This window comes from Erinaceus europaeus, chromosome 15 (genome assembly GCF_950295315.1).
Source record: "Erinaceus europaeus chromosome 15, mEriEur2.1, whole genome shotgun sequence".
NCBI lineage: Eukaryota > Metazoa > Chordata > Mammalia > Eulipotyphla > Erinaceidae > Erinaceus > Erinaceus europaeus.
In genome coordinates, this window is record NC_080176.1 from 64,634,680 (window position 1) to 64,706,425 (window position 71,746).

The 71,746-nt window shown below is 42.6% G+C and overlaps 3 protein-coding genes and 1 non-coding gene across 4 annotated transcripts in view; 1 reads left to right on the top strand and 3 right to left on the bottom strand.

Annotated features, from left to right (window-relative positions):
- Positions 1-12,947: 12,947 nt before the first annotated feature.
- On the bottom strand, positions 12,948-34,652 carry ACAA2 (acetyl-CoA acyltransferase 2). Its single transcript, XM_007515958.3, has 10 exons — positions 34,502-34,652; positions 27,083-27,249; positions 24,738-24,866; positions 24,395-24,511; positions 22,781-22,928; positions 21,632-21,807; positions 20,642-20,771; positions 17,506-17,576; positions 13,970-14,124; positions 12,948-13,357 (listed from the first exon to the last, which is right to left on the bottom strand). The coding sequence occupies exons 1-10, from the start codon at positions 34,515-34,517 to the stop codon at positions 13,273-13,275; spliced, it is 1,194 nt and encodes a 397-aa protein (XP_007516020.1). The 5' UTR covers positions 34,518-34,652; the 3' UTR covers positions 12,948-13,272.
- A 1,235-nt stretch (positions 34,653-35,887) lies between these two features.
- LOC132533262 (small Cajal body-specific RNA 18) lies at positions 35,888-35,969 on the top strand. The gene has a single exon (XR_009545157.1). It is a non-coding gene; the product is annotated as a small Cajal body-specific RNA 18 (non-coding RNA).
- Positions 35,970-42,591: 6,622 nt separating this feature from the next.
- On the bottom strand, positions 42,592-43,466 carry LOC103107182 (LLP homolog, long-term synaptic facilitation factor). Its single transcript, XM_007515922.3, has one exon. It carries the CDS (start codon positions 43,392-43,394, stop codon positions 43,011-43,013), a length of 384 nt encoding a protein of 127 aa, XP_007515984.1. The 5' UTR covers positions 43,395-43,466; the 3' UTR covers positions 42,592-43,010.
- A 12,064-nt stretch (positions 43,467-55,530) lies between these two features.
- The window catches only part of MYO5B (myosin VB), a 195,103-nt gene continuing 178,887 nt past the window's right edge, over positions 55,531-71,746 (bottom strand). Inside the window, exons 33-39 of the mRNA XM_060172332.1 lie at positions 69,233-69,384; positions 68,374-68,463; positions 66,933-67,083; positions 65,269-65,554; positions 63,807-63,981; positions 61,388-61,468; positions 55,531-56,623 (exon numbers count right to left, since the gene is read on the bottom strand). Of these exons, the coding sequence (XP_060028315.1) occupies positions 56,471-56,623; positions 61,388-61,468; positions 63,807-63,981; positions 65,269-65,554; positions 66,933-67,083; positions 68,374-68,463; positions 69,233-69,384 (1,088 nt within the window). The 3' untranslated portion in view covers positions 55,531-56,470. The remainder of the gene's footprint in view (positions 56,624-61,387; positions 61,469-63,806; positions 63,982-65,268; positions 65,555-66,932; positions 67,084-68,373; positions 68,464-69,232; positions 69,385-71,746) is intronic.

Sequence of the window (71,746 nt, forward strand, 5' to 3'; positions counted from 1 at the left end):
TTAGAGGAATAATGACTGATAGGACAGTTGTCATAAAAGGAACAACTTTCACTTTTCCCTCTCTTCTCTCCCTCCATCCTTTCTCTCTCTCTCTCCCCCTCTCCCCCCAATCAGAGTTATTGCTGGGGTTCAGTGCCTGCATCACGAATCCATGATCCAAATGGCCTTTTTTACCCCGTTTTTGAAAATATTAGATAGAAGGGCAACAAAAGGGAATAAATAAAAAATATTTTTAAAATATTAGATAGGACAGAGATAAATTGAGAGAGAAGGAATACACACACACAGAGACATAGAGAGAGAGAGAGAGAGAGAGAGAGGAGACACCTGCAGATCTGTTTCACTGATCATGAAGCCTCCTTTCTACAGGTGGGGAGGGGGGCTCGATCCCAAGTCCTTCTGCATGGTAATGTGTGTCCTCAGCCAAGTGCACCACCATCCGACCCCTAGGGTACAATTTCTTGTCTCCCTGTGACAGGTGTCTACTGCCTCCTCTGCCTGTATTCCCTAGTGAGCAAGGAGGGTTAGGTCAGCTCCTTTGGAAAGAGACCAAGACAGTGCGGCCTCTGGTGCCACCTAGGAGCAGAAAGTGTCCAAGGCTGGTGTGTGAAGACAGCTGTTGAGCTCAGTTTGTGAATATGGGAGATTGACATTATCCATTTAAAAAAAGAGATGGAGAAAAAGGGAGAGTTGTTATGTGCTTCATAAAAACAACTTCTCACTTAAAAAGCTGCCCCTCTTAGGGATCCTTTAAAAACAGGTGCTCAAATTATAAAAGATGCTATTGTGTCCTTCAGGCCAAAATGGATAGTGCTGGAGGTGGTTATGATCGGTGAAGTGAGGAGGGTGTGTGTGAAAGACAGCTAACTGCTGGATGGCTTTGATCAGATGTGGAATCTAGAGAATGGAAACACATGAACTTAGGCTAGAATTAAAAATAAAAAAAGCCAACTGGTCACTAGGATTTTGAGAGAACGATGGCAGATATCATGGGGGAGGGGTGAGCCCAGAACTTTGGCAGTGGATGCAGTATAGAATTATGCCCTCTGATGTTATAATATTGTGAACCACTATTAAATTACTAATAAAGTAAATCATAGTAACATAAATGTAAATATCCTCCCATTCTGCATTTTAAGTCACTTTATTTAGTAAGGAATTTATAAACCTTCACAAAGGCAGAAGAGATAATACTTTGTCCCTCAAGGGAAATGAGTGTGGGATCACTCTCCAAAAGCACAATACAGAGCAACTTGTGTATCATTCTTACTTCAGCTACATTTTATATCATAAAAAAAACTGTTGAGTTTTCAACTGTGTTGGTGAAGAGAAACATTATTCTTGTGGTGGTTGATAGATGATCATGTAACACATGAAAAATGTTGGTATGCATGAGACCCCTTCTGTTTCATTTGGTTTAAATCACCCCTGCTTAACACTCTGATTTTCACCAGTCACTTTTCTCTCCACCCTCTCTATGTCACATCCTGTTTCCACCCTACTTGGCAAGTATATATAAAGATAGCATTGTGAGTTTTCGGGTACTTTAGTTTAGCTTAGCTTGGCTTAGATTGTGCTGCATCCTGCATGAATAAAGAGATACTGCCTACAGCTCAGCCATGAATCCCTGGTCGTCCGTTACCCGCCCGTGAAGCCAGCCCGGCGAAAACAACATAACCCGTCAAAAACAACAGAAAAAAAAATTGACAAAGTTGAAATGCAACAAGGCAAAAACTAAGTGGAGCAGCTGGGATTTGCACCTTCGATCTTACACATGTATAGCATACTTCCTACCTGTGAGCCATACCCTACACTATTAAGAAACAGTTCTTGCAACCTGGAAGGTGGCAGAGTGGCTGGAATTGTGGATTTACAATCGTGAGGTTCTGAGTTTGATCTTCAGCATTGCACATGGCGAGAATGGGACTCTGGCTCTCTGTTATTAATAAGGGAAGGGAGAAAGAAAGGAAGAGGAATGAAAAGAAAGAAGAAAAGATTGTTTTTGAGGGTTAAGTACACAGATTACCATGTGCAAGGACCAGGATTTGAGCCCCTGCTCCCCACCGGCATGGAGGTCTCTTTATGAATGGTGAAGAGGCCTTCTTTATTGACCCTCCCCTATCAATTTCTGTCTGTTCTATCAAGTATAATAGAAAGAAAAAAAAAAAAAGGAAAAATTGGCCACCAGCACTAGTGGATTTGTAGTGTTGGCATTGAGCCCCAGTGACAAACCCTGGTGGTAAAAATAAAAATAAAGAAGAACGATGTGGTCTGGGAAGTGGTGCAGTAGATAAGGCATTGGACTCTCAAGCATAAGGTCCTGGGTTCAATCCCTGGCAGCACATGTACCAGAGTGATGTCTGCTTCTTTCTCTTTCTCCCCTCTTATCTTTCTCATGAATAAAAAAATCTTTTTAAAAAATAGAAAAAAAAAAGAAGAAAGGTTGTTCTTTCTTTGTTTGGATCCATCTAGGATGGGAGTCACTATCACTTGATCAAACCCCTGGCCCAGTGGTGTCCTCTGTCACTTCTCAAAAGGCACCTGCTATGGGTAGGAAGTACTTAAGGTCACCTGATAGCTACATTTGGCTTTCTCTCCCAACTTTTCTCCACCACAGGTAAATTGCCGAGTTAGTCAGTTGCTTTCTCCTGGTCCTTAGCAGACACCTTTGAGACCCCCAACACGCCTGTCTTTTTTATTTTATTTATTTTTCCTTTTTGTTGCCCTTGTTGTTTTTCATTGTTGTAGTTGTTGTTGTTGATGTCGTTGTTGTTAGATAGGACACAGAGCAATGGAGAGAAGAGGAGAGGAAGACGGGGAGAGAAAGACAGACACCTGCAGACCTGCTTCACCGCTTGTGAAGCGACTCCCCTGCAGGTGGGGAACCGGGGGCTAGTACCAGGATCCTTATGCCGGTCCTTGCGCTTTGTGCCACGTGCGCTTAACCCCCTGTGCTACCGCCAGTCTTCCTGACTCCCCACGCCTGTCTTTTGACACAAGGGCATGGAAAGGCAGGATCACTGCCCTGCTTGTCTGCAGAAAGACAGACAACATGCAGGTGAAGCCAGCTGCTTGCTTTACTCCTGTGCTGTCAGGAGCCATCTTCCATGCTTCATTTCTTTCAAACATCACCCATGCGTCTGCCTGCCCATCCCCTCTCCCCCCACTCTCCTTCTATCCCCTTCACACTGCTGTGTACCTGCCATGTGCCAGGCATGAAGTCCCTGCCCTCAGGGAAGTTATAGTCTCTGTTAGTGCTGGGCTGCAACCAAACTAACGAGTGAAAACAAGCTTGAGAGTTGTTGAAAGAAATTAGAGCCACGGAGAGAGGAATCTGGGGGAACAGGAAACCAATCCCTGGCTGAGGGAGAGAGCATCAAGACTTGGAAGACAGAGAGGTTCTATCCTGGAAAGGCAGAGAACAGCCTTGTCACAGCCTCAGAGCAGGCAAGAGTTATGCATGTGAGGAGCCCAGAGAAGGACAGTGTATCTGAAGCAGGGGCTGGACCCAGGTCAGAGGATCAGGCTACTGTAGGTGAGCGGATTTGATTCCCAATGCGATGTGAGACTGTTTCAGGGGTTTCAAGAGGAGTGACCGGATATAATGTGCATTTTTATCTTTATGTGTATTTATTTTTAGGTAGAGACAGAGAAGGGAGAGAGAGGGAGAGGAAGAGAGACCGTAACTCTAAAAATCCCTTTAATGTCATTCAAGGGCTAGGCTCGAACTTGGGTCAAGCAAGTTATATGGTAAAGCACTATCCAAGTCAGCTATTTTCCTGGCCCTAATTTGTGCTTTTAAACTACAGCACTAATATGTTCCTGGAGAGTGACCACAGAGGGGCAAGAATCCAGGCAGGTTATTGTGTACTTGGGCTGGAGTGGAGAGGACTGAATGACTTTGAGCCACGTGCTGAAAAACGTGACACTGCTCGCTCATAGAGGGGTCAGGTGGTGGCTCATGGTGGCCATGACCGTGTGTGAGGACCAGAGTACAAACTCCTGGTCCCCAGCTTGCAGGGGAGAAGCTTCATGAGTGGTAAAACAGTGCTGTAGGCATTTCTCCTCTCCCTCTATCCCTCTGTCTCTTACCTTCTAAAAATAATATTGGTGGGAATTGTGTGGAGTTGTACCCCTCATATCCTCTGTTTTTGTCAGTGTTTTATTTTTATAAATAAAATAAAATAAAACAAAAAATTATATATATATATATATATATATATATATATATATATACCTTTTTGATAAACTGGATATTGAGAGGGGGTGGGGATGCAATCAAGGCAGCTCTTAGATTTCTGACTTAAGTTATGGAGTTGAGAAGGGCAGGACTTGGAGGAGGAGTTGTCTTAGTGAAATGAGATGTGCCGATTGCATATATGTATGTATGTATATATATATATATATATATATATATATATATATATATATGAGAAAGGCCTGCGAGAAATGTCTAGGAGGTAGAGAAGTCTGGAGCTGGAAGAGGGGCCAGTGCCAGGTTATCAGTGTGATAAGCCATGAACTAGGGAAGAAATCACATAATGAAGCAGACGCATCCTAAAGGAATTGCGCAAGCAGAGATTAGGTAGAAGAATAGTTTCAAAAGAAATTAAAAAGGCCCCACTCCCCACCTTCTGGGGGTGGGGTGGGGTGGGAGGGACTCTTCACAAGTGGTAAATCAGTGCTATAGATGTCTCTATGTCTCTCTTCCTCTTTTTCTCCTTCTCCCCTCTCAATTTCTCTGTCCTATCAAATTTTTAAAAAAGGAAGGGGGCAGGTGGTGGCACCTGGTTGAGCTCAAGGGCCCTTATCCCCACCTGCAGGGGGAAAGCTTTATGAATGGTGAAGCAGTGTTGCAAGTGTCTCTCTGTCTCTCTTCCCCCCTTGGCTTCTGACTGTCTCTATTCCAATACATACATAAAGTTAATAATAAAAAAGAGGTGAGTCAGGTGGTAGCGCAGCAGGTTAAGTGCAGGTGGTGCTAAGTGCAAGGACTGATGGAAGGATCCTGGTTCAAGCCCCGGTTCCCCACCTGCAGGGGAGTCACTTCACAGGTAGTAAAGCAGGTCTGCAGGTGTCTATCTTTCTCTCTCCCTCTCTGTCTTCCCCTCCTCTCTCCATTTCTCTCTGTCCTATCCAACAACAACAACAACACAACAATAACTACAACAATAAAGCAACAAAAGAGAATGAATGAATAAATAAATATTAAAATAATGATAAAGTAATAAAACGGGTGAGGAGAAAAAAAGAAGAAACTGACCACTGAAAGCAGTGGCTCTGTTGTGTAGGCACGGAGCCCCAGCAGTAACCCTGGTGGGGCAAAAAGCCAAAAGGAGTGTCTGGAGAGCCAGGAAGCAGCTGGCAGACTCAGGAAAGGCCATTTCAAGGAGATGCAGTGGTTGACCGGTGCTGTCGAATTGAGACAATTTAGAATTTAGAATTAAAGACAGAAAAATTTCTGACTTGGTGACATGAAGGTTGCTGGTGACTTTGGCAAGACTAGTGAAATGGGTGGGGGGGCAGTGTTAGGTTGGGTTATTTATTATTTAAAAAAATTTAATTTATTTATTAATGAGAGGATAGGAGAGAGTAAAAGAACCAGACATGACTCTGGTATATGTGCTGCCAGGGATTGAACTCAGGACCTCATGCTTGAGAGACCGACCAACGTTTTATCCACTGTGCCATCTCCTGGACCACTGGTTTATTTTTCCTTTATTGGGGATCGATATTTTACAGTTGACAGTAAATACAATAGTTTGTATATGCATAACATTTTCCAGTTAGGTTGGGTCTTGAAGAATGAGTTAACTATTCACAAATGCCTTGGGGTGGGGTGGGGAGATAGCACAGTGCTTCTGCAGAAGACATTCCTGCCTGAGGCTTTGAGGTCCCGGGTTCAATCTCAGGCTCCAACATAAATCAGAGATGATCAGTGCTTTGGATTTAAAAGGAAGAAAGAAGAAAAAGCAAACAAAAAGGTTTAAGTAACATTAGGAACAGAAGAAAAATTTCTGGGTAGGGGAAGATAGCATAATGGTTCTATAAAAGACTTTCATGCCTGAGGTTCTAAAGTCCCAGGTTCAATTCCCTGTATCACCATAAATCAGAGTTGAGCAGTCCTGTGGTTTTAAAAAAAAAGTGAGAGGGGCCAGGTGGTGGAAGAGCTGGTTGAGCACATATATTACAATATACAAGGACCTGGGTTCAAGCCCCTGTTCCTCCACCTGCAGGGGAAAAGCTTCACAAGTGGTAAAGCAGGGCTGCAGGTGTCTCTCTGTATCTTTCCCTCTCTCTTACACGCTTCCTCTCAATTTCTAGCTGCCTCTCTGCAATAAATAAATAAAGGTGATTAAAAAGAGAGAGAAAAAGACTTTCTTTTTTTTTCTTTTTAAAGATTTTATTTATGAGAAAGATTAGGAGGAGAGAGAAAGAACCAGACATCACTCTGGCACATGTGCTGGCAGGGATTGAACTCAGGACCTCATGCTTGAGAGTCCAAAGCTTTACCACTGCACCACCTCCCGGCCCACAAGAAAGACTTTCTTACATTGATAAAGTGCAGCTATTTGAAGCCCCTTATAAGCCTCACAGTGAATGATGAAGCTGTATAAATGTTAATGTTCAACTTCCTGCTCCCCAAACTCACATTGGAGGTCCTGACTCAGTGCAAAAGAGCAAGTAAAATATGTGAGAAATCAGGGTTCAGTAAGCCGGCTACATGCAGACTATCCAAAATCTACATCCAAAATCTACTCACTAACAAGAACCAAATAGAAAATGAAAAAGATCACATCTGCTACTCCTTTGTTCTGTGTTTCCTTGGGCTTTGTACCTGAGCAATTATATAACTTTCTGTGGACATTCTTTTTTTTTTTTTTTTTTTTTTCCTTTCAGAGAGGGAGAAAGACAGAGTTTATGGCATCACTCTACTGCTTGTGAAGCTTCCTCTGCATATAGTGTCCTTGAGCGGGTGCTTGAACCCAGGTTCCTCGTGCATGATAAAGTGTGTGCTCTACCTAGTGGGCTATCTCCTAATGCCATGCCATGAGACTTCATGATGGGGCAGAGCACTGCACTGTTACTAAGGGGGACAAAGAGAGTCACTGGGAAGGGGCAGTTTTCAGTTTTACTACCTTAGCGCCAATCCCCCGCCGTCATGTGATAAAGGGAATGTTGAAACACTGGCATTCTGGTTACGACACCGAGTTCCTTGACCACTTGGGTACTCAATTTTTCATAAACAAAGTCATGTATTGATTTTTAAAAAAGGTAATGGAAGCAGTGATAATACAGTCACTAGAGGAAAGGACACAAACAGGAAGTAGACAGAAATAAAGATGGTAGTGGAGTGGCATCACTGATCAGCAGGGCCTCGAAATAGCACCACAGTGTGCAAAAGGGAGGGTGCAGCTGGTCTGGAAGCAGCACTGGAGGGCAGTGAGGTCCTTGGAAAAGGGGGAGATGAGGCTCTGAAGAATTAGCATCACTCATGTTCAAGCTACTTACTCCAACTTTCTTCACTCGACCACCTTCTCCTCTAGTCTCAGTATTGGCTGATACATGTTCACAGCAGAATTTGGAAAGCTCAGGTTTAGCAGGTGGGCAAAAGTTTAAATAGAAAACCAAAGAACATTATTCAAATATGTCAGAAGTTACAGGTTTCTTAAAGGTCAGCTTGCCCCCCTATGGTAGGGGGCTGGTATGACAAGAATTGATGCAGATACATAAAGGTCAAGATAATTAGTCTCAGCACAGCTATATACAAGATACTGGGTACTGTACAGCAAACCATAACAAAAGGACTTTTCAAAGTTAACCCAATTACCAAATAATGTGATGATAACATTAACTATCGATTGTCTCTTTGAACCCTAAGACAGCAGGAACCTCATATCTCCACTATAGAGCCCCTACTTCCCCCAGTCCTGGAACCCTTGGATAGGGCTCACTTTCCCGTATGCCTCTCCCAATCCATATCAAATAATATTGTATCTGCCGATCACAACCTAACCAATGCAACGATTGCCACCTCAACATGCTTCACTTCAGACTGTGTCCAGAGACTTCACATGTGGAATGACAACCCTTCAGCTTCATTACTCAGGTGAGACCTTTCCTTTCATAGTATACTCTAATTTCATCTCAGGTGGTTCACTTTCTAACAAAGTCCCAAAACCTAGATACACACCAGTTTCTGTAAGAGAGAGCATATCTTCACAGCTATCTATAAACTACTGCAAAATATATACCTGAAAGCAGAAGTACTCTAGAGCTTGCAGTGAGTACCTCCCTAACACTTCCTCTCCACTATTCCAAGCTTTGGGTCCATGATTGCTCAACAATTTGTTTGGCTTCGTATGTTAACTCTCTTTTCAGTCACCAGGTTCCAGATGCCATCAGGATGCTGGCCAGGCTTCCCTGGATTGAAGACCCCACCAATGTGTCCTGGAGCTCCGCTTCCCCAGAGACACACCCTACTAGGGAAAGAGAGAGGCAGACTGGGAGTATGGACCGACCAGTCAACGCCCATGTTCAGCGGGGAAGCAATTACAGAAGCCAGACCTTCTACCTTTTGCAACCCACAATGATCCTGGGTCCATGCTCCTAGAGGGATGGAGAATGGGAAAGCTACCAGGGGAGGGGGTGGGATATGGAGATTGGGTGGTGGGAATTGTGTGGAGTTGTACCCCTCCTACCCTATGGTTTTGTTAATTAATCCTTTCTTAAATAAAAAAAGATAGTCTCCAGATGCAGTCATTTAATTACCCAAAGGCATTTGAGGGGAGAATAGGGGTTGAACCAGTTAAGGCAAGATAGAGAGAAGAGAAGCAAGGTTTGATGCAAACTGAGGACATCAAAGTGCACTGCTAGGAGTGTGTGATAAGGTTGTTCTCCTCTGTGATCAGAAGGTGAGGTGAACTTTGAGTAAGTGAATCTTAAAGTAGGCGGCCATGTGGCCTGCAGTTAATGGAGAGAAGTATTGAGGTTTCTGTGGGCTTGAGAGTCAAGAAGGGAAGAACTTAGTCTGAGAGACGGTTTCTCCCCTTTGCTCACCTCGATTGAGAGAGACTAACTAGAGGTTATCTTCTCAGACCTCCATCCAAGGATGGGGGGAGTTCTCCCTAAGCTCTATTAAGCTTACACATAGCCAGCCCCACAGGGAAGGAGAGGGAGAGAAAGAGGGACATCTTAAGCCTTGCTTCACTGCTTATGAAGCTTCCTTCATACAGGTGGGGACTAGAGGGCTTGAACCTGGGTGCATGGTGACAGGTGTGCTCAATCAGGTGCGCCACCACAAGGCCAGGCCACTAAAGCAGGATTTATTTATTTATTTTTTTACTTTTTATTTATAAAAATATTGACAAGACCATAGGATAAGAGGGGTACAATTCCACACAGTTCCCAACCCCTCCCGATAGCTTCCCTATTCTTTATCCCTCTGGAATTTATCCCCCAGGATCACTATGGGTCTGGCTTCTGTAATTGCCTCCTCGCTGAACATGGGCGTTGGCAGGTCGATCTATACTCTCAGCCAAGCAGGAGTTTTCTATAGTTGCCCTCTGGATACATTAGGTCAGAGAGCCCTTTGCTGTGGGGCTGCAGTGAGCACTATGGGGTGTCCGGCAACACCACTGGCTATAGTCCATGGCCACTAGATGTCAGTAGCACTCCACCCCCAGTCATGAAGGAGCCTTAGGATCACCCAATAACGCCAGATGTCTCCTGGGGATCCAACTATCCCCAGTTGAGAACCTCTGGGTTAGAGGTGAGCATGGAAAAGGAGTGAAGACAGGATGTAAATTATGTAAATGTGGGGATTTGAAGGAGATAAAATCTGGCAACACTTTGGTCTTGTGTGTGTGGCTCTGATGGCACTGATCTTCCCTACCCTTTTTTATAAACACAGTGATTTGTAACAGCTGCTTTCTGCTGTCTCAGTGTCTGCATTTTAACTGGCTGTGTAGCAGATCTGAACAATAACATTAACAATAACAATAACATTCCTCCTGATGGTTGCTGGGAATGCTGGGAAGTTGGAGAGAAGGGACATCATTCTTGACTTCCTTCCATAGCCCCACATTTTCCACTTGAAAATATAACCATTAAGATAAACTTAAATCTTCCTTAAGGAAGTATGCCCACATTCAAATGTATTCAATGAGCTAAAATATATAAGTAGCACACACTCCTTATTCAAGGGAAAAACAACCTGGTAATGATACTTAATAGTATAGAGACAAAATTCAGTTATTTTGCCTTGAACATTTCTCAGAATGAATTTCCAGCATCCCTCAGAACACAGATTAAACTGGATTTCAGAATATTGGGTTGTTGGAAAAGGCATGACATAACTTTTTTTTTTTTTCTCCAGGGTTATTGCTGGGGCTTGGTGGCTATTTTTTTTCTTTTGTTGCCCTTGTTTATTGTTATCATTATTGTTGTTGTTATTGCTATTTGTTGTTGGATAGGACAGAGAGAAATTGGGAGAGGAGGGGAAGACAAAGAAGGAGGAGAGAAAGACACCTGCAGACCTGCTTTACCACTTGTGAAGTGACCCCCCTGCTGGTGGGGAGCCAGGACCTCAAACCAGGATCCTTATTCTGGTGCTTGCATTTTGCGCCATGTGCGTTTAACCCGCTGCACTAATGCAGGCCCTCACTTAAAAAAAAAAAAATTATTCCCTTTTGTTGTCCTTGTTTTTATTGTGGTAGTTATTGTTGTTATTGATGTCATCATTATTGGATAGGACAGAGAGAAATGGAGAGGAGGGGAAGACAAAGAGGGGGAGAGACAGACACCTGCAGACCTGCTTCACCGCTGGTGAAGTGACTCCCCTGCAGGTGGTGAACTGGAGGCTCTAACCGGCATCCTTAAACCGGTCCTTGAGCTTTGCGCCACGTGTGCTCATTTTTATTTTTATTTAAATATTTATTTTTCCTTTTGTTGTCCTTGTTTTTTAGTGTTGTTACAGTTATTAATGTCATTGTTGTTAGATAGGATAGAGAGAAATGGAGAGAGGAGGGGAAGACAGAGAGGGGGAGAGAAAGACAGACACCTGCAGACCTGCTTCACCGCCTGTGAAGTGACTCCCCTGCAGGTGAGGAGCTGGGGGCTCTCTTAGGCCGGTCCTTGTTGCTTTGCGCCACATGTGCTTAACCCGCTGTGCTACCGCCTGACTCCCCATTTTTAATTTTTTTTAGGCAAACATGCATCATGACTTTTCTGATAACCCAATATTTTAAAAATAATACCACACCACAGAAAAATGATTAATTTAAAAAAGGAGGTAAGTACTTAAAATTGGAAATTTTCTTTCTTTTTTAATCAGAGCACTGTTCAGCTCTGGCTTATGATGGTGCGGGGGATTGAACCTGGGACTTTGGAGGCTCAGGCATGAGAGTCTGTTTGCATAACCATTATACTATCTACCCTCCACCCAAAATTGGATATTTTCCTAAAGAAGCTGTCAAATGGCCAGAGCACAGGGAGATGTTTATTATTATTATCATCACTGTTACGATTTTCTGCCAGTAGGGTTGTCACTGGTTCAGCGCAAGTCCTATGAATCCGCCACTGCTCATGGCCACTTTTCCCTTATTTTTCTTTTTTCTTTCTATTTTTTATTAGGTAGGACAGAGAAATTGAGCAGGGAAGGGGAGATAGTAAGGAAGAGACACCTGCAGACCTGCTTTACTGCTCATGAAGCTTCCCCCCACGCAGGTGGGAGAACCCAGGTCCCAGCTCATGGTAATAAGTGTACTCAAGGTGGTGCGTCACCACCCTGCCTTTCTTTAATATTATTTATTGTTAAGGAAGTGCCAGTCTGGTCACAATGAGAGATCATCTCACATTCAACAGGCTAATAAAAACAGAGAAAGTGGAAAGTGTGTGTAGAAAGTGAATTCCTTGTGCACGGCTGGAGGGCATGTGAAGTGGCTGTGGCCACTAGGACAGTGTGGCGGTTCCTCAGAATACCAACAATAGAAGTTTCCCATGACCCAGTGATTCCACTTCTAAATTTATGCCCACAAGAACAGAGCAGGGAATGAAGATTTAACTCACACTCGTGTGTAGCAGCATTGCAAACAGTAGCCAAGAAGTGAAAGCAACCCGGATGTTGAGACATAAAGAGAAACGGAATGTGATATAGCCACAGAATGGAGCATTACTCAGCCCTAAAAAATGAAAAATGCAAGTACTACAACATGGAAGACCCTTAGGGGGTATTAGATTAAGTGGGATAGGCCCATCATAAGAGGACAAATCCTGTGCGATTCCTTTCAGTGAGGTATGCAGTCAGCTCCATAGAGACAGTGTAGTATGGTAGCTGTCAGGGCTAGAAGGGTGAATAGAGACTTTGGTTGCCAGGAGATAGCATAGTGGCTATGCAAAGACTCTCATGCCTGAGAATTCGGAGTCTCAGGTTCAATCCCTGGAGCCACCATAAGCCAGAGTTGAGCAGTGCTCTGATAAAAATAAGTACCAAAGACAAATAGGACTTTGTTTTATAAGTTGAAAAAGATTCTGGAGATAAATGATGGTGATGGTTGTACAGTGTGAATGAATTTACCTATACACTTAAAATGGCTAATATGATACACTGTATGCTGTATTTTATTGCATAATGAATATATAGAGTGGCTAGGGAAATAGCTCAGCTGGTAGAACACAGACTTTTATGCTTGAGACTCCTGGCTTTGATCCTGGGAGTGGTGCTCTGGATTCTTTCATATGAAATAAGAAAAAAAAAGTATGCATGTATACAGAACAAGGTGGCCGGGGTGGGGGGTGGCATAGTGGATAAAGCATTGACTTCTCAAGCATGAACTTCCTAGTTCAATCCATGGTATCTACCACACATGCCACAGTGATATCTTAGCTTTCTCTCACTAATAAGTAAATCTTGAAAATAAGCAACAAAAAAATAGGACAAGATTAGCTGAGGTTAAGGCAATATTTATTCAGTTTCCTTGTAATCATTAAGGCATATGTGGTAGTTACATGGCAAGGACCCTGTTCCTTTTCAAGGCTTTCTATACTTGGGCTTTAGTTCAGACAAACACCATATTTGGAGCAAATCTGAGAGAATTTCTTCTAGCAGTCACTCCTATTCATGAACTGCCTCTTTGCCCCACCGTCCTTTGACTGAACTCAGTCACCTTCAGTGGCAGGGCTAGGCTGGTTTTGCAGCTGATCCGATGGTCCTGTTGACCATGGATGGGTCAAGCAGTACCGGTGGGTGTCAGCGGCTGCTGTGCTAGCTCCTCAGGCCATGCGCTCAATGACAATGGCGATGCCCTGGCCACCTCCAATGCAAGCCGACCCAACTGCGTATTTCCCACCTCGGCGCCTGAAAGAGAAAGCAGCGTCTGAAGCTGACAGGGAGAACAGTGGACAGAACCAGACAATCACACTCATAGTGATCATACGTTCTCCCTCAGCTCAACTTCTCAGTCTTTCCCCCATAATACTGGCTGAATAGTCACAATAAAAGGGTAGAAGTTAGATTTTTTTTTTTTTTTTTTTACTTTGCCTTGGAGTTCATCACTCTGGGTTGACTATTAGATCAAGAGGAAAGGGGGGGGGTCACATAGCACCACAGTTACCCCCCAGTGTAGTAGTAACCCCATATACCATACTGGGGGATCTAACCAGGGCTTCACACATGGTAAGTGGCTACCTTCCCACATGAGCTAGATCACAGTTCTCTCGGCATTTTGTTTTCTTACATAGTGTAATCTGCCTCCTATGCCACTGAATGCAAGTGCCACAGGAGGCAGGGCATCACTGGTTAGGGATCAACCCAGATGTAGTGAGCAGTAGGTCCACCCAAGTGAACACATGCAGCAGAGGTGTCCTTGAGGTTGGCTACAAAGTGGTGTCCAGGGGGATGGGCGGAGGAATAATGAACATCATTACGCATGTCTACAAAAGGCGGCAAGTCTGATATTCCTGCAGGTACCTTAACTCATGAACCAGGTGTGCAGTGATTCTGGATCCTGATGCTCCCAATGGGTGGCCCATAGCAATGGCTCCTCCATTCACATTGGTTTTACTTGGGTCAAGACCCAAAGTTCTCTCAACTGCCAGGTACTGGGAAGCAAAAGCTTCATTCACCTTAAAAAAAAAAAAAGTTACCAAAAATATTTATTCACAAAATAACTGCTAATTTTGCTGTTGTCCACGCCCTCATTTAAATACCCGTAGCTCAGGCCGGGGTCCACACGCCCGAAGCCCCCTGCTCTGGCCAGGCTCCTCTAGCCTGCAGGACGCCACTTTGCCATGCTCGTGGCCAGTCCTGGGCCTTGTGGGCCAGCGCAGAGCACTGAAACCACAGCAACATCTGGGGGTCTGGGAGGTGGCATGAGGGCCCAGAGCTCAATCCCTGGCCGCAAGTGTACCAGACTGAGGTCATCTTTTCTCTTGAATCTTTCTCAATAAAATTTAAAATAAATAAATACCCATAGCTAACTGGGGAGATGGTGCAAATGGCAGTACACTAGGCTTGCGTGTCTGAGGCCCCAGAGGTCTCCAGATTTAATCCTCTTCACCACTTAAATCAAAGCTGAGCAGTGCTCTGGTCTCACATTAAAATTATATATAAGGGGTAGGCAGCATAATGGTTATGCAAAGAAACCCTCATGCCTGAGACTCCAAAGTCCCAGGTTCAATCACTACCATCACCATAAGTCAGAGCTGAGTAGTGCTCTGGTTAAAAAGAATGTGTGTGTGTGTGTGTGTGTGTGTGTGTGTGTGTGTAAATGTATCACCATCTTGCAAGGTTATTTTAATCTATATTTGGTCATTCTTTCTAAAGATATTAGGTCTGAAAGGTACTTTAGGTCAAATGCAATCCTTGAAGAAAAGAAATCCTGAGTAATAGGAATGGGCCCCTGTAGAGGCAGTGAGTGGGCTACTGCAGAAAGCCCTCCGGTTCTGGAGCTAGATGTATGGTTCACATCCTGGCTGTATGCATGTCCTTTAAACTCTCAACACTCAAGTGACCTCAGTAGTAGAATGTGACTATAGTATCATCCTGAGTTCCTGTCGAGGGTAAATGAAATCAAAGGCACCGTCTATATGTACCTGACAGGCAGCTTGCACTCAGTGAATGGTTGCTGCTATTACTAGTACCCGTTGCCACTTGCCATACTTGTAAGAAGAATCTGGAGGACAACAAAGAATAAGCCTTGACAGCCAGATACCCAAGAGGAGTGTTTACTATGTGGCAGAACTAAAAAGTATGGTGTATTATACTCAGCAAGGCTGGCTAGAATTACCTTCAACTATATGGCACTGTTTCTTTTATCTGAGAGGAGGATAAAAGGAAAGACACTCAGAAGTAGTAATAGGTGTAGGTGTGACTTAGAAAATGAAGTGAAAAGAGAGACAGGCTGGGAGTGTGGATCAACCTGCCAACACCCATGTTCAGCAGGGAAGCAATCACAGAAGCCTGACTTTCCACCATCTGCACCCCATAATGACCCTGGGCCATACTCGCAGAGGGATAAAGAACAGGAGAGCTTTCAAAGGTGGGGTGGGGGATGGTGAGGGGTGTTGGTGGGATAGGGAGTTCTGGTGGAATTATACCCCTCTTATCCTATGGTCTAGTCAATATGTCCACTTTACAAATTAAAAAAAAAAAAAAGGAAGTGAAGGCAGGACCACAGGAAAAAAAATGGGCAAAAAAATATTGTGTTTAGATAGAAATAGATAGTTATAGATCCAAAGTCAATCCATATCTGTGACCTTGAGAGAAACACTGCAGTTTCTAATGGAGGGGACGAAGATACGGAACTCAGATGATGGGAACATTATGGAATTATACCATTATCTTACAATTTTGTAAATCAATACTAAATCAATAATAAAGTATATGGTACTATATTTTCACATGGCCTTCACTAGGGCATTTTTTTTTTTTCTTTTAGGTAAGAAACTGATTTTAGAAAAGTTAATTTTACAGAGTTGGAATTAAAATCCAGTCTTCTGTTCTTTCCTATTATAGTTTGTCCTCCCCAAGACAGTACATGATTTGTTTTTAGAGCCAGCATTATTTTACCATTTTAGAACTATTATTTTTAAACTATTATTTTTATGAGGAAAAAAAAAGAAACATATACTCTGGCACATAACGCTGGGACCCAAACCCTGGCTCTCATGCATGCCAAGTCCAGTGCCCACTCTCCAGCTACCTACCACTTTCCCACTTTCCATAGTTGCATCCAAGGAGGTACTAGGAGACCCCGGACAGATACATCAAAAACTAGATTTTTGAACATAGGGAAAACGATCTCAGGGTCACCAAAAGTGGCAAAGACCATCTTATCAGGGTGTTGAGAGCTATATCCTTGAATATTTGTACATCTATAAGTGATGAATTGCTTTGCTGATCTCAGATATTCCTGTAGTTTTAAGTGTGAAACCTAAAGTCAGGTATTTAGTGGGAGTAGATAGCAGAATGGTTATGCAAAAAGACTCTCATGCCTGAGGCTCCAATGTTCCAGGCTCAATCCCCCACACTTACATGAACCAGAACTGAGCAGTACTCTGGTAAAAATAAATAAAGTCAGATATTTAGTGGCACCTATTTAGTACTATAAATACGGTAACAGAGGCTCCTTTGAGGCTTTGCTCTGTGGTTGTCTGACAGTGGAAGAAGAATGGAAAGAGAGTGGAAGGAGCTTAAGGATAAATGATGTTTCCTGGGCAAGAGAGTCCTACCTAGGAAATCACCTGCCTAGAGTAAAAGGTCCCTTCTCCTCCATCAACTTTGTAAAGATTTCCTTGGTATAGTAGTTACTTGCCAATGCAAGTAGCATGAGCTCAATTACCTAAAATTTTCAAATACTTCAAAACACAGGAGATATACACTACATATTTAAGTGTTTTCTCCTTCACTTCTTTCTAAAAATGTGCTAGACACTTAAGATGACTGTTCTAAACTATCATTTAAAAAGAAAAAAGCCTTACCCTATCCATCAACTGAAGATTCCAATGCCAAAAGTTATGGTGGATTAAATTTGGGAGAGGGAAGTATCTTGGCTTGGGAGAAAGGCAAGGGACTACTTCTAGATTTTGCAGCAGACCCAGATTTTCTATTAAATCAATCATTTTATCTATTTTTTTTTCTTACCCTAGTTTATAAAATAGGGTCATGGTTGTTTCTTAGAAACCTCATATAAAATTCAACTCAACAAGTACATTATCAGTCCAACATATATAATGAGATCTAATTAAGTCTTAGGAAGTTTCTAGGAATTTATGCTTCGGCAAGAGAAATTAGTTGTTTTAATTATTCCAATATAAATCATTTTAATCACGTGAGGCGGAAGCATAAATAGAAAGCATGTAATGAAGACTGTTCTCATGTAGAAGCACAGCATCTGAAAAAGTTAACAGTACTGAAACAACGCAAGCCATACAATAGCAAAGTCAAGTTATTCAGGTCATAGGAGCTGGCAGCTGACTCATGCTGTAAAGAAGCAGAACACTCACCTCCACCAAGTCCATGTCCTTAAGACTCAGCCCTGTTTTCTTCAGTGCCCCAGTGATAGCAGAGACAGGACCTATGTAAGAACAAAAATCAACTCCATCTTTTTTAATGTACAATTTCCTTTTTTTTACTCAACAGGCAGATGAGAAAATGCTGTGACAATGATGAGTAGTCATAATCTTTCTACCTTGAGAGTGCACTATAACATAATGGGCCAGGAAAGAAACAGATGATAGCAAAAATGAGACTTAGATGAAAAGGTTTTATTTTTTTCTTTTTGTTTATTATTGAATAGAGACAGAAATTGAGGGGGAGATAGAGAGGGAGAGAGACAGAGAAACACCTGTAGCCCAGTGATACTTGTGAATCTTTCCCCCTGCAGGTGGGGATCAGGGGCTTGAACCCGGGTCCTTGTGCACTATAGTGTGTGCACTTAACCAGGTATGCTACAGCCTGGGAACCCCCAGCTTTTTTTTTTCTTTCTAATATATTCTTTAAAATAAATCTTTTATTTTTATTTATAATAGAGGTAGAGAGAAATTGAGATGGGGGAGATAGGGAGAGAGACAGAGAGACACTCGCAACACTGCTTTACTGTGTTCATGAAGCTCTCCCACTGCAACGTAGGGACTGGGGGCTTGAACCTGGATCCTTGTGTATTATATATGTGCTTAACCAGGTGTACCAATGCCTGACCCTAGATGATTTTTTTTTCACTAAAAAGGACTTCTGCTGGTAAAATAGCAAAAAGAGTGCTATGTAGCATTTTTAGGTCATACTTAACAACAAATAGCAAGGCAGACTGAGTGTTCTCTCAGGCTATAGGTCACACATTTCAAGCCCACTTTACTGCTCAGAAAGGCAACAAGTAACAGCATCTCCATATGGGTACAGCTGGACAGGAAGCTACGAGACACTTGAGGGAAAAGATACCTGAAGCAAGGAGGTACTTATAACCCAACAGTCTGTAGAGAATTTAAGTAAGACATAATCCTCACAGAAGAAATGCAAACCTACTTTATAAGACTTCTGAAACTTAAAGCTCTTAGATCTCTGATCAACAGCAATGACAGCTTAATACTAATAACAATACTTAATACTTAATCACAAGATTCTTATAAACTGACATTTCCCCCCAAAGTTTAAAAAAAAATCTGCCTCAAAAAGATTGTCTGCTTCTGTTTTTAGAGAGCTGAAATCATCATGAATGTATTGTTTTTTGTTTTAAATCTTTAAAAAAATATTTTAATGAGAGAGATAACAGAGATAAAGACCAAAGCACCATTCATTTCTGACTTATAATGGTGCTGGGGATTTTGAAACTGAGGCTTCAGAGCCTCCGACATGAAAGTCTTTTGTTTAACCACTGTGCTGTCTCCTCAGCTTGTCCATAAATGTTTTGAAAGGTATGTGGCTATGTTCTGTTGAATTCAAATAGTCAAATACCAAGTTTCATAAATGTGCCTAAAGTAAAATGAGAGATGTTTTTTCAAGAAAAGTGTAATATAATCTAAATATGAAACAATTAATTTTGTGGTTTTTCTTTTTCTTTTTAATCTTTATTAGAGACAGCCAGAAATGGGGAGGGAAGGGGGTGACAGAGAGGAAAAGACAGAGAGACACCTGCAGCTCTGCTTCACCACTTGTGAAGCTTTCCCCCAGCAGGTGGGAACTGGGGGCTTGAACCTGGGTCCTTGTGCACTGTAACATGTGCACTCAACCAGGTGCGCCAACACCCAGCTCAATTTTGTGGTTTTGTAATAATGTTCTTTGGACAAGTCTGTTGACTAGGTAAGGTCCTTCATTTAGTTCTTTATAAAGCATTACTTCTCAGTTGGCTGAGTAAATACAGAATCTAATTACATATTCTCTTTTTTAATTTTTAATTTTTTTCCCTTTTGTTGCCCTCGTTATTATTGTTGTTACTGCTGTCATTATTGTTGGATAGGACAGAGAAATACAGAAAGGAAGGGAAAGCAGAGAGGGGGAGCAAAAGATAGACACCTGCGGACCTACTTCACTGCTTGTGAAGCAACTCCCCTGCAGGTGGGGAGCTGGGGGCTTGAACTGGGATCCTTAGGCCACTCCTTGAGCTTCGTGCCATATGCGCTTAACCTGCTGCGCCACCGTTTGGCTCCTTCTCTTTTTTAAGATTTTTTTAAATAATTATTTTATTTCATTTGATAGGACAGAGGAAAATTGAGAGAGAAAAGGGAGATAGACAGAAAGACCAGCATCATTGTTTTACTGCTCATGAAGCTTCCCCTTGCACGTGAGGACTGGGGGCTTGAACCTGGGTCCTTATGCATGTACATACATGCACTCAGGTGGGTGCACCACTGCCTAGCCCCTCATTTCATCACATTGTCTTTTTTCTTTTTGTGAAGACGATAAGGATGGTCATTAGCAGAGCATCAGGTATATAATGCAGACAAGTAGCGTACAGGGGTCTCAGACACACAGAACTAAACTGCGGTCTAAGAGCCTGACTCCAGAGCTACTAAGCATAAGGCACTGTGCTCATATGAACTCTTGATTGTTAAGTCAGCTGTAACAATAGCTAAATCACCATTTGACTTATAATGAACTCTTCCCATTTTGTTTTTTAATGAGTATAGGAAAAAAACAACCAAACTAAACCAACCCAACGAACCAAACAAACAAACAAAAAAAATCTGTCTTTCCCTGGAGTCATTACTATTCTTTAAGTCAGGCTTTCTCTTTTTTTTTCTGGGTCTGTGGCAACTCTGGGGGGTTAAAAAGTATACTGTGTTGAGTAGTTGCATAATTGAGGAACAACTTTTTAGACAAACTGTATCCATTTTTTTTCTATTCACAGAATTATACTATTTAATCTCATAATACAACTGCTAAACAAGATAAGGTTGAAATTGCTATCTGGCAAGTATAGCCTTGAGGAAAAAAAGGTAATTCTTTCCCAATAGCAAAGTATTCTAGAAGGCAAACATCCAAACCCTGGCACTGAAGAAAGGCAAGATATGTTCTTTCCTTACTTAACTGTGTTCATGTGCCAAGTGTTACTGAAGTTAAATGGAGACATGACCTAAATCTGGCTACTGTTTCAGATGTCTGAAATAATGTTTGCTTCAGAACAGATTACATTCAGTGTAAACTTACCAATACCCATGATAGCGGGGTCACACCCAGACACAAAATGGCTCACAATTCTTGCCAGTGGTGTGAAATTATGTTTTTTTACAGCGTCTTCACTAGCTATGACCACAGCTCCCGCACCATCAGATACCCCCTAAAAAAAAAAAAAAAAAAAGAGCAGACAATTAGAGTGTAAAAGAATCCAGCTTGTTTTTTCCACCAGGATTATTGCTTGGGGCTTGGTGCCTATACAACAAAGTTTTTATACTAAAAACTGGCTATGAAAGTGTCTATGAGTATTTTGTATTGGAGAATCAGGAAGAGATCCTGACTTTCCTAGGCAGATGACCTTATCAATGCTTCTTGGAACCTCACCTCTCCAGAACCCTATCCCACTAGGGAAAGATATACTGGCTGGAGATATGAATCAACTTACCAACACCCATGTCCAGGGCAGAAGCAATTACAGAAGCTAGAACTCCCACCTTCTGCAACCCCAAAAGAACATTGGGATAGGGGAAGTAAACCAGAGGGCTCTGCACCCCCATTCCAGCAGGTTTGAAGTGTTTGTCACCAGGTGTCTTTTTATACTACCAGTCAAAGGGAAGCAAATCTGGAAAATATCAGAGGAAGCCAGGCACTGTTTCTCTTATCTGAGAGAGAAGAGGGAAAAAAGAAAAGACACCTGGAAGCAGTCATAGATGTAGGGGTGACTTAGAAAGTGAAGGCAGGACCATTGAAAAAATGAGGGGAAATAATACACACACACACACACACACACACACACACACACAGAGAGAGAGAGATACCGTTATAGGATCAGCTCCTATTGGTGACCATGGGAAATTACTGCAGTTTCCAGGGGATGGGGACACAGAACTCTGGTGGTGGGAACCGTATGGAATATACCCCTATTACCTTATAATTTTTTAAATCAGTATCAATCATTAATAAAAAAATTAATTAAAATACAAGAGTCAGAAAGAACTCTAGATAATCTGCAATGCCACCTACTGACGCATTCCCTGCAGTAACGGTCCCGTCTTTCTTGAACACTGGAGGGAGTTTAACTAACTCTTCCAGGGTTGTTTGAGGCCGAGGATGCTCATCCATTTGCATTGTCTGTTTCCCTTTCCTTGTCTTCACCTCAACTGGTGCCATCTCCTCAGTGAAGTAGCCAGCATCATTAGCTGAAATAGAAAGACTATTGTAAAACTGGGGGTGAAGGGGGACAAAATCAAGCACACCTTTCCATTTAATTTCTGGCCTGTGTCTTCCTCCTACTGTACTTTAACAGGCGCCTCTATTACTTATATCATTTACTTTGCCTATTGGAGGATTTCATAAACTGTCATCCATCTTGCAGATGCATTCTGCACCCTTTAAAAATCATAGTTTCCATTTATTCCCCCCCCCCCATACAATTCTTTTTAGTTCTCTGCTAGACTCATGGCAGAATTTGTCTATTAGTCACAGATTTACTGGCATTTCATGGATTTGATGCCTTTCTCAGACTGTTCTAGGTGAGAGAAGTAACACATAATACCAAGGTGTACCTATAGTCAATAATAATGTCAGCTATTGACTTAAAAGTTTATCTCCATCAGCAGGGAATCTATGATAAATATTAGGCCAGGTAGCTTGAGGAAATCTCTAGAGAAGTTATTGATACAGCTCCAAGTGAAACGACTCACCTGCTTCTACTTACTGGAAATTGGCTACAATCTCAAGTTTCAAAAAGAGAAAAAGGCAGGAACCTTACCACCTTCATTTAGTATCACTTTGTAGCAGGCTAGATACTTCCCTTACTTATTTTCACAAGAGTTTTATGAAGTAGGAAAAAGCAGATCTTAATCTGATATTAGAAAGAAATAATTCTCTATTTTATAACTTCTCAGTGAAGAAAAATGACTGAAGTGCAATAACATCAGGTAAAAAGTGAGAAACAGAACCGATAACTGTTGCTCTCTAGATCTTGATCTCTAGACCTTAACGTGTACAATAAACATGACGGGATCTCTCTCCCTCTCTGTCCTCCCCTCTATAAAAAGTAGTTTAAACAATGTCAAAAAAATTTTAACTAATATTGTGCCACTATAATCTGAAGTGATAAAATCTTCCCTACAGTTTTATTCTATAGATGTAAGGTCCAATCTCACTGACCAGTTTTCCACCTCTGCTGTGACTGCAGTGCATATTTGTCACAGTCTTCTCTGGTTATTTTGTTTTTCACAGCAAGGTTCTCTGCAGTAATTCCCATGGGGAGCTGGATATGCTGATCTGTTAATCCAGCCCACAAAGTGTCTTCCATCTATTCAAAGACATTAATAATGTGATTTGTTAAGCAGACCTTTTAAAAGTAATAAGCTACAATTTCTTGAAGTTCAGTGATTAACAATTTCAGGAAATGAAAGTAAAATTTGACTTTTCTGATGAGTATTTATACTATTACTGCTACTCATACTGATTTTTAGGACTTGAGAATATCCAACACCATAATAAAATGCACACATTGTCCTTTCTTTCTAAATCTAGGATTTTAAAAAGAGCCAGCAGTGTTAGCTGTGCAGGGTAAGAACACAGAAAACTATCCTACAAGCAAAACTTAACCCCTTAAGTTGACGTTTCTGTAAGGACGCCAAATACTGAGTCCTCAGGCAGCTTCCCTGGCACCACGCTGGCAGGTTAGTTAGCGGTCTTTAGGAAGGAGTAGATCTGTGCTCCTGTTTTCATCCTATGCCCTCAGCAAGAGGAGTGGCTGCTTCTCTCAGGTACCATGAAGTTGAAAAGAACCTGGGACAGACTTTAGCAACAAAAAACTATTACCCAACTAATATCTGGTATGAAGTCCCATCTCTTTTTCTTTCTTTTTTCTTTAGCATCACCAGGGCTTCACTGCTCTGGGCAAACTTTTCCAAATACAAACAGACACACACAAAGAGGTAAAATACCACAGCCCTGCCCTAAAATCTTCTTCACTGTGGTGGGGGCCAGACCAGAACTGGAGCCATGTGTGTCACCAAGCAGGTGCACAGTCCCTTCTCCTTCTCTTAGACTGTTTCACCAACCTTTGAGACACTGGCCTGTCTTTCTAAAGGTTTTCTCAACTATCTGTCGTATCTAAAATACAGTCTCATATTTGTGTAGACCTTAATAATTTCAACTTTCAAAAAGGCCAGGTAAGAAACAGAGTGAACAGCATAAGTCACTCGCTACGATTAAAGGGCGTTAAAAGTATAAACTGCTGTTTAGTTTGAGAGAGAAAGCAGATCAGATACTCATTATCCTGCCATTTTCATGTTGTAGCGCTCAGGCATAAAGATCCATTTTGTCTGACTGATTTGGGACAATATAATCTATATGCAAGAAGGATGTTTCCTGCGATGAATAAATACATTCAGCGGAGATTGCTCCAGAAATTAAGACTTTCACAAATCAGGGTGATGATCTAGTTAGCTGGTTTGCTAATTATTCAGTGGAGAGATTGAGTCAACCTTTGACCTTAATTTGTTTCTCCCCTTTCTCTATTTCTGAGCTAATTTTAACATGGGGAGAAGAGTCCTAAGATAGTCTAATTTTATGAGTTAAAATGTCAAAACCAATAAACACAATAGAGTTTTGAAAGAGTATATAAATTTCAACCCATATCCAAACATCTTGTCAATCTCCTATTAACAAAATTGGTTTTTAAAATTTAGTTTTCTGTCTCCTAAAATGATGCAATTAAACCTATTAACAGAGTAGCATGAGAAGTAATGTAATGTTAATGGCTCCAACCTTGAGATCTACTCCAAATTTGGTACCAAAGCGCACGTTCCTGACACAGTAGGGAGCCTGGCTCATACTTTCAGTTCCTCCACACAAGACGACTTCAGCATCTTTTACACAGATTTCCTATTAAAAACAAATGAATAGTAACAGCAAAAAAATGCTTTTACTGTGACAGGACAAAATTAAAAGTTTACATTAAGTAGTAAGCCAATAACCTAATAATTTATCCTCGCTTACAGTGTCTCAAAAGAAATTACTCTTAAAGGGATTGTAAAGCAAGCACTACAATATCCATTCCCACTTGTAGTAATTACTAACATTTTCAGAGAACTAAAAATGTTGTCCACACCTGACATCCACTGATGATGGACTGAAAGCCAGAGCCACAGAGTCTGTTAAGAGTGAGAGCTGGGTTCTCTATGGGGACTCCTACACGCAAACCAACGTGCCTCGCCAAGTATGCAGCATCTGAAGAACTCTGGAGCAGAGAGGGTAAATGATACCTTCCATTAGTGTAGGAATTAAAGACAAGACAGATGAAAATGTTAGCAACTTATTAAAAAATATAGACAGTTGGATCATAGGATACAGAGTATATAGGTATTAGCATAGCCTGCAAAATTCGACTGTACTTATGATGTGAATCAAAACTATAATTTGGTCAATAGGTTTTTAAAGGCACTAGAGCATGAGATAACTCTTTACGACTCAATAAGGCAGACTTTTTTATTTTAATAATTAGAGCTATTTAAAAAATGGAATAGTCTATCTCAAAGCAGTAATGTTCCTTAATAGAATCAATTTTCAAGGCTTTGGCTCTTCACCTTGGCTGCACACAAGAATAATCAGAAAGCTTAGTTAACTTGGGGATTTTAAAGAGCCTTTCCACATCAGTCAAAAGAGAAAGGCTGGTGGCAAGGGCATAGGTGTCAATAAATTTTATTATTGTTTTAAACCACTTGGGTACTTCTAATGGAAAACTGAGGCTGAGACCTGCTGACCTAGCAAGGGAGAGAGATGCACAACTAGACATAAGAATAAGTGGAAAAACTAGACCACTGTGTCCCAAAATTTAAATGTTCAACAGGACATCTTGTCAAACCATGGATTCTCCATCAAGGATTCAAGTCTCAGTAAGGACTTTCCAATGTGCAATTCTAACCATTTGTCTGGCTATGTCAGTGTTGCTGGTTCAAGGATTATACTATGGCTAGAATGGATGAAATATTTAAAAAGAACAAAAAGTTTGTGTACTTATTTGTTGGCTAGAGATAGAGATAAAGAGGGAAGTGTTGGTATCTTCTAATTCTGCTTTTAAAAACCCCTTCTGTTTCATTTGGTTTAAATCCCCCCTGCTTAACATTGCATTCTATTTACATAACCACTGTATTCTATTTACATAACCACTGCTGTCTATTTACATAAATCACTTTTACATTTACATAAAGCACCACCTTCCCTCCAGGGCACTGGTGGTTTAGTGGTAGAATTCTCACCTGCTCCACCCCCTCTCCTTGTCACACCCTGATCCTCTCCTTGTCACACCCTGATTTTCACCAGTCACTTTTCTCTCCACCCTCTCTGCGTCACATCCTGTTCACACCCTACTTGGGAAGTATATATAAAGACAACATTGTTCGTTTTAGTTAGTTGTTAGTTTAGCTTAGCTTGGTACAGATTGTGCTGCGTCCTGCATGAATAAAGAGATACTGCGTACAACCCAGCCATGAGTCCCGGGTCGTCTGTTACCCACTCGTGAAGCTGGCCCGGCGAAAACAACAGGAAGAGGGAAGTTGTGGGGGAGAAAGAGCAGCACTACTTCACCAATAGAGAAGCTTCCCCCCTGCAGATAGGGGTTGGGGACTTTCCTTATAGAAAGAATCAATTAACTCCAAATAACTATGGGAATTAACCTACTTAAAAAGCAGTGAAATGGGGCGGGTGAAACAGCTCACTTAGCATGCTGCTTTGCCGTGTGCATGACTCAGGTTCAAGTCTGGCCTCCACCACACTGAAGGAAGCTTCAGTGCTGTGGTCTCTTTTACCCTCTTTCTGCATTTGTATATATATCCTTGCCATATATATATATATATATATATGTATCCCAGGTTGGTGGTTTCCAGAATATATGTTGCTTTAAATTAGATTGGGTTGTTGGAAAAGTCATGACACATTTTTTACATAGAAAAATGTCAGTACAATATGACTTCTCTGACAACCTAATAAATGCTGGAGCTGAATGGTGGTGCACCTGGTTGAGTGCATCTGTTGCTATGAGCAAGGACCTGGGTTGAGTCCCCTGCACCCCACCTGCGGTGGTGGTGATGCTGGGGAGTAACAGACCTTCACAAATTATGAAGCTGGTTTGTCCCTCTCTCTCTCCTTCCCCTCTCAGTTTCTCTCTCCTATAAAGAAAAGGAGGAGGAGGAGGAGGCAGGAGGAAGAGGAGGAATGAAAATACGGCTTATCGGAGCAATGGATTCATCATGCTAGCACTGAGTCCTAACAATAACCCTGGTGAAAAAAAAATTATACACACACACATATATCCAGCCATTGCTTCTACAGTCAGAGGACTACATAATTATTAACTACTTTATAATTCTAACATGTTAAAACAATTTTTTTAGAAACTGACATTAAAAACAAATAGCAAAAGGTGTGAACACACCACACCCCTTTTGCCCTACCAACCTGCATGACATTGCCCATGATGACACTGTCTATAGTTTCAGGCGAGATCTTGCCAGCAGCCAAGGCAGCCCGGGCAGCAAATTCATTCAGGTCAGTGGCTGTGAAGTCTTTGAGGAAACCTCCATAAGTCCCAAAGGGTGTTCGCTTAGCAGCAACGATGAATACACCTATAGCCAGGACAAGTTTGTGATCAGTTACACCTCAGTCATTGTCCATAATATGCTTTAAACAATTGCACTGTGAAACCTTATTATACAAAGTACAATTTTGTTTTTTAATTTCAGTGTGGTGCAAGAGATCAAGCCAAGTGTCCCATGTATGTGTTGTCCTGCTGAGCCACCTCCACGGCCCATAAAGTACAATTTTCAATTCAGTAACTGAAAGCCTTTGTCATGTCACACACAGAATGGGTCACACTCACAGAAACATAATTTTTTATTATTGCACCAGGGTTATCACTGGGTCTCGGTGCCTGCACGATAAATCATCGCTCTTGATGGCAAGTCTTTTTGCTTTCTTTGTTAGTAGAGACAGAAATTGAGAGGGATGGGGAAGCTAGGGAGAAAGACAAACACAGCACTGCTGCATTACTCCCCCTGCTGCAGGTGGGGAACAGGGGCTTGAACCCAGGTCCTTGGACATGGTACTGTGTATGTTCTAGAGGGTGCCCTGGCTCCTACAGAAACAATTTTTTTTTAATTCCTTTATTGGGGGATTAATGCTTTACAGTTGACAGTTGACAGTAAAATACAATAGTTTGTACATGCATAACATTTCCCAGTTTTCCACATAATACAACCCCCACTAGGTCCTCCTCTGCCATCATGTTTCAGGACCTGAACCCTCCCTCGACCCCACCCCACCCCAGAGTCTTTTACTTTGGTGCCGTACACCAACTCTAGTCTAAGGTCTGCTTAGTGATTTTTCTTCTCATCTTGTTTTTTAACTTCTACCTATGAATGAGATTATCCCATATTTATCCTCTACAGAACCAGTCTTAAGAGTTCTCAGTTCAATCAATATCAATATGTAGGCACGTAGAAACATACTTATGCCTCCATATGAAGTCTTTCTGGTTAGACAAAATCCTTGTCTCTTACAGATTTACAATGCTAATAGCATTTGTTTAAAATTGAAATGTTTGCTTTTGTGTTATTTGCCTAGTCTGAGAACCAAAGAATTTCCCACCTAGAAGGGGTCTTATGGTTGTTTGAGACAGAACATTCACCCTGTAAAAAGTTTTTACTGAAGATTCCCAACAGTGGTCTGGGAGATGGTGCAGTGGATAAATCATTGGACTTTCAAGCCTAAGGTCTGGAGTTCAATTCCTGGCAGCACATGTACCAGAGTGATAATCTGGTTCTTACTCTTTCTTCTCCTACCTTTCTCATTAATAAATCAATAAAAATCTTTTTAAAAAAATTCCCAACAAAAAAAACCCTCTAACTTCTGCTAGAAAACTTTCAGTGAGAAAACATATTCCATTTTGTGAAAACATATTCCATTTTTGTGCCTACAAGTAGAACATATAATTATCTTTTCTGATACTGAGCTGGCTAGGTTCATCATGTCTTCTACCCATCAGTTCTAGTACTAGCCAAATTGATACTCTGAAGTCAAACATATACTCTAGACTATATGCTTAAATTAGTTATTTTTATTTTATTTTGCCACCTGGGTTTGGTGCTTGTACAATGATCCCACTTATCCTAGTGGACATTTTTCTTTTCTTTTTTCTGATAGAAACAGAAGTAGAGGGCAGGGGTAGATAGCATACTGATTATGCAAAGAGAATATCATGCCTGAGGCTCCAAAGTCTCAGGTTCAATACCCACCACCACCACCACCACCATAAGCCAGAGCTGAGCAGTGCTCTGGTCAAAAGAAAAAAAAGAGGGAGATAACTGCAGCACTGTTGACCCCTCATGAAGCTTGCCCTCCTGCAGGTGAGGTGCTTGAATTATTTATAGAAGTTATTTGTTTCTGGAGTCATTAGATGACTCAAAAAATTCAAATAAAGATTAGGATGAGCTATCACTTCACTTCTATGAGAATTTCATACACCAGAAAGGATACAAACAACAAATGCTGGAGAGATTTTTTTTTGGGAGGGAGTGGCAAGTAAAGGAACCCTCCTGCCTGATGTAGATAAGTTTGGAGAACTCAGAAGGCTAGAAGTGGACCTACCCTATGACCCTACAATTCCTCTCCTGGGGATATATCCTAAGGAGTCAAACACACTCCTCTAAAAAGATCTGTGTACACCTATGTTGGGCATTACACCAGCTACCCCCCTACTCCATGCTGCATTGCTTGATGCTGTGGTTTATTTACATAATCAGTTTTGCCTGAGACCCACCCTGCCTATAGGGTACTGGTTTAATCCCCACTGGTTAGATGGAAGCTTGCTACCTTCCGCGCTTTTTCCCTCTCCGACCCCCTCTCCTAGCCATTTCCTTTTCCGACCTACCACTTCTGTCTCAGAAGATATAAAAGGCAGTTTTTTTTTCTGATCAATAAAAGCATTGCACTGCGTTCCTGCTCAGCCACGAGAGTCCCTGGTTCCTCTCCCACGTTGCTGAGTAAGCAGCAGCCTAGGTTGGCTCCGGTAGAGATCACTCCAACCCAAAGAGCATGTGCCCGGGAAGAAACACTCTCAGGCTAGCCCAGCACACCTATGTTCATAGCAACACAATTCATATAGCCAAAACCTGCAAGCAATCTAGGTAAGTGTCCAACCATAGATGAGTGGCTAAGAAAATTGTGGCCTATATACACAATGAACACTCAGCTATTAAGCATGATGAATTCACCTTCTTCACCTGATCTTGGATGGAGCCTGAAAGAATCTTGTTAAGTGAGATAAGCCAGAAAGAGAAGGATGAATATGGAATGAGCTCACTCACAGACAGACGTTGAGAAATAAAACAGAAGGGGAAACACAAAGCAGAACTTGGACTTGGTTTGGTTTACTGCACCAAAGTAAAGGACATGGGCTAGGGGTGAGAAATATTTTGCAGAAAACTTAAGAATTTTTACACATATGCCATCAACCCAATTTACTGTAAACTATTAATTTCCTCCTCCTGTAAAAAAAAAAATCAAATAATTTTAACTGTTGGGATAAAATGGACAAACAGGTCACCTGTTTCCATGGGTCGACACTCCACTATCTGGAGTTAGCTAACCTGTAATCTTGTCCAGACCTAGTGGCTCTTTTCCCAAGCAAATAAAAAAGCATTCTATCAACTCTTTAGACATGAATTCTAAAGACTTTTCAGTTTGCTAATTATAATGTGTCAGTGTATAATAAGAGTGTCCTGAATTTAGCCTAGCCTCAAAGAATATGAGGGATTACCTACACATCCATTAAAGCAAAACAAAACAAATTTGCAGTATTCAACTAATGAATCTGCATAAATAAATAAAAATTGCCTCTTGCCAGGGCATTCTATTGCCACCTGTCCCCTGTAACTGTTAGGATTATACAAGTCTACAATGGCTCTGACTCGGATATGAATGGTACCCACTGGAGTCTTATGGTGTAGAAAATGCAGTGTAGTTACAGAAGTTTCACAAACTAACATTAGGTGCTCACCAAGTAGTAGATATTTTATGATTTTTCAATCTCTCTAAACTTCCTAACAAACAAGTCTATAAGAATAATGTTTTATTTAGCATGTGATAAACTTCATGCCTGGAGCTTTTATACCCTACAAAACATTCTGAACAAACATTTCCACACCCTGTCAAGAAACTATTAACTATGAGATTTATTTCTTTACTTTTTTTTTTTTCCTTTTTTTTTTTTTTCCAGAGCTCTGCTTAGCTCTGGCTTATAGTGGTGCCACACTATTTTCCTCAGTCCTGCAGGATTTAATATGAATTATGAATTTACTGGCCTAAAATTGAGAGCATTCTAACATGATACCACCATTAGTATCTAAATACAGTACTGTCTATATTAGTGATCTTTTTATGAAGCAAACTAAGCTTATCTTAAAATAGTCATGGTCTTTCTTTTCATTTCCAACTTTGAGATATTCATACAGTCTAAAAGAATGTTAGGTACAGCACATTGTAATACAGAATAGATCCAGTCTTTTCTTTAAAAAAGATAAAAAATGTACTTATTTCCATGAAAGATGTTGATCTGGTCTCATTCACTCTTGCTCCCCCACCCCACCCCCTCTGAAGGTGTAATAATAATATTTTATATATGCAACAACTGGGATAGAACCAGGTACTTCAGGCATGCGTGTGAGTTGTACTCACAGCTATACAACTGAGCTGTTTGCCCAGCTGCTCCAATCAAATTAAATCTTGAGATATTAACAAAAGGCCATAAATACTAGATGGACACATTACAAATTTATCACTCTACATCATTTTATGTCACTGTCTTCTAACTCCTTACAAATGTCCTCTGATCATTAATAGTCTCAGCCTCTAATAACCAGTGCTAACAGAAATAAGATACCTGTAAAACAACACATGTGAAAAAATAAAGACAACTGTTCACTTAGCTCACCTTTGGCCTACTTGAGCTCCCAGGCTGTACAGATAAAACAGCTTGAGGAGTGCTAACAGTGAACTCATACAATAATTTTGAATAGGGGAATACTATTAAAAATATTTTAAAATGGGAGTCAGGCGGTAGTGCAGTTGGTTAAGCACATGTGGCGCGCAGCGCAAGGACTGGCTTAAGGCCTAAGGACCTGGGTTCGAGCCCCCTGCAGGGGAGTCGCTTCACAGGCTGTGAAGCAGGTCTGCGGGGGTCTTTCTCTCCCCCTCTCTGTCTTCCCCTCCTTGCTCCATTCTCTCTGTCCTATCCAACGATGATATCAATAACAACAATAACTACAACAACAATAAAAAAACAACAAGAGCAACAAAAGGGAAAATAAATAAATTTTTAAAAAAAATTTAAATAACCTAACCTTTGCAGATAGGAAGAACAGACAATATAATATATATTTTTTGTAACATCAAAAACTGGATACAAGAATTACTTGACTTGGCCTGATGTCAATTTTATGTGGATATTGAAAGAACTAAAATGCAACTAAAATCCTTTACCACTGAGTTTTGTTTGTCTCAAAAGACTGAAAATTCTGAAGCGCAAGATTTATTTGAGGTGGTGCAGAGAATAAAGCATTGGCCCCTAAAGCATAAGGTCCTGAGTTCGATCCTTGGCAGCACATGTACCAGAGTGATGTCTGGTTCTTGCTCTCTCCTATCTTTCTCATTAATTAATAAATAAAATCTTTATTAAAAAGTACTTATTTATACCAGAGCACTGCTCAGCTCTGGTTTATGGTGGTGCAAGGGATAGAAACTTGGTAACTTTGAACCCCAGTCACGAGAGTCTGTTTGCATAACCATGAAACTATTAAACTGTCTTTCCTCACCCAAACTCAAGATTTCTAAAGACAACTAAAAGTCATTAATCCAGACCCCACCACAGTTACAATGCCTAAGGCCAGGAGAGGTGTATTGACACACACACACACACTCTCTCTCTCTCTCTCTCTTTCTCTCTTTCTGTCTCTCATTTGTGTACTAGTGAGAACATGCTGGGCAAGGTGGACAGACAGCTGCTGCAGTCTGCACTCAGTCCAGTTTCAAAATGAACTTGTCAGCCCACCCTCCCTGCCTGGACCCAAGGACATACAAAAGGGCTCCCCACAAAATTAAGGGGCAGTTAAGAGAACTAGTAATGGAACTTTCTTACCATGTTCTGGCATGGGTGGTTCTTGTCTCTTTTTAAAAAATCAAAATTCCATTAACAGTTACCATCTGTTATTCACATAACTTTTGTTAATAAACCTTAGGGTTAGCAGATGGAGACTTGTCTCAAGTGGCCTCCCCCAGGGCTCTGTTCTGGCTCCTACGCTATTTAATATTTACATCAATGACCTCCCAGAAACTTCTTCAAGGAAGTTCATCTACGCCGATGACATCTGCTGTGCAACTCAGGCATCCAAGTTCGACATCCTCGAGGAAACACTCACGAAAGACATGTCTCTGATATCTGATTACTGTAAAAAATGGCAACTAATCCCTAGCACTGCAAAAACGGTATCATCTGTTTTCCATCTACACCATGCCTCGGCCTCGCATGAGCTTGATGATACGAGAATCCGGCATGAAGCCCAGCCAGTCTATCTTGGCGTTACTCTCGATCGCACCCTGTCATTTCACGAACATCTCATAAAAACTGCAGCAAAGGTGGGCGCGAGGAATCACATCATTGCAAGACTGGCCAGCTCCTCATGGGGCGCGAGCGCTTCCACACTACGATCATCATCTCTGGCATTATGCTATTCCACTGCAGAATACTGTGCCCCAGTATGGTTCCGTAGCCCCATGTCCACTTGGTCGATTCCAAATTATATTCCTCCATGAGGATAATTTCTGGAACCATCCGTTCCACCCCGGTTCCATGGCTGCCAGTTCTTAGCAACATCGCCCAGCCAGATATTCGTCGGGATGCGGCATCATCTAAGTTCATTTCCCACGTCTACGCTCGACCGGACCTGCCAATATACACGGATATCTTCGCCCACCCTGTCCAACGCTTGACGTCTCGTCACCCAATCTGGTCCCCTACGCCTACACTGAACTTCTCTCTTCCAGACTCTTGGAAACAGAGTTGGCAGTCAGCTGAGGTCAAGAACAAACACCTCATCACAGACCCCTGCAAGCGTCAACCCGGCTTTGACCTAGCACGTTATGATTGGGCCCTCCTCAATCGCTATCAAACAGGCCATGGCCGGTGCGCCGCTATGTTCCATCGCTGGGGGGCCAGAGACGACCCGAACTGCCCCTGCGGCTCCAGACAGACGATGACCCACATAGTCAACGACTGCCACCTCTCCAGATTCAAAGGAGGTCTCGAAACTTTACATCAGGCTCCACCTGACGCTGTTGACTGGCTACGGAAGAAGGGCAAACGCTAGAAGAAGAAGGGTTTGTGTCCTCAAGGACTGCGTTTTCCCAGATTCGCCCAAAGTTTAAAAGAATAGGAAGGGAAAAGGGAATGAAGCTTTTCGGAAAACGCCACAAGACTTTCTGGGGTAGCAGGCAGGTCACTTGGACAGAAATTCCCTGGGGATCTTAAAAGCTCCCCAGCCATCTATCACCCCGCTGCACCCCACGTCAACTCCGCCCCGGGCCGCCAAGCACTTCTGGGCCACCCAGTTCTCACAGGAGTTGACCTCGACCTCGGTGGGTGACTCTTGCAGAAGGGAAGCCACCTCCAAGGTCAAAGACAAGCAAATCGCTTGCGGTGCTCTCTCCCCATTGGACACGACCCCGCCATCACTGTCCTGGTGCTCTCTCCCAACACAAACCTCCCGAGTCCCTGTCGACGCTCAGGCCTGAGGACTAGACCGCAGGGGCGCGGCGAGCGCTCACCTCGGAGCAGGGCCATGGCGGCGGCGGCGGCAGAGGCAGCAGACACAGCACGGAGGGCCACCGCCTCTGACCGAGCCACCCCCGCGCGCCTTAACCTCAAGCCCGGAGGCGGCGCCCGCGAGGCCACGCCCCTCCCGCCCCCGCTTCCGGCCAGCTCCCCAGGCTGGGGTCAGGGTCCTTCTCCATTTGCTGTCATTCTTCCGCCGTCCCCTGGGTAGCAAAGGCGACCCAGTTTTTTTGGTTTTTGTTTTTGGCCTCCAGGGTTATTTGCTGGGGCTCGATGCCTGCACCACGAATTCACTGCTCCTGGAGACTATTTCTTTCCTCTTTTGTTGCCCCCCCTTTTTTTTTATCGTTGCGGTTATTATTATTGTTGTTGCTGTCATTGGATAGGACAGAGAGAAATGGAGAGAGGAGGGGAAGACAGGGGGAGAGAAAGACAGACACCTGCACACCTGCTTCACAGATTGTGAAGCGATTCCCCTGCGGGTGGGGAACCTGGGTCCTTACGCCGGTCCTTGCGCTTCGCGCTTAACCCGCTGCGCTGCCGCCGGGCGCCCCAGTTTGCCGGGCAGACCCATGTCCGCCGTGAGCAGAACTCCCTCACACTTTATTTCTAAAGACTCTCATCTCTCGGTTTCTTAGTTGAAAGAATGATTCCCGGAGCCAGGCGGTGGCGCACACATATTAAGTGCACGTGTCACCACTCATAAGGACACGGGTACAAGCCCGGCTCCCACCCGCAGGCGGAAGGCTTCAAGAGCCGTGAGCCAGGGCTGCAGGTCTCCTTTTCACTCTCCCCTCTCAATTTCTCTTGTCCTATCAAATAATAATGGCTCCGGCTGACGCGAGCCTCAGTATCCAGTCCTTGACCACTAATGAGCACCTTCCCCCAAGCAACAGGTAGGTAATCAAGGAGACCCTTCTGCCCCGCCACAAAAGGCTGTTGCGACCCTTAAAAGGCGTTTCCGGTCGCCACATTGAAGGGGGGGGGGGAGCGAGGAGGCCCGGAAGTCGGGTGGGCGGGGCCCGCTGGATGGCGCGACGGGATTGGCTGAGGCGCTGTGTAGGCGTCGGAGAGTGCGACTTCGCGGATGTAGAGAAAGGGTGGCCGCCTGAGCAGGGGCTGCGGGGCGCGGGCTGGGGTGGGCAGGTCGTGAGGGTGACTGGGGCAAGTGGGCGGGTGGCAGATGTGGTAGAACCGGGAGAGCCCGGCCCCCAGTCAGGGCCTCGGATGAGCTTGCGGTATTTTCCTTATATGATCAGGCTTCATTGCTGGCCTGAGAGGATTATGAACAGTGTGCAGCGAGCAGGGCCCGGGGGCAGGAGAGGGAGGGCAGCCGCTAGGTTAGAGGTCGGGCGCCTCGCCGCCCTGCCTGTGAGCCCTGGTCGATGATGACTAGACCACTGCGCAATCTGAGTTCTGGGAACCAGGTGATGGAGTGTGTCCTGAGGACAGCTGAGACCGGGCGAGCAGGCGGCGGGGGTCCCGGCTGAAGAGGGTGGGAGGCCTGTCTGGCGAGAGGTTTGCGGGGGGGGGGGGGGAGGGAATTGAGATTTTTATTTTCATTTTCTTCCTTGGCATTGAGAATTTGCTGTGAGTCATTAGGGAACGCCTGCCCCCAGAGTCCTGCTTTTTCAAACGCTTCCTGTCTGAAGCACGATCTTTTAATTTTTTTTTCTTAGTGATTTGCGCGTATGTATTCAGGGGAGAGCGATCACAGCACCACTAAGGTATATCCTGTGTTGACCTCAGGATGTGTAAGGCTTACTGCAGAGCCACTACTCCTACCTAAGCACAATCTTTAGGAGAGGAGAGAGAACTAGAATGCTGGGTATCGAGCTCTGGACGTCATGTTTGAAATCTAACACTTTTTATCCACTGTTCTGCTTCCCAGCCCAGGACCTCATGCTTTTAAGTCCAATGCTGTTGACCACAGTCCAGTTTTGTTTGTTTGTTTGTTTGTTTGTTTGAAAATTTTGATTCCCAAAAGGGGAGCAACTTACATAATTGAACACATATCTATCCACTATCTAGAGCCTATAACCATTAATATTTTCCCATATTGCATAGATCCAAAGGGACAGCAGGAAGAAAAGGGGCAAATGGGGGAGGCTGGGTGGTGCACACCCAATTGAGCACATACATTGCTAAACCAGGGTTCCAGCCTGCACTCCTCACCTGCAGGGGAAAAGAAGTTGTGAAGCAGGTCTGTAGGTGTCTTATCTTTCTCTGTCCTCTTATCTCCCTGTCCCCTCTCAGTTTTTGTCCTGTCAAATCAGAAAAAAAGACAAAAAGGGGGACAGGGTGGGGGGGGGGGATATGACTATCAGGAGTGGTGGGTTTGTAGTGCCAGCACTAAGCCTCAGCAGTAAAAGAAAAAAAAAGTGGGGTAGTGGTAGTGGTTATGGACTTAAAAGCATTGTGAGTTGAGGAACTTGAATAAGATGCAAAGAAAACCTCAAAATAGTAGTTGGGTGGGGTGTCTGGTTTTATTCCAAGTACAGTTAGAAGTAATTAGTAATCTACATTTTTTAGAGTTTTCCAAGGAAAAATCATGTATATTTATGAAGGTGGGCGTGCTCCACAGAGGAACATAAGATGAAGGTGAAGCACAGCATGATATATAAGATGAACGTGCAGCACAGCATGATAGATAAGATGAAGGTGAAGCACAGCATGATATATAAGATGAACGTGCAGCACAGCATGATGGAGCATGTCTTCCAGGGTGTGTACTTCTGTCTGGAGGGCTCCCTAATGCAGCCTCCAAGGACTTGGTGCTTCTGGGGAGGGGCTGACACACCTGCCACACTGCAAGCTCCAAGCCAGTGCTTGCTTTTCCCAAACCCAGAGCTCTACCTCAGTTATACTGGAGAAAATAATGGGTGCAAAACTGCAGAAAGTTTTTGGTTCTTTGATTACACATCAAATCTTTCCTTTTTTTTTTTTTTTTAATTGGGATGGTTTAATGGATAAAGAACAGTTGTTGACACGTGGGTACAATCTTACCCCTACCTGTGACAGGTGTCTGCAAGAGACTCCTACCCCCAGTTTATCTGAAGAGATCTGTATACGTCTGTGTTCATAGCAGCACAATTTCCCCACACTTGGAAACCACCCAGATGCCCAACAAAAGATAAGTAGCTGAGAAAATTGTGCTATACATACACAATAGGGTGCTGCTCAGTTGTTTAAAATAATGAAGTCATCATCTCCTTTGCCTCATCTTGTAGCTTGAAAGAATCATGTTAAATGAGATAAGCCCAAATGAGAACGATAAATACCACATGATCTCATAACTTACCTTTAAAAAAAAAAACAAATGGCAGACCCTAGTGTAATGAACTTCTTGAACACTAACTTCACATTATAATTTTTTTGAATTTTATTTTATTTTTGAGAAAGATGCAGACACACACACACCCCAGAGCACTGCTCAGCTCTGGTTTATGGTGGTGCAGGGGATTGAACCTGGGACTTAGGAGCTTCAGGCATGAGAGTCTGTTTGCATAACCATTATGCTGTCTCCCCCACCCCATATTAGATTTTTTTTTTTTTTTCTTTTAGGAAGGGCAGGCTTCATTGCTTAGATTTTTATCGGCTAGGAAGAAAGAGACAGAGTGAAAGTCACTATGGCTCCAAAGCTTCCCCTAGAACTCTGGCAACTGGGCTCAAACCTGGGTCAGGCACATGACAATGCAACCTCTCTCCTCCCTCCTATGTGAGCTATCTCACTGGGTTTATTCATATTTTTTTTTTAAGGTAAAATATCCTTGTGGTCAAATGTAAGAATCTTAAATTGGTTGAGTTTCATAAGTATCTCAGAGAATTCCTTCATTCCCCTTTTTACTCAACCCATGTCCTGTTCTTCTCACCTATCACAACTGGACCCTCTGGTTTATTCCTTTTCTTCCTTTTTTTTTTAAATTCCCTTTAGTTGCCCTTGTTGTTTTATTGTTGTTGTTATTGATGTTGTTGTTGGATAGGACAGACAGAAATGGACAGAGGAGGGGAAGACAGAGGGGGAGAGGAAGATAGACACCTGCAGACCTGCTTCACCACTTGTGAAGCGACCTCCTGCAGGTGGGGAAACGGGCTTGAACCGGAATCCTCGTGCTGTCCTTGCACTTTGCGCCACGTGCACTTAACCCGTTGTGCTACCGCTTGACTCCCACTTCCTGTTCTTTTAATTTGAGTGAATCCAGGAAATTGATGATTGGTTCAATAATTTTGTTAATTTTTTAATTTTCTTCATTTATTGGATAGAGACAGCCAGAATCGAGAGGGAAAGGGGTGCTAGACAGTGAGAGAGATACCTGCAGCAATGCTTCACTACTTACAAAGCTTCTCCTCTGCAGGTGTGAACTGGGGGCTCAAACCCATGTCCTTGTGCATTGTAATGTGTGCTCACACCAGGTGCACCACCACCCAGCCCCGTGACTGATCTCTGTCTCTGTATCTCTCTCTCTCTCTCACACACACAATGGGCTGTCTGGGGGGAAGCCAGTAGTACACCCAGTTGAATGCACACATATTACCATGTGCAAGGACCCTGGTTTAAGCCCTGGTCCTCCCCTGCAAAGGGGAAGCTTCACAAGTGGTGAAAGCAGAGCTTCAGGTGTCTATCTTTTTCTCTCCCTATCTCCTCATTCCCTTTGTATTTCTTTTTTTTCCCCTCTTGATTTCTTTCTGTTTTTATCCAATAAATAGATGCACTACAAAAAGGAAAAGATTTGAGAATGATCCAGAAAAGGTTGGATTAAATATTGTCTAGAAACGGGTGGCAAGCCTTTGGATATTTTTTTTAAATTTTTTTTAAAACTGCAACTGGGGTAAGGGTGTCTGTACAAGTTGTCTTTGTGTTTAAGAGTGATGACTTTATGCTGCCTTATTGCATCAGTCAGAGTGTCCTTGTCTAATATTGGTGTCTTGTAACATTGTGGGCAAAAGGAGAACAGCATGGCCACACTGGGAGCACTAGGAAAACTTCTGCAGCAGCCAGACCCCTGATGCACATCTGCCATTTCATTTCTCAGCTGTTACTAGGGAAATGTACAACGTGTGATTCTTGGCTCTTTGTACATACAGTTTTCAATGAGGCCTGAAAATCTAGACCAGTATGGGTGAAAAGGGAGGAAGGCATTCCTGAAGGATGAAGTGATGTTTTTTTGTTCCACCAGACTCTCCAGAAAAGAGGTAAGCCTACCCTCAGGTTGGAAGTTTTCATTTTTTTTTTATATTTATTTCCTTTTGTTGCCTTATTGTTGTAGTTATTATTGTTACTGATGTCATCGTTGTTGGATAGGACAGAGAGAAATGGAGAGAAGAGGGGAAGACAGAGAGGGGGAGAGAAAGATAGACACCTGTAGACCTGCTTCACCTCCTGTGAAGCGACTCCCCTGCAGGTGGGGAGCTGGGGGCTCAAACCAAGATCCTTATGCTGGTCCTTGTGCTTTGCGCCATGTGCGTTTAACCCACAGCGCTACCGCCTGACTCCCAGAAGTTTTTATTTTCTGTAACTAGAATATTTCAGTACTGGTTCTTTAGTTGTCTCTGGGGCTTCACCACTCCACGTCTACTTTTTCAGAGTGTTGCAGTACTCCCAGGTGGTGTACCTGAGGCTCAAACATGGGTCATGCTCATGGCAGAGCAGGTGCTGTCGTCCCAGGTGAGCTATCCCACTGGCCCCTCAGTAATGGTTCTTAATGGTGGGTGTGATGTTTTGTTCTGTATGCATTGAACTATGACTGCTCATGCAAATGAAAAAGCTTTCTAGGTGATTTTGGCATATGAAGCTTTAGATAGTAAACAGTCTACCCATATCTCCAAATAGACAATCAGTTTATAGGCTCCTATTCTGTTCCATTCTTCTAGCATTTCTATTCATTTTCTTTCCCAATTTCCACATTAATTATGAAATTTAATAAATAAGTCTTAGACTGTCAGGAGATAGTATAATGGCACCAAGGGTTTCAAGTTCACACTCAGGAAACCAGAACTTAGCAGAGCTCTGGTTAAAACAAAACACATTTTTTAAGGGCTAGGGAGATAGCATAATGGTTATGCAAAAAGATTTTTGTGCTTGAGGGTCCAAAGTCCTAGGTTCAATCCCCTGCACCACCATAAGGCAGAGCCATACAGTGCTGTGGTCTCTCTGTGTGTCTTTCTCATTAAAATAAACAAAATATATATTAAAAAATAAGAAGCCTTGATACTCATTAGGGTAAGTTTCCTTTCCTTCTTAACAAGTATCTTCATCATTGAGCCCTTTCTCCCATGATTTTGTTTTTCAATTAGCTCGTCAGTTTTGACAAAATTGTGTGAGGATTTTTTATTTTTAATCTATACATCAATTTGGGAACAACTGGTAGGTTTGTAGACTTTATTTATTTTCGCCTCCAGGGTTATCACTGGGGCTCTGTGCCTGCACTACGAAGCCACTGCTGCTGTAGCTATTTTTTCCATTTTTTTGGGGGGGGGATATAGGATAAAGATAAATTGAGAGGGATGAGAAGAAAGAGAGAGAGAGAAAGATAGACACCTGCAGACCTGCTTCACCACTTGTGAAGCGACCCCCCTGCAGGTGGGGAACTGGGGACTCAAACTGGGATCCTTGTGCAGGTCTTTATGCGTTGTACTATATGCACTTAATCCCGGACCTGGTTTGTATACTTTGCACCTTGCCTAGGAAATATTTCTCTTGGTTAGTGTTTCATTTATACTTTATGACTCCCACCATGCAGATCTCTTTTTTTATGATTTTTGTTTTCTGAATATTTATTAATGATCATAACCCCAAATTAATTTGTCAATATGCCATGCAAAGACATTCATAAAGAAATACATGTCTCCAAAAAATATGAGACTCACTTAACTTCAAAACATTAATTATAACTATTTATGATAGAAATAGCTCTCCATTGTATTTCAGAAAATCTCTAACCTTGAAAACAACTTGAAGCCCTTATTAGGATACAATTCCTGCTTGTAACTTTGAAGTCTATAACCCTTCTGGCAACTTCTTTTATTTCTTTATTGAGAGATAAATGTTTTACAGTTGAAAGTAAATATAATAGTCTGTACATGCATAACATTTTCCAGTGTTCCACATAACAATATAACCCCTACTAGGTCCTCTGCTATCCTGTTCCAGGACCTGGAACCCACCCCAGAGTCTTTTACTTTGGTGCAATACACCAACTCCACTCCAGGTTCTGCTTAGTGATTTCTCTTCTGATCTTGTTTTTTAACTTCTACCTGTGAGTGAGATCATCCTATATTCATCCTTCTGTTTCTGACTTATTTCACTTAACATGAATTTTTCAAGGTCCATCCAAGATCAGCTGAAAACTGAAATCACCGTTTTTAATAGCTGAGTAGTATTCCATTGTATATATATATACCACAGCTTGATCAGCCATTCATCTGTTGTTGAACACCTGCGTTGCTTCCAGGTTTTGGCTATTAAAATTGTGCTGCTATGAACAAAGGTATACACAGAACTTTTTGGATGGGTGTGTTTGGTTCCTTAGGATATATCCCCAGGAGAGGAATTGCAGGATCATGGGGTAGGTCCATTTCTAGCCTTCTGAGAGTTCTCCAGACTTCTTGCCACAGGGATTGGGCCAATTTACATTCTTAACAGCAGTGCAGGAGGGTTCCTTTGTCCCCACAACCTTTCCAGCATTTGTTGCTGTTACCTTTTCTGATGTATGATCTCAAATTGTGTGCATAGATGCTAATAATTGTTAAATACTCTTGATTGACTGATCCTCTGAGCATTAAGTAATGCCCATCCGTATCTTTTAAATTTTTATTTATTTTAGGGTCTATCGTATCAGATATGAACGTAGCTGTTGTGGTCCATTGGCTTGTATGGTAGTTTTTCATCCTTTCACTTTGAGTCTGTGTTTGTCTTGTTGAGTTAGGTGGGATTCCTGCAGACAACATATGGTTGGGTTGTTTTTTCTCATCCATATTCCTACTATGTGCCTTTTAATAGGTGAATTCAGGCCACTGACATTTATTGATATAGATTGAAGATATTTTAGCACCATTATTGTAGTTTTTTTTTTTTTTCAAAAGCCACACACAAAATTTCTTTTATTAAGAATTATATACAGAATCAAAACTCTAATTGCATAATGTTTATAATATCCAGATATTATATTTTAAAGATACTATGTTTTCTTTAAATTGGAGTTATCTCCAATTTATCAGTATAGCTCTGATAAGTAGTACAGGTACTGAGGACAATTACCACCATATCAATGCTTTGACAGAATTTTAATGTCTGATAAACCCTGAATCTTGGACATCTATACTTTTTATTCCTTAAAGATAATACTGAATTCAAGTTCCAAAAGCAAACTTGAATTATTACTTGAAGGAAAAGGTCATGTTAAAATATGGAAATAAAGTTATCATTTGGTGGGAGCTGGAATCAAAAGCATACATTCTAATGGGAAATCTGTCCCATAGGGTAATTCTCAAGTTTTTAAGAGTCTACCAAGCCAAACCCTTAGCTGCTTTTGCTGCATTTGCTTTGCTTTTGCCTTTCCGTTTCTCTCGTTTTGCCTTCAGCCTTTTTCTTTGTCTCTGGTTCATCCATATGGGGTACTGCCCATGCTGATCCAGAAGGCTCTTTTTGTTTCTCTTAATTTCAGTCTCCATTTTCATGTCACCTTTTTCATCTTCGACTTCACACTGGATTTTCTCTTGACAATTTTTGGGTGCCACCACAGTTGCTATTTCTTGCACGTCTTTCATTAAAACATCAGTATCTACTTTAAGAATACTTTTAAGTCTGCTTAGCTCCCTTGGGGCATTCTTTTTTCTCTTTTCAGCTCGCATTTTCCATTTCCACTTACTCCGTAAGCTTTTAGCCATGTTTTCACCTTAAGAAAAGCTCAAACCCACACAACACACGCCGCTCACGAAGACCGGAAGCCTCCAGACTTCCGTCTTCCGGGCACCCATTATTGTAGTTTTGAGAGTGTTCTGATATATGACATATTTATGGTAGTCTGACTGTTTATAGGAGACCTTTCAGAACTTCTTTCAGGGCAGGATGGATGATGGTTGATTCTTTCAACTGTTGCTTGTCTGAGAAGGTTTTTATACCTCTATCTAGTCTTAATGACAGTCTAGCAGGATATAGTAGTCTTAGTTGAAAGCCTTTCTCATTGAACACCTGATATATATATCTTGCTATTCTCTTCTGCCCTGTGGTGTTTGTGTGGAGAAATCTGCTGCTAATCTTATGGGTTTTCCTCTGTAAGTGATTCTTTGTTTTTCTCTTGCAGCCTTCAGAATCCTTTCTTTATCCTTATTCCTTTTCATTCTCAATATGATGTCTTGGAGTCTAAGTCTCAGTTAATTTTGTTTGGGACCCTTTGGGATCTTGAACCTTTATATCTTTTATTTTCTCTAGACTAGGGAAGTTCTCATCTATTATGTCCTGTGGAATGCTTTCTTCCCCCTCCCCTTCTTCCTCTCATAGGCCTTTAATGCATATATTACTTCTTTTGAAGTCATCCCATATATCTCTGTTGTTTTCAGTATCTCTTAATCTCTTTTGAGACCTCTTCTTTTCCTCTAATTAGCCCTCAATTTTTCTAATTGTTTTCTGCCTCATTTATTCTATTCTCTCTCCTCTTTTGTTTTCTGTAGCTCAGCTATTTTGTTACCCTGTTCTGATACTGTATTAGCTTGTTCAGCTAGTTGTGTTCTTGCTTAGCTAGTTCAGCCTTATTTATTTTAACATTTATTTATATATTAAAAAAATTTATTTATAAAATGGAAACACTGGGCAGAGGGTAGATAGCATAATGGTTATGTGAACAGACTCTCATGCCTGAGGCTCCAAAGTCCCAGGTTCAATCCTCCGCACCACATAAACCAGAGCTGAACAGTGCTCTGGTTAAAAAATAAAATAAAAAGGAAACACTGACAAAACCCGTAGGATAAGTAGGCACAACTCCACACAATTCCCACCAACCAGAACTCTGTTTCAGTTTTCCTAATTACCTAAATATAGTGTTTTCTTTCAGAGTGTCATTTGTTGTTTCCCTATTTCTGATGACATTTCTTTCAAATTCTTTCCTCACCCCTGTGACTAATGCCTCAATTAGTATTTGGATGTTGTCCTCATTTTTATGTGCTTCTACCTTTGGGGGGCTTTTGTCGTGGTTCATTTCTCCAATGTATGTTTTTGGTTTAACCATTGTATATGGTGTGTTATGAGTTCCCTCTCAGTACTTTTCGATCCACTGATCACTCTTGCCTAGATTGACTTGTGTTAAAGTAAGGTACTTAGAGTTCACAGTTGTGCCAAGCGACATTACTTGGCCCTGTGAGTTACCAAGCAAGTCCTGTTGATAGTCTGTGGGTTCTGAGGCAATTATTCACCATGTTCTCAGCAGGAGAACAATGTGGAAAGGCTCCTACTATACAGCCCTACCTCTAGACCACTGAGGTGTAGATCTCCTGAATTTCCTGGTCAGTTATCTGACCTCCAGTGTCAGCACAGGGCCTCCCTGCTGCTGCTTCAACCTCTGATGGGCAGCAGCAATGGAGACTCACAGTTGCATTTGGTGAGTCCTCTCCTCCCTTTAGCAGTCTTTTTGTTGGTAAGAAAAAGTGGAGGTGGCACCTCAACTGGCAAACTGCTGGACTATTGCCAGCTGCTCTGGAGTAGATATGAGCTTTAGTCCCAGGAATCTCTCCTTAGGCTCCTCTCTGTCCACAAGCCACATGTGTTTGCACTCACTGGTGACTTGGTGGGTTCCCAAAATAGTCCTAGTCTTGTCTTGTTGCGGTCTCAGGTGATCTTCTTTGATATTCCTAGTTGACCAGGGACAAGAGAGAAACACAGCTGCTACTACTCTGTAGCCTCACCTCCAGAAGTCTCTCTGATTTTTGATGTTTGTCATATGCAAAGTCATGGATACATTTGTCTCTGGGTTTCTCTGTTCCATTTTTTAAAGGATGGTTTGATTTGAGATTTACTATGAGCAAGGGAGAGAGAAGACCTGAGCACTATTCACCTTAGGCATAAGATGGTGCTGGGGATTGGACTTGGGGCATCAGACAAGTAAGTTGGTGCTCTAACAGGCTATCTCCCTAACCCATTTTGTTCTGTCTTGTCACCAGGGTTGGTGCCTGCAGTTTGAATCCACTGTTCCTGGTAGCTTTTTTTTTTTTTTTTTTTTTGACAGGACAGAGAAAAACTGACAAGGGGATGGGGGATAGGGAGAAGTAGAGGAGGAGGTGAGACACTTGACTGCTTATGAAGCTCCCCCCTGCAGGTGTAACTGAGGGCTTGAACCCAGGTTTTTGCACATGGTAATGGTGAGTTTAACCAGCTGTACCTGCTTGGACCCCCAGGTCCTCTACTCTATCACATTGATATATTAGCTTTTATTCTATACCACTACTGTCTTGTATTTTTAGTGTGTTTTTTTAATTTGATACGATCTAAATTGGTAAGGGAAGGTAGGGAGAGAGATATATCCATCTGTGACACTGCTTTACTCCTCATGAAGCTTTCCTGCTGCCTGTAGGGACTGGGGGCTTGAACTGAGGTCCTTGTGCCTGCACTAAACCAGGTGCACTGCCCCTGGCTTAAATGATCATGATGCATGTTTTAACAGAGGTCCTAGAATGGAGTTTAAGCAAGCATGAAAAATAAACTTTTCAGTCAATGTATAGTTGCAGTTTTAAATTTCATTTAGATTTGGCACATCACTTTATCCAAAAGTATTTCCACAAATTTTATCCACAGCTGAGTGTTTACTACCGTAAACATTTTAAGCGTTTTTTTTTCCTATAAACAAAGGTGTAGTTTACAGATTTGTTCAAAATGGTAAAATAGTTCTTACCAGTATTATTTCTTCTACATTGTTTAAGCTCCCCCTTGCACATGATGTAAACCCCTTCAGAGAGGTGGTCCATTTCAACAGCAAGGCAACATATTTTTATCCAAATCAGGATTATTCTGACAGTATTATTTTATAAAGTAGCTTAAATTGATTTCTGGTTGACCTCCCCTTTACTGCAATTAGAAATTTTCAAAGGAACACAGTCTTTATTTTATTTTTCTTTATATTTATTTATTTACTTTCCCTTTTGTTGCCCTTGTTTTTTATTGTTGTTATTGATGTCATCATTGTTGGATGTCATCATTGTTGGATAGGACAGAGAGAAATGGAGAGAGGAGGGGAAGACAGAGGGGACAGAAAGACACCTGCACACCTGTTTCACGCTTGTGAAGCGATTCCCCCTGCAGGTGGGAAGCCAGGGCCTTGAACTGGGATCCTTACACCGGTTCTTGTGCCATATGCACTTAACCTGCTGCGCTACCACCCGACTCCCTCTAGTGTCTTTTATAATAAGAGAAAAAGTCCTATATTTTATTATTTCTGGCATTAACTTCTAATATTTTTAACTCCAAATCCTCTATGGCACCAAAATGTGTAAAAAAAAAAAAGTTAATTATGACTATTTGCTTCTGCAGTGAATTAATTTGATAACCCAACTGCAGAGAAATATTCTATGAGGGAAAAACAAGATTCTGCCCCATGCTGCCACGTTTTAGCAACAGTTTACTCATCTAGATATTACAATGTTTCTTTAATTTTGGACATCCTTTCTGCCTCAGAAATAGGTCAGATGTGTGAGAATTTACTATATGTAGAAGAAATGGCTTCTAATTTATTTGTTAGTATAATTGCAATGCATTAAGGATCTAAGTAAATATTTGATGACTTGATGAAAGCAGTGTTAATTTTTTGCTAAGTTGCCCAAGCTTCTAGTTTTGCTGTCCTCTTTTACAAAAGTCATAAAATTTAGTACAGGAAAATGAAAGGAAGATACTCTTATTCACATGCTTCTGAAAAGGGGGGAAATAATCTATTCTTTGGGTCTAATTCTCTACCAGGTGAGCATAAAAGTGTACCACAAAGCCACCAGCTCTGCTGGTGCAGGGGAGATATACACACAGGTACTACACATGTCAGCTCCAATAACAATGATTAATGTTCATAACACACATTTCTATGGGTAAATAGGTAGGTCCCATGTAATACTCAAATTGCTTATAAATATTTGATTATTAATTCTTTAAACTGCTGTTCTAATGTTTCAAAAGACAAATCCAAATTCTACCACGATGTTGCACTGAACATTAAAATTCTTCCTACAGTAACACTTACTTCAGAGAAATAGTAAGTCAGTTATCCTAATAATTGCAAAAGGCACATAGTGAGAAAACCGTGAAGTAATCTTTGTGCCGAACTAAGTCACTTTGACTTTATGAAGCTGGAAAATTGAGTTGAACTAACTAAAAAGATGCAGAGAATGGCACTTCCAGAGGCAGGGCTATGAGCAGCAGCAAATCTTTTTCTCTCCTCTCCCGGATCAACTAGGAATACCAAAGGAGACCACCTGGGACTGAAACAAGACAGGACTAGAATGACTATAGGAACCCACCAAATCAGCAGTGAGTTCAAACACGAGTGGCTGGTGACAGAGAGGAGCCTAGGGAGAGATTAAGCGGCTGGTAATAGTCCGGCAGTTGAGATCGCTTTCTCTCCTCTCCCGGATCAACTAGGAATACCAAAGGAGACCACCCGGACCGAAACAAGACAGGACTAGAATGACCACAGGAACCCAGTAAATCACCCGTGAGTACAAACACGCGTGGCTGGTGACAGAGAGGAGAGGGGACTAAGGAGAGATTAAGTGACTGCTAACAGTTCAACAGTTTATCAGTGGAGACACCACCTCCAGTCTGCTCCACAACAAGGGGACAGCTGAAGGGAGGAAAGGACTCCCCAGAGACTCACCAAGTGCAACTCTGAGTCTCCATTGCTACTACCCTCAGAATCTGGAGCAGCAACAGGGAGGGACACCAGGGGACAGAGATCTAACCAGGAAACTCAGGAGAAGACCTATACCTTTGTGGCATAGCTGAGGGGCTATCAAAGTCTCTTTGCATAACCACTGGATTATCTCTGCCACACCCTGCTTTATCTCTTGGTCAGGAGTCAGTGATTAAGCTAAGAAGCCTATTGATAGTTTAAAAGCCCTCAGGCTCCCATAGCCTACAGGGAAGAAAGAAAAAAAGGCTTTTACACCACTGAGCTCCAACTCAAGGATTGAAAAAACTGTTAACTTCCACCACGGTAAACCCTTTAATTAAATTACTTAGACACAAGTCAATCCAGGCAATAGTAGTCAATAATTTGAAAAGTACTGATAAAGGGAACTCATAACATAATATATAAAATGGTTAAAACAACAAGAAAAAATATTGGAGAATCGAACCAGGACAAGAGTCCAGCTAAAAGTCCTCCAGAGGGTGAAGCACAAAACAACGAGTTCAACATCCAAACATTAGCTAAGGAAATAATAACAGGAGTGAGTAAAGAATTTGAAAAAATTGTAATCAGAAATGCAGCAACAACAAATGAGAATATGAAAGAAAATTCTAATAATCTCATGGTTATTAGAGAGCTGAAAGCTGAAATCTCTGAGCTAAGAAGGCAACTGGCTGAACAAGCTAAAACAGTATCAGAGCAGGGCAACAAAATAGATGAACTCCAGAAAGCAGTAGAGGGCAGAGAGAATAGAATCTATGAGGCTGAAGACAGAATTAGCAAGACTGAGGATGAATTAGAGACAACTAAAAAAGAAGTAAGAGATCTCAAAAAGAGATTAAGAGATGCTGAAAACAACAACAGAGTCCTATGGGATGACTTCAAAAGAAACAATATACACATTATTGGCTTACCAGAGGAAGAAAGAGAAGGAAAAGAAGAAAGCATTCTCCAGGCCATAATAGCTGAAAATTTATCTAGTCTAGACAACACCAAAGACATAAAGATTCAAGTAGCCCAGAGGATCCCAAACAGAATTAACCCAGACCTAAAGACACCAAGACATGTCATCCTTAGAATGGAAAGGAATAAGGATAAAGAAAGGATCCTCAGGGCTGCAAGAGAAAAACAAAGAGTCACCTACAAAGGAAAACCCGTAAGATTAGCAGCAGACTTCTCCATACAAACACTACAGGCCAGAAGAGAATGGCAAGATATCTATCGAGTGCTCAATGAGAAAGGCTTTCAGCCAAAAATACTATATCTTGCTAGACTGTCATTCAGACTAGATGGAAGCATCAAAACCTTCTCAGACAAGCAACAGTTGAAGGAAGCAACCATCACCAAGCCTGCCCTGAAAGAAGTTCTGAAAGGTCTCCTATAAACAACCAGACCACCACAAATAGGACATATATCAAAACACTCTAAAACTCTACAAGAATGGCGTTAAAATATCTTCAATCTTTGATATCAATAAATGTCAATGGTCTGAATTCACCTATTAAAAGACACAGAGTAGGAAGATGGATCAGAAAACACAACCCAACAATATGCTGTCTACAGGAAACTCACCTAACTCAACAAGACAAACACAGACTTAAAGTGAAAGGATGGAAAACTATCATACAAGCCAATGGCCCACAAAAAAGGGCAGGAACAGCTATTCTCATATCTGACATGATAGACTTTAAAATAGATAAGATTAAAAAAGATAGGAATGGACACTACTTAATGCTCAGAGGATCAGTCAATCAAGAGGACTTAACAATTATTAACATCTATGCACCCAATGAGAAGCCATCTAAATACATCAAACTTCTACTGAAAGAGCTACAGCAATATATTAACAGTAACACAATCATAGTAGGGGACTTCAACACCCCACTATTTCAACTTGACAGATCATCCAGGAAGAAAATCAGTAAAGACATAAGGGAGCTAAATGAAGAGATAGACAAACTAAAACTATTGGACATTTTCAGAGTCATTCATCCCAAGAAACTGGAATACACATTTTACTCAAATCCACATGGGTCATTCTCAAGGATAGACCATATGTTAGGCCACAAAGACAGCATCAGCCAATTCAAGAGCACTGAAATCATCCCAAGCATCTTCTCAGACCACAGTGGAATTAAACTAACACTTAACAATCAACAAAAGATTAGTAACAGTGCCAAAATGTGGAAGCTCAACAGTACACTTCTTAACAACTTCTGGGTCAAAGAGGAAATCAAGGAAGAAATCAAAATGTTTTGAGAATTCAATGAAAATGAAGACACAAGCTATCAAAATATTTGGGACACAGCTAAGGCAGTACTGAGAGGGAAGTTCATAGCTATACAAGCACACATTAGGAAACAAGAAAAGGCACAAATAAACAGCCTGATTGCACATCTTAAAGACCTAGAAGAACAACAACAAAGGAATGCTAAAGCAACCAGAAGGACAGAAATCACTAAAGTTAGGGCAGAAATAAATAACATTGAGAATAGGAAAACCATACAAAAGATCAATGAAAGTAAATGTTGGTTCTTCGAAAGAGTAAACAAAATCGACAAACCTTTAGCCAGACTCACAAAACAAAAAAGGGAGAGGACCCAAATAAATCGGATAGTAAATGAAAGAGGAGATATCACAATAGACACTGCAGAAATTCAACATATCATGCGAGGCTTCTATGAAAAACTATATGCCACCAAGCTAGAGAACCTGGAAGAAATGGACATTTCCTAGATACCTACCAACTTCCAAAACTAAGTAAAGAGGAAGTAGATAACATGAACAGGCCCATCACAGCTCATGAAATTGAAACAGTTATCAAAAATCTCCCCAAAAATAAAAGTCCTGGACCAGATGGTTTTACAAATGAATTTTACAAAACCTTCCAAGAAGAACTAATACCTCTACTTTTAAAAGTCTTCCAGAAGATTGAAGACACTGGAATACTCCCTGCCAGCTTCTATGAAGCCAACATCACTCTGATACCAAAATCAGACAGGGACACAACCAAAAAAGAAAACTGCAGACCATTATCTCTGATGAACATAGATGCGAAAATACTGAACAAAATTCTAGCCAACCGGATACAGCAGTATTATCAAAAAGATTGTTCATCATGACCAAGTGGGGTTTATCCCAGGCATGCAAGGTTGGTTTAATATACGTAAATCAATCAATGTGATCCACCACGTCAACAAGAGCAAGACCAAAAACCACATGGTCATATCAATAGATGCAGAGAAAGCCTTTGACAAAATCCAACATCCCTTTATGATCAAAACACTACAAAAAATGGGAATAGAGGGAAAATTCCTGAAGATAGTGGAGTCTATGTATAGCAAACCTACAGCCAACATCATACTCAATGGTGAAAAACTGGAAGCATTTCCCCTCAGATCAGGTACTAGACAGGGCTGCCCACTATTACCATTACTATTCAACATAGTGTTGGAAGCTCTTGCCATAGCAATCGGGTAGGAGCAAGGAATTAAAGGGATACAGATTGGAAGAGAAGAAGTCAAACTCGCCCTATTTGAAGATGACATGATAGTATACACAGAAAAACCTAAGGAATCCAGCAAGAAGCTTTTGGAAATCATCAGGCAATACAGTAAGGTGTCAGGCTATAAAATTAACTTTCAAAAGTCAGTGGCATTCCTCTATGCAAACACTAAGCTAGAAGAAATTGAAATCCAGAAATCAATTCCGTTTTACTATTGCAACAAAAACAATAAACTATCTAGGAATAAACCTAACCAAAGAAGTGAAAAACTTGTATACTGAAAATTATGAGTCACTACTCAAAGAAATTGAAAAAGACACAAAGAAGTGGAAAGATATTCCATGTTCATGGGTTGGAAGAATTAACATCATCAAAATGAATATACTACCCAGAGCCATCTACAAATTTAATGCTATCCCCATCAAGATTCCAAGCACATTTTTTAGGAGAATAGAACAAATGCTACAAATGTTTATTTGGAACCAGAAAAGACCTAGACTTGCCAAAACAATCTTGAGAAAAAAGAACAGAACTGGAGGCATCACACTCCCAGATTTCAAACTGTATTATAGGGCCATTGTCATCAAAACTGCTTGGTACTGGAACATGAATAGACACACTGACCAGTGGAATAGAATTGAGAGCCCAGAAGTGAGGCCCCACACGTATGGGCATCTAATCTTTGACTAAGGGGCCCAGACTATTAAATGGGGAAAGCAGAGTCTCTTCAACAAATGGTGTTGGAAACAATGGGTTGAAACATGTAGAAGAATGAAACTGAATCACTGTATTTCACCAAATACAAAAGTAAATTCCAAGTGGATCAAGGACTTGGATGTTAGACCACAAACTATCAGATACTTAGAAGAAAATTTTGGCAGAACTCTTTTCCGCATAAATTTCAAAGACATCTTCAATGAATGAATCCAATTACAAGGAAGACTAAGGCAAGTATAAACCTATGGGACTACATCAAATTAAAAAGCTTCTGCACAGCAAAAGAAACCACTACCCAAACCAAGAGACCCCTCACAGAATGGGAGAAGATCTTTACATGCCATACATCAGACAAGAGTTTAATAACCAACATATATGAAGAGCTTGCCAGACTCAACAGCAAGACGATAAATAGCCCCATTCAAAAATGGGGGGAGGACATGGACAGAATATTCACCAGAGAAGAGATCCAAAAGGCTGAGAAACACATGAAAAAATGCTCCAAGTCTCTGTCAGAGAAATGCAAATCAAGACAACAATGAGATATCACTTCACTCCTGTGAGAATGTCACACATCAGAAAAGGTAACAGCAGCAAATGCTGGAGAGGTTGTGGGGTCAAAGGAACCCTCCTACACTCTGGTGGGAATGTCAATTGGTCCAACCTCAGTGGAGAACAGTCTGGAGAACTCTCACAAGGCTAGAAATGGACCTACCCTATGACCCTGCAATTCCTCTCCTGGGTATATATCCTAAGTAACCCAACACAACCATCCATAAAGATCTGTGTACACCTATGTTCTTGGCAGCACAATTTGTAATAGCCAAGACCTGGAAGCAACCAGGTGTCCAACAACAGATGAGTGGCTGAGCAAGTTGTGGTATATATACACAATGGAATTCTACTCAGCTCTAAAAAATGGTGACTTCACCGTATTCAGCCGATCTTGGATGGTCCTTGAAAAATTCATGTTAAGTGAAATAAATCAGAAACAGAAGGATGAATATGGGATAATCTCACTCTCAGGCAGAAGTTGAGAAGCAAGATCAGAAAACACAGGTAGAACCTGAAATAGAATTGGCGTATCACACCAAAGTAAAAGACTCTGGGGTGTGTGGGTGGAGAGAATACAGGTCCAAGAAGGATGACAGAGGACCTGGTGGGGGTTGTTGTATTGTTATATGGGAAACTGGGGAATGTTATGCATGTACAAACTATTGTATTTACTGTTAAATGTAAAACATTAATTCCCCAATAAAGAAATAAAAAAAAGATGCAGAGACTAAAAATGCTAATAAGATTATTAAAGTTTCCTTAAAAGAGACTTCTGCCAGTCTCCATGTGTTAAATAACCAGTTACCATATTTCTTTATTAATAGTCTTTAGAGTATGTTTAAGTACAGCTCTCGGGAAGTATTTTTCTCTCAAGGAAGAGGAGAGCTAAATCTGCCATTTTAGTTTTGGTGGTGCTGGGGACTGAGCCTCAGGGCTCCAGACAGGAGAGTCTTTTTGTATAAACATTATGCCATCTTCTCAGCTCTCTGCCATTTCATATACTAAAATAGGAAACTATTTGTAAAATGCCCCCTCCCCATTACTCTAATTGCCAAGATTTTATTCAGTGATTCCTTGGCACCTAGGAATCAACCAATGACAGTGAAGAGGTAGCCACCCAAAGAGATGGGAAGAAAGAGCATATGACAGTATTATGGAAGGGCAACCAGGACATTTCTAGAACCATTGCTTGTCAAATCCCTTAACAAGGCATTTTTGGTCATTTTAAATAAGGACAATCCTTACATGAATCACTTTCAAACTAAAGTGCAGTAAAAAGTAAGTTAGACTTAATCCACAACTTAAAAATTTTTTTTAAAATATTTTATTTTCCCTTTTTGTTGCCCTTGTTTTCATTATTGTTGTAGTTGTTGATGTCATCGTTGTTAGATAGGACAGAGAGAAATGGAGAGAGGAGAGGGGAAGACAGAGAGGGTGAGAGAAAGACAGACACCTGGACCTACTTCACCGCCTGTGAAGCGACTTCCCTGCAGGTGGGGAGCTGGGGACTCGAACTGAATCCACAGTTTTTTAAAAGAGGTAGCGTGCATGTTATCATGTGTAAAGTCCTGGGTTCAAGTCGCTGGTTTCTACCTGCAGGGGGAAAGCTTCATGAATGGTGAAGCAGTGCTGCAGGTGTCTCTCTCCCTCATATCTGGCCCCTCTTCTCTCAGTCCTATCAAAGAAATGGAGAGAAAAGCAAAGGCTAGTGGAAATAAAAGAGGTAGCCACAGACCCATCTGGTTTCAACTGGCATTCTCGGCAAAGTCAGTGTGAGGGATGAAGGTTTGTGTAGATGTCACTTGCTGGGGCAGAAGGGAAAGAGACAGCTCTGCACAGACCCTGTTGAAAAGCCTGGTGTGTAATGTGGGTATGGGGGATCATTCTGGGACACTGATCTGGGCGTGGTGGTAAGCAAGCTTTTTGCCCACTTGCTGGCTGTGCAGTGATAGGGCACATGACTGAGAAAGCTGAGCTGTAAGGAAGCTGTTTAGTGGGGTGCTCAGGGCTTAGAGAGTTCCACTAGCAACTCCTGGGGTGGTAATCTTATCTATGCAGATATGGAGGCTGCTGTGCCTTGATATGGCAAACACCATCTGCTCCAGTCATAGGAACAGCATGCTGTTATCAGCTGGAAATCTGAAACAATAGTAAAAAATGGGCTCACAGAATATGTAGGATTTTCTAACTGAATGCTTATAGCAGCAAACCAAATCTGTTGTGGTAGCACTGAATATTTAATCCTTATTTCAAGGATTTGTGATTTTCTCCATCCTTCAAATTTACCACATAATAAATAACCTGAAAAGGAAAAGTGATATATGCTGTTTTATACTTTCCAGAAAGGACACACAACTAAACAACCAAATACTTTTGAATAATTTAATAATCCCTGAAATGATTTAACAAACCTTCAAATAATATTCCATATATGTTTGTTTTCCTTTACTATTTTGGTTGAGATGTTCTTGTTGGAGGTTTAATAGCATTAAGGGATTAACAATTAGTAGTTTGGTTTTTACATCTGTAAATAAAAAAAATTCTCCCTAACATTTAGCTAAAGGTTGACTCAGTAAGTATATGGCCTATCACTGGAAGCATAATTTCAAATTTGGGACAGTAGCATAAATCTTTGATTAAACCAAGACTGAAAAAGGGTTTGATCACATGAGCAAATAGGTCTTCTAACTCTGCTTTCGAAACCAGTACTTAAAATGTGTCATCTTTGGGCCCTGTATGCCATTTTCTCCTTCTCATAGGCATTAAGCAGTTCCTGTGGGCAATATCTCAGAAGACTCAGGCCTGTGTTTGTGTTCTCAAGACCCATCTCCACAAACTTTATCTGTATCATGGTTTGTCAACCTGGGAGGACGGAACTTAACTACATGGACACTATCATAAACATTAGTACCATTTTTTGTTACAAGACCTCTGAAGGCAATCTGTGTGACTTACATACTTTTGACATTTTACTTTGGATAATTGCCAGTTATAAGCAAAGATCAAAACTTGGCAGTTTCCATTTTACAGACTGGCACCTTTCATGTTGCCATGAGGACTGCTCAGTGGCTGATGATATTTGTTTAGACTGCAATCATATTTTTTAAAAAATATCTTCCATACTTCAAGCACTTTTATTCTCAATAGTAGGTACAAAAAATAGTGACGTGTATCTTTTGTATGGTTCAGTACTGTGCATAGGCTCTCAATTGGGTTTGACCCACTTTGACAGACCTTTCAATTCTGTTTATGTTTAGTCTCCTCCTTGCTCTCACTGGGAATAGAGCCATAGTTGAAAATGTACACTTTCAGACTTCACTGAGGAACTCCAGATTGAGACACGCTGGGATGTGGATTGAGTCCATGGTCAGAGACGATGGGTTAAAGGGAAACAAAACTGGAAACATATGCTTGGAGTCTAACAGCAGTTGCTGAGGGTCATTGCGCTCTTGCAGTTGTGCCTGTTGGTAAGGATAAGACCATATGAAAACACTACAGTGCCAGGGCAGCGGAATTCACAGAGGTGAACTAGCACACACGAAGGTCGTATTTTTGTTAAAGAAACTGGGGTGGAGGAGCCTTAGTAGAATGTGGTGAATAAAGAGGGAATATCTTGAGCATACACATCACATACAACTTTAATAAGGTTAGGTGCAAATCCTCATCATACACCATGGAGACTATAAAAGGCAGTGAAATGACACATGTAAAGAAAAACCTGTCAATCGAGAATTCCAAATGTAGAATTAGTGCCTCAAGACTTCAGGAGAAGGTAAGTCCTTTCTAGATAAATGCATGAGAGCTAGTGGAAGCAAAGGTCATCCCAAACTAGCTTGAAGTAGAGAACTTTTTTCTTTATTGGGGTGAGGCACTAGCCACTGCTTCTTGAAAGATGGTTCAGCTTTTGAAAGTAATTTTAACACTTTGAAATAACTTTTAGTGAGCTTTAAATTGGGCCTGGTGATGGTGCACCTGGTTGAGAGCACATGTTACAATGCACAACGACCCAGGTTTAAGCCCCTAGTCCCCACCTGCATTTTGCTAGTGGTGAAGCAGTGCTGCAGCTGGCTAAGCACTGGTGGTGCAAAGCACAAGGACAAGCGTAAGGAACTTGGTTGGAGCCCCCAGCTCCCCACAGGGATCACTTCACAAGTGGTGAAGCAGGTCTGCAGGTGTCTATCTTCTCTCCCGCTTTCTGTCTTCCCCTCCTCTCTCCAATCCACCAACAATGACATCAATAACAATAACTACAACAATAAAAAAGACAAGGGTAACAAAAAGGGAATAAATAAATATTGTAAATGAAAGTTTAAATAGGGAACCACCTTTTACCAATCCACCATTTTTTGTTTTGTTTTTCTTCCCTTTTTTTATAGAGCCAGAGAAAAATAGTTACAACACTATTCATGAATCTCCCCTCCAAGTGGGGGCTTGAACCTAGGTCCTCATGCATGGTAAAGCGTACATTCTACACGGCCTCTCATATGATGGTTTTTTTGATGTGACGTTGGCAGAATGGTCTCTCTGGTGTCACGGACAGCTAACATTTATCACAGAGCAAATGGAAATGTAATTTCACTGTGAAATGGCAGGGGTTCTTAAAATTGTTTTAGAGCACTTGAGGGTCCTTTTATCTCTGTTCATCAGATATATCTACTACTAAAATTTTGGAAGAATTATAGAGAATAAAACGGGCAAAAAAGGGTTAATTTATACCCACATTATTAGATTTCAGCAGCTAAAGATTATATATCTAGATGTATATGTCTAATTATTCAAAATTCACAAGGTAGGCATTTCACAGGAATCCTCTTGTGAATCTCTTGGTGCCTTTAATGTCCCCTTCAAATTTACATTTTTATAGGTCAGCACTTTCTGCCCCATTTTGCTCAAACAAATGGTTTGCTTTATCCCACATAGGATATGTTCAAGTAAAAGACAAGTTGGGTTGTTCTGCCAGTTTCCTGAGTATTGGCTAGAGAGAGACAGAACATAAACTATAGCTGGGAATTTCTAGGTAAGGGAAAAGGTAGCAGAGGGAGGTTAGATATGAATTCAAACCTGAGTCTGACTTAGCCTGTTTTCTCTGGCCTCAATTTTCCTTTTGCAAACTTTGCCCTTGTCAATTTGCAAGCAGTTCCAGCTCTCCCTCCAGATGTTTAAAAACCAAGTCAGACTTTCTGCACTTGTACTTTGGGGTGTGTATGTGAGAAAGTCTATCAGTTTCCATAGGAATCACTAATGATCATTAATGATTCCTATGGAAAACTCAGTAACTTTCTTCTGTCCTCCAGCTCCTCCTCCCCTTTTAGATCCTTACTGTGCTTGCCTCTCTAATAACTTCATGCATTTTTTTTGAAACAAGCAAAGCTTATTGGAGATATAAATATGTTGTATAGTAGCAGACAGGGATGGGGGTGGGGGACGGCTCAGGGTTTATAAGAAAACCTAAAGCGGGAGTCGGGCGCTAGCGCAGCGGGTTAAGTGCAGGTAGCGCAAAGCACAAGGACCGGCTTAAGGATCCCGGTTCAAGCCCCCGGCTCCCCACCTGCAGGGGAGTCGCTTCACAGGTGGTGAAGCAGGTCTGCAGGTGTCTATCTTTCTCTCCCCCTCTGTCTTCCCCTCCTCTCTCCATTTCTCTCTGTCCTATCTAACAATGATGACATCAATAACAACCATAATAAAAAACAAGGGCAACAAAAGGGAAAAGAAATAAAATAAAAATAATAAAAAAAGAAAACTTAAAGCTTTGGAATGGGATTTTTCCATCCCCCTCGCCTATTGTTGTCTATAGTTAGCCTGGCTAGTTATAGGTTCAGGTGATCTATCTTCTCATTCTCCTTCTCTGGAAACAGGAAAGTTAAGTACAAATTAGGGGTATAATTCCACACCATTCCAACCACCAGAGTTCTGTGTTCCCATCCTTTCCACTGGAAGCTGCAATAGTTGTCCTAAGGTCACAGATATGGGTTGAATTTATATATATATTTTTTTGCCCATTTTTTCTATGGTCCTGCATTCACTTCCTTTCCAAGTCACACCTATACCTATTACTACTTCCAAGCATCCTCCCTTATTTCCTCTTTTTTTCTCAGGTAAGACAACAGTGCCTCACTTCCTCTGGTGTTTTCTAGATTCACCTCCCTTTCGGTGATGGTATAAAAACAAGATTCTTGGTGACAAATGCTTTAGGTCCTGGTGGGCAGGGGCATTGACAGGTGAATCCATACCCTCAGGCTGTTTCTATCTTTCCCTTGTGGGGTGGAGCTCTGGAGAGGTGAAGTTTAAGAGGACACATTGGTGAGATCAGCTGCCCAGATATTATCCTTGAGTTTCCCTACTGTTCTTTAGAGAACAAACAACCTTCCACCTGACTTGGCATCTCTCCCTTGACCTGAAGATTCTATTGGCTACTCTCACATTATATTAACAATTAATGTGCTCTCAGCCATTCTCAATTTCTGGAGCTCTACACTGAGACACCATATGGCATTTTGGGTCAAACCCCAGCATTCTGTCGAGGGGAAATCTTCAATCACTTCTTACACCCAGGCCTAGATTTCCTCCGGGTTCTTTACTGTTATGAACTACCCTCACTCTGTTTCCCTTCTGCGTCTTCTCTGATCACTTTCTCTCCCTCTTGGCATCACTTGCTAAAGTGGCTTAAAAGTGTGAAAAAGTATGATGTCTTAAGGAATTCTCTTCCTTACTCCCCCCCCAACACACACATTATAATCCTCAGAGAAGTGTTCATGTAACAAACATGCAGGTTTAGGAAGCTCATCTTTATGTAAAACAATCTTTCTTGTTGACTGGCCACCAGAGCACCACGCTGACTTCTTCAAAGAGAGAGGACACTAAAGCTTCCCCTGTGTGATGAAGACTGGTCTAGTCCTATACTTGGCAAAACAGGTACCCTACCAGCTAAGTTTCCTTGCTGAAATTTCCCATGATATATATATATATATTTGCCTCCAGGGTTATCACTGGGGCTTGGGTGCCTGCACCACGAATCCACTGCTCCTGGAGGCCATTTTGTCCCTTTTGTTGTTTGTCATTGTTGTTGGATAGGACAGAGATAAATTGAGAGACGAGGGAGAAGACAGAGATGGGGAGAGAAAGATAGATACCTGCAGACCTGCTTAACCTGCTACACTACTCCACTACTCCCCGGGCCCCCATGATTTTTTTTTTTTAAGGGAATGAAAGAGACCACAGCACCAAAACATCCTCCAGTGAGATGGGGCCAGGCTCAAACTTGGGTCCTGTGCATAGCAAAGCCACAACACTATCCAAGTGAGCTATTTCACCAACTTGAAATTCCCATAATCTTTTTCTTTTCAAAGAAATCATTTTAAAGTATTTTATTGCTTATTTATTTTTAATTAGAGAGGAGGGTGCACCAGAGCACTGCTCAGCTCTGGCTTATGGTGGTGCTGGGGATTGAACCTGGGACCTCAGGCATGAAAGGCTTTTCCATAACAATTATGCTACCTCCCCAGAAAAATTCCCATAATCTTTAACCAGAGTCAGGTTGTTTTTCTAAACTGTTTCCTTTCAAGTATATCCTTAAGGGTGGTAAATAGCACATAAATTTTATGAATTCAGTTTTTCTTCTTCACCAAAGCACCATAAGCTGACTGGTGGCGGTTATAGAAGCACCTGGCACATAACCATCACACTATCACCCCTACCCTTCCATTTTTTTAAAAGACTATTTTAAAAAATATTTTATTTTTTAATATTTTATTGATTGATGAGAAAGACAGGACAAAGAACCAGACATCTCTCTGGTACATATGCTGCCAGGGATTGAACTCAAGACCTCATACTTGATAGACTGCTGTTTTATCCACTGTGCCACCTCTCAGGCCACTTAAAGACTATTTCTTACCTTTATTTCTGGCTAAATTTTATTTTTAATTACTTAATTCCATTTGATGCTAGGAATACATGGAACAGTTGATTATGTCTAAAATCTGAAAGTGAGCAATTGTAAGAGTCCAGTGTTCTGTGAGTATATATGTTCTACACAAGTGATATGGATGGTTCATACGCAGCCGAACAGAAGCCCAAGAATGTAAGGCCTTGCAGCATACCACGAAGCCAGTATCTTACTGATAAACTAAGACAGAGTTACAATCTAAGCTCTCAACCTCCTTCTTCCTGTATTAGTTCTAGACTGTGTCTTTATAAAATTGGTAACGAGCTAAAAAAAAACTCACCTGGATTGTTCGTATAAAGGCCACTGTTACCCGTTCTTCAAATTCATTTAGGGGGGTGTAAAGGTTTAAAATTTTGACAATCTGTTGGGATGAAAACAAAAGTTGAGCACAGAGCACAAACCAACGTTTGTTTTAAAGATTGCTTGACAATGGTGTAGGCTTACAATCCTCTACAGAAAAACACCACAGCCTAAATAAATATCCAGGAGTTGACCTTAGTCCCTTGGGGTGTTCAGAAGCTTTGCCCAGTGATCTGTCTCCTAGATACTCACCCTTCCCCTAAATTCTGTAGTTTATAAAAGGAAAGTCTTAGGAAACAATTGTTTGAAATTCTTAGATTTTTATATACTGGTAATTAAAAGGCTTCTTCACAAGAGTAGTGAAATCTTATCTTAAAACAGCTAAAGCCGGGAGTCGGGCTGTAGCGCAGCGGGTTAAGCGCAGGTGGCACAAAGCACAAGGACTGGCATAAGGATCCCGGTTCGAACCCCGGCTCCCCACCTGCAGGGGAGTCGCTTCACAGGTGGTGAAGCGACTCTGTCTTCCCCTCCTCTTTCCATTTCTCTCTGTCCTATCCAACAACGACAACAAAAATAATAACTACAACAATAAAACAAGGGCAACAAAAGGGAATAAATAAATAAAAATAAATATTAAAAAAAAAAAACAGCTAAATCCTTGTTTAGTAACACCCTTTAGTTTGTACTATACTCAGCAAATCACAAAGGCTGGTTTCTTTTTGGATCAGAGGATAATCTTTGGCTTGTCTGCTCTTGGAAGGGAAAGCAGCCTGTCCAAATGCAGAGTATTGCCAGTTGCTATAATTAATGAAGCAAAACATATTTAAAAGGGAAATGAAGTTTGAAAACATGCAGTACATAGAGAAGAAGTCGTTTGAAGAGCATGGCATTTCATCTCTTAGTAGTGATGGAGGTAAGGGGAGCTGTGTTTACTTGGCAGGACTAACTGTAGATTTTGTGGCTCTGTATGTGCTGGGAGTAGGGGTCCCTGGTTTCACTTACAGCCTGATTTTCTTGTGATAGTCTCATTTTGTGAAACCACTTTGGTGGCCCATTTATTTATTTTTTTAAGTACTTTATTGATTTGATGGAGCTAGAAATGTATAGGGAGAGGGAGAGACACCTGCAGCACTGCTTGTGAAGCTTCCCCCACAGGTGGGGACCAGAGGCTTGAACCCCGTCCTTGTGTACTCAACCAGGTGCACCAGCTGACCCTGGGTGGCTCATTTCTAAGTAGCACATTCATGATGGAGGGTAAGTCTTCCCATGAGTGAGCAGGATTTATCTTTTTAGAGACTGGTAATATCTCTGTAGTAGAGCCAGAAGATAAATGTGATTTTCAGAGAAAAGACACATTTAAATGCTTCTAGATGCTCAGTGACTTCATTTGAAAACAATACAAGTGGAGCTGAAGGAAAGCAGGCCCAGAATGAAACTGCAGCAATGTCTGGTGCTGCGAGTTTCTGGAGAAGATTTACATTTCTAGGTAAGAAATGGACAGTTCATTGTAAACGTTTAAAAAGATTTTACATAAGTGTCATGATGTCATGTGTAGATTTGCTACCTTGTCTTTTTAAGTGAGCCAGAGTGATCAGAATCATGTTAAGTAAAAGATAAGCCAGAGAGAGAAGGATGAATATGGGATGATCTCACTCACAGACAGAAGGGAAAACACAAAGCAGGACTTGGACCAAATTATTGCACCAAAGTAAAAGGCTCTGGGGTGGTGGGGAGGGTTCAGGTCCTGGAACATGATGGCAGAGGACCTAGAGGGGGTTGGACTGTTATGTGAAAAACTGGGAAACGTTTCACATGTACTAGCTACTTACTGTATTTTACTGTTGACTATAAACCATTAATCGGGAGTCCGGCTGTAGCGCAGCGGGTTAAGCGCAGGTGGCGCAAAGCACAAGGACCGGCATAAGGATCCCGGTTCGAACCCCGGCTCCCCACCTGCAGGGGAGTCGCTTCACAGGCGGTGAAGCAGGTCTGCAGATGTCTTTCTCTCCTCCTCTCTGTCTTCCCTGCCTCTCTCCATTTCTCTCTGTCCTATCCAACAACGACAACAATAATAATAACTACAACAATAAAACAACAAGGGCAACAAAAGGGAATAAATAAATAATAAAAAAGAAAAAGAAAAAAATTAAAAACAAACCATTAATCCTCCCAATAAAAATAATAAAAAAAAAAAGCTGCTAGAAAACAGTGACAAGATGTTTCTGCAGTGTTCCACAGGCCACTGTGGGCTTTGTTTATCTAGGACTATCCTTCCAGCTGCAATGTCAGAACTGTATGGCTGGAGGTAAATATATAAGTGTAGCAGTAACGATACAACTGTTAGCAAGAATAGGCTGGAGATGGAGGCCCTCGGTCAACAGGCCAGAGAGAGGCCTCACCTGTTGGGTGCTGAGGGAGGTGCACAGGGAGCAGATGGCCTCGGCATCCTCGGGGGTTTTCTTCTTCAACTGTAGGAGCTGCGCTGCTTGGATCAGAGGTTCCATGGTCTGAGCTGCTCCACTCTGGTGAAGGTTCCTTCCCCGGAGCCACTCCTCCAGCTGACTTATATTGTACCTTAGACACAGGTAAAGGTGAGCTGTTTTAAGCCAGTCCTCCAAATTCACTGGGATGAGCCCCACCTGCTGCGTTTATTTTGCAGCCTGATTGCAACTAGGGTTGTCTTTTTCCTCCCCTTAATGACCTCACATGGGCAAAAACTTGAGAAGTACACCTGACACTCAAGTCACTTTTTAATGAATGAGTGTTTATGATCAAGCAAGATGTGGCGTGGGAGGTGGCACAGTGGATAAAGTATTGGACTTTCAAGCATGAGGTTGTGAGTTTGATTTCTGGCATCACTTGGTGGTGAAGTAGGTCTGCAGGTGTCTATATTTCTCTCTCCTACCTAATAAAAAATAGAAAACAGAAAAAGAGCTGTTGGGAGTGGTGGATTAGTAGTGCTGGTACCAAGCCCCAGTGATAACTCTGGTGGCAATTAATTAAAAAATTTAAAACTTTGATAGGACAGAGGAGGATGAGGGAGAGAGAGGAAGAGAGACACCTACAGAGAGCTGCTTCACTGCCTGTGAAGCTTTCCCCCCTGCAGGTGGGGACTGGGAATGTGAACACGGGTCCATGTCCCTCAGAATATGTTCACTCATCCAGGTGTGCCACCACCCAGCTCCACCCTATATCTTTGAGAGAGAGAGATTAAATAAGAAGTGTCTATAAGTTAATGGATAAAGAAATATTAAGTATGTTGAGATTAAAATTTGTATAACATGGGAGTTGGGTGGGAGCACAGCGGGCTAAGCGCACATGGTGCGAAGCACAAGGACCGGCATAAGGATCTCGGTTTGAGCCCCAGGCTCCCCACCTGAAGGGGAGTCGCTTCACAGGCAGTGAAGCAGGTCTGCAGGTGTCTTTCTTTCTCCCCCTCTTTGTCTTACTCTCCTCTCTTGGTTTCTGTCTGTCCTGTCCAACTACAACAATAAAACAAGGGCAACAAAAGGGAATAAATATTTTTTAAAGGTTTATAAAAAAAAAACTGTATAACATTCATAAGCACTTTATTTCCATCTGAGCCTTCATGCTTCTTAACACTTGTTATTTCTCTCTGCATTTACAACTTTTTAGGCTATCTAAACATTTTTTTTATAAGATAAAAGAGAAATTGAGAGGAAAGGGGAGAGAGTGGGAGACACCTGTAGCACTGTTTCACTGCTCAGGAAGCTCCCCCCTTGCAAATGTGGGACTGGGGACTTGAACCTGGGTCCTTGCATATTGTACCATTGTGCTCAACTGGGTGTATCTGACAGAGATAAGGAGTGCTGCTTTGTCCTGGGGTAGCCCCTCCCCTACCTGAGCTGCATGCCTGTGCTCCAGGAGCAGACGTCTTTACGCAGAAGCAGGTTGTTGAGAGTCACTGCGTTGATCATGTAGAAGAGCTGCTTGAACACCTGCAGGATGATCTCTGGGTCTAGCCCCTGGTCGCACATGACAGTGTGGAAGGAATTCATCTGGCGGATGACAGCTTCCAGGCAGTAAGAGTTGTCCCCGTCCACCATGCTAGAGGAACGCTTCCGGTAGCCTGTTGGCTTCACACCAGAGAGACCCTGGATGCTCTCATTTTCCAGCATGGCTGAAACTGAAAGAGAAGCAGATGTGTCCTGGACCCAATCAGATCATTCAGAGGCCCAGACCAAAGCCCTGAGCCTCTGGCCATGTGAACCTGCCCAGGAACTTGTTCCATTTAGCATAGAACTTCTACTGTGTAGCTTGTCATGTGGAACAGGACTGCTGTGGGTCAAATTCTCACATCCATTTATTGATGAGACAGATAATGTATATGTGCTGGATGACCTCACCTCTCCAGAACCTTACCCCGCTAGGGAAAGATGGAGACAGCCTAGGGGGTATGGAACGCAGAGGAAGTCAGGCACTGTTTCGCTTATCCGAGATGGAAGAAGGAAAAGGAAGGACACTTGGAAGTAGCAACAGGTGTAGGTGTGACAGGAAGTGAAGGCAGGGCCATAGAAGGAAAATCAATAAATGGAGGATCCAGGTGATGGCATACCTGGTTACGTGTACATATCACAGTGCACAAGAACTCCAGTTCAAGCCCCTGCAGGGGAAAAGCTTCACAAGGTTAAACAGGGCTGCAGGTGCCTCTGACTCTTTCCCTCTCTGTCTCCATCTACCTCAGTTTCTGTCTCCAATAATATATCAAAATACTGTAAAAAGGACAAGTATATACTGATAGGTAGGTATAAATATAAATATATAGCTAACACTATCTGTGACCTTGGGAGAACCATTACAGTTACCACTGGGGGAATGGGGTGGGGACACAGAACTCTGTTGGTAGGAATGGTGTGGAACCATACCCCTGTTATCTTAGGTTTTTAAATCATTATTAAATCACTAATAAAAATCTTCAAAAAAAACACATATAATGGGCATATTCCAACTCTGTTTATAATGGCTTCTGTGCTGAGTCCAGAGTTTGAGAACAGAGCAACTTAGATGAAGTTCTGTCCCAGCCAGTGACCTTGAGGTCATCTGCAGTTGCTCAGACACTAGTACAGGAGCCACTCAGTCTGAGATTCTCACTGTTCAGTGTCTCTTTTAATCTTCCAACGACCTACTTACTGATGGTGAAATACTGATGATGAGGCAAAGTGGGTTAAATCACTTGCCCAAAGTCACACGGCTAGAGGTGGCAGGGCAAGGATCTGAAGCTACATCTATCTACTGGACGCTGGAACCGGTGCTATTAACAATGACATTGCTCTGAGTCATCACTTATCTCCAGTTCCCTGTGTCTGGCTGGAAGAAACTGGTGTCTCCCATGAAGGCTGGAAACAGAATGTGAAATGACCCCATCCCAGTGGATCTTACCTCTGTGGGGCAGGCTCCAGCTTGTTAGAGACTGCACCTAGGTATCTGGCTCCTGGGGGTAGGCAGTGCCGACCAGATTCCCCCTTCCCGGCCCCATGGTGGGTGACCTGCCTTTGCCAGCTCACCTATCATGGGCTGCAACAGGCCCTCGGCGATCTTAATGAGCTGCTGGTAGATCTGGATGGAAAGGTCGCTCAGCACCTGCCGATACTCAGTGAGGTCGAAGTTCTTCAGACAGTGCTCATTCTGCTTGGGGGTGTTCTGAGTCATGAAGCCCTGTGGAGGGAGCGAGAGGCGGTGGGCTGTCAGGAAGCTCTGCGGGCAGCTGGGATCAGCATGACTTCAGGCACTGGGTCAGTCTCAGGCTACCCTACGAAGCCTCATCAGTCCTGGGAGGCCTCAAGGCTTTTTTTTAAGAGTGTGAAAGCTCAGCCAGATAGAGAAGTCAGACCTTCTTAATTAAAGTGTCCAGGGGGCTGAGGAGATAGCAGTAGTTATGCAGAGAGACTTTCATTGGGGCTGGGTGGTGGTGGCACACCTGGTTGAGCACACGTGTTACAATGCACAGGCCCTACATCTGCCTGTGTGTTTTCAAATGAGAAAACTTATATACAGTCTGTCAATTGTCAGAATTAATAGAAGAGCTGGAATGATTCCACAGTGACAGCACTGTGTCTTCTTAGCTTCCTATACCAACAAGGTGAAATAACATGCAAGGTAAAAGAATAGCTGATATCCAGAGAGGACTCATGTGATCAGTGCCCCCCTTACTCAGGCCAAGGAGAGCTAACAACAGTCAGAATGATTAGTGTTTTCACCTCAGCCAAGTCTACCCCACCACCATATCAAATCATAAGGCAGTTTTTTTAAAATAAAAAGTAAGACAGAAGAGGATATTAGATATGCATGTGTACGTGTGTGAGAAAAATATCTTCCCTCTCCCTCTTTTCTCTCCCAGAGTACTACTGAGCTCTGGTTTATTAGGCATTGAACCTGGGACCTCAGAGTGTTGGGCATGAAGGTCCTTTTGCATAACCATTACACTATCTCCCCAGCCCTTGCTGCTTTTCATGTGCATGCCTGAAAATGGACATGCTAACTGGCTGGTTTAGAGACTGGCCCACTAGACAATCAAGTTCCCTCTCAGCATACACTCACATGGGTCCCTTCTGGGGCAGCTTCAGAAAGGGAGCATCATGGCTTTGCCTGGAAGTCCCATAAGTGCTCAGACAAAAGGTGAGCTATGGAAACTCGCTGCCCCACTGAGTCTCCTTACTTGGGGTGCTCTGATGAGAGGGACTGGGGATCCTTGATGCAGCCTCATTTCCGCCTCGAGCTACACCCATAGTAAGCCATGCCCACAGCCTGAGGTCCCTGCAGGTGCCCAGACATCTTATGCCTCCTCTCCTCAGGAGACAACCACATCTGGACAATGCAGGGCTGCCTTCCATGACTGACACCCCTGCTCTGGGATCCCAGGTGCTGTGACGTGGCACATCTGGTTGAGGGGGTCTTCAGTCATCTTCAGGTGCACTTGAAGGGGAGCCAGCTTGCCTCCACACTAACCTCATCCCCACTGTACTGCTTCAGACAATGCAGGAGGCGGCAGGTGTTGGACAGCCAGAATGATGTCATCTCAAAGTCATCATTGTGCTTCTGTGAAGAGAAGATGTGTGAGACTCCTCTAGCTGAGGGTGGTGGTGCCTTGTTTTCCATGTCTGCTGCTTTCAGCCGGTTCCCTAAGCAGCCTTGGTGAGGGGGAAGTCACCTGCCGTCACAGAGGAGAGACCCACTATCTTCCCCACTACTGAGGAGGAGACATAGATCCCTGCCCTGGTCAGTGGCACATGTGAGGTACACACATGTAGGACAAGCTGCCTCGAAGGCTGAAGCTACAAAGCCAGGTGGCCCTTATTCCTGAAGCCCTGGGCTCTAACCACTGGGCTGAACTGGCAGCGACACACAACACAGTGATGCTAGGGAGCATGCCAGTGAAGCAGTAGGGAACCCCATTTGTCTAGAGGTCAGATGCCAATAATTTTTGCTCTCTTGGAAGTGGCTGCAAGCCACAACTCAATGCAAAATGCTGCTCAACAGCTCCAAATGCTGTCAAATGGCTTCTGCACAGAGACCTTGGCTTCCTGGAGCTCAGTCCCTCAAGGCTGCGCTGATGACGAGGAAGCAGCTGTGGAAGCGGGTCCCTGGCTGGCACTCCTGATGGAGGTTAAGGCAGGAGGCACTCGTGTGCTGCCATGTCGCCTGCGTGCAGGTATGTGTTCAGAGCCAGCCCTCCTCCTCTGGGAGACCCTGGACAACCCACTTACTTGAGTGAGTTAGTTCTGCAGAAGCTTCAGTTCTTCGAGGACTGGCTACTGTGAAACCCCAATCAGAGGGGCTGGGGTGGGGGGTGAGGGTGTGCACTGACCTTGAGGACTTTCTTGATGCCGTTGATGGTGGAGGTCAGCAGCGAGTGCACCTTGACGTCGTCATTGACATAGTCGGCATGCCGGATGCACATGTAGAGGATGTAGGCGGGGAGGCAGGGCACCGTGCCCGCCAGTGCCTGTGGCTTCAGCTCTGCCGGAGACAGACAGCAAGGGTCACAGTCAGGGTGCTGCTCGAGGCTGGGAACATGCTGGTCTGAAAGATGTTTTCTTCCCAAGGAGCTAGGGAGTTGTGATACACGATTTCACTGCTCCCAGGCTACCTTATTATTATTCAGATGGAGAAACACAGAATACAGAGAAAGAGGGAGAGCTTCCTGTGGCGCCATGTGGTACAGGAGTTTGGACCTAGGGGAAGCATATCCTTTGTCCAATGTGTTATTGCTTGGCTTCTGTTAGCACCATCACCATCATCATCTTCAGCCAGACCCCTGCTCTGCTCTGGCTTATAGTGGTTCTAGGGATTAAACCGGGGACCTTTGATATCTCACACATGAAAGCCTTTTTGTATAACCACTATGCTATCTTCCCAGCCCTTCATTATTATTACTTCTTAGAAAGGTAGAGAGAACATGTGTGTGTGTGTGACACAAACCACAGCACTGAAGCTTCCTTCAGTGTGGCAGCACTTGGGCTCAAACTGGATCGTGCTCATGGCAAGCAGCACATTATACAAGTGAGCCATGTTGCCAGCCTTGACTTTTTTCTTTTGAAAGAGATGGACAGACTGGAGCACTGATCCATCATTTACGATATTCTGTTGTGTTCTTGTCTTTCGTGCTGTCCTGCAGAGCCAGAAATCAAACCCAGGGCCTCATCCACACAAGCCAAAGGCTCCACCACTGAGCCAATTCCTTAGCCCCAGAAATAGCTTCAGTATTTTCCTGTAGCTCGTGGGAGAGCTGACCTTCAGTAGGACATTAGGGTGTGACAGGGAGACGCTGCCTTGCATAAACAGATACTTTCTGATCCTGACTACTACCAGGTACAAATCCTGACCTAACACAAATCCATTCCTAATGGTCTGCATTGAGCTCCCGGCTGGGTTAGCACAAAGGCCTGAGGTTGGCTGAAGACAGGAGGAGCTCCGCCACCCTGAGCTGAGGGGAGAAGACATGTCCTTCGGGCCTGTGATCCCTAGTGTGGACAGTGTGCTTCTTCACTGGCAAACTGTATGTTTGCAAAGCCTGTGTCAGTTAGCCTAGCTGGGCAGGCTGCCACCACCTCTTGCACACTTGGCAGTCAGCCAGGGTATGCTGGGCCCCAAGCCAGAGCCACACCCTCCCCAGTGCCACCACCAGTGGCCTGCATTTCACTAGCCTCTCTCGTGGCCACTGCTAACTTGGTTATAGTCGGGGACAGCTACTGTCCTTTGCACCTGCTGGGGTGGGCCCTGGTAGCATTAGGGGCTGGGATTCTTTGTGAAGAGTGATACCCAAGCCTCAGGGGCCTTTCCTGCCCAAGCCCCTGGGGGTCGGACTGCTCTCCATTCTCACTAAACGAGTTCTAAGAAATGGGTGGTGATGGGAGCCCAAAGAAACCGCAGCCTGGGAGCCTGGGGTGTGCGCACCATGGCCCCAGTGCTATGCCCCTGCCCTCCTGTCCCCTCCCCTCTGTACCCAGTCTGCACCCAGACAGCTAAGCGTCAATGTCACCTCCATCTGGGGGTGGGCAGGGGCCATTCTGGATTGTGCTTCCTGTTGGGACTTGAATCACACTGTCCCCTCAAAAACCTCTTATCCTAGTGAGGTGCTAATCACAGGCCACACGCATTGGGAACAAGGCTAGCATTTGGGAATTTGTATTTTGGCTCCCTGGAGTCTTGGACACATGTGAAGTATGCTCCTAGCACACTTCTCCCCCTTTAGTTTCAGATAGAGATGGGGGAGGGGAGAGAGGAGGGACATCATAGCACCACTCCACTGTTCACGGAGCTTCCCCTATTGCTGTGGTACCAGGGCTTGAACCTGGTCCTCTGCCAGGAGAGCTTCTCCCAGCCCAACAGCTGGGAGTTTATGACAGCAACATGGCCGTTTAGAGAGAGTCCCAGTAACATTTATCTGGAACATTTGCATTTTACAGCCTGATGCTCCGACCTGCCGCTTCCTGCCCTGAAATGTTCTATTCTGAGTCCTGTCTCCCACTGGATGGCTTCATTTGCCCAGTTAAATGTTAAGAGTCTTGTGGGTAGGGGTTAAGCTCTGCACTTCTTACGACTAATAGAGCGGGGTACCTGGAAAGTTCTGGGCCATATATTGAGGGGGTGGTGACCCCACCTGGGCAGCCTGAGCAGTGCCAGTGAGGAGGAGTCACCTGTCGGCACACAGGTCTCTCTCTTTAAATTTTTTAAAGTTATCTTTATTGATTGGGCAGAGACATTAGAAATCAGGAGATGAGAGGGAGAGAGAAAGGAACACCTGCAGCCCTGCTTCACCACTTGTGAAGCTTTCCCCCTACAGGTGGGGACCAGGGGCTCCAACCTGGGTCCTTGCGCA

Bases quoted from the DNA above. Each gene is read 5' to 3' on its own strand.
- ACAA2 (XM_007515958.3), bottom strand. The intron at 21,808-22,780 runs GTCAGTGAGATT...TTTCTATTTCAG, and splicing joins ACAGCAGAGGTGGAAAACTG to CTAATGATGCTGGCTACTTC. The intron at 17,577-20,641 runs GTAAGTTTACAC...GTTCTTACATAG, and splicing joins CCCCGCTATCATGGGTATTG to GTCCTGTCTCTGCTATCACT.
- LOC103107182 (XM_007515922.3), bottom strand. From the start codon at position 43,394: ATGGCTAAAAGCTTACGGAGTAAGTGGAAATGGAAAATGCGAGCTGAA.